Source organism: Maylandia zebra, linkage group LG3 (genome assembly GCF_041146795.1).
Source record: "Maylandia zebra isolate NMK-2024a linkage group LG3, Mzebra_GT3a, whole genome shotgun sequence".
NCBI classification, from domain to species: Eukaryota; Metazoa; Chordata; class Actinopteri; order Cichliformes; family Cichlidae; genus Maylandia; species Maylandia zebra.
Genome location: NC_135169.1, coordinates 37,809,568 through 37,877,070, shown reverse-complemented (window position 1 = coordinate 37,877,070; position 67,503 = coordinate 37,809,568). Strand labels below are relative to the sequence as shown.

The following is a 67,503-nucleotide window of genomic DNA, read 5'->3' as shown; positions in this document are numbered from 1 at the left end:
CAGCCACCTTCTCCGGCTCCTCCTCCTCAGGAAACCCAGACACTACAGTAAATACACAGTACATATATGTACATAATGTCACAAGAAAAACAATGGTGTGCTTGGTTTCAACGTAACTTTATTCTTTCATGAGTTATTTACAAGTTTCTCTTTGTTCACAGCCATTGACATGTCGAAGAGGTTAACACGTGAGGAGCGGATCGAAATTGTGTTGATATCTGGTAAACGCAGTAACCGGGTCATTGCAGATAACCAGGTCATTGCAGCAGATTTCAATGCAAGACACCCTACGAGACCACCCATCTCCCATGCTGTGACATTACCAATAAGTTTGATGTGTCACATGGCCCTCTTCCTATTGAAAAAACAAAAGTTGTATCCAAGATGGCCGACTTCTGAATGGCCACCATGGTCACCACCCATCTTCAAGAGTTTACCTCCTCACGTATACTAATGTGCCACAAACAGGACTTAAATATCACCAACCATTCCTATTTTATTACGGTGTATCCATATAAATGGCCCACCCTGTACAATTAATCCAGCTTTAAGAACAATGTAAAAATAAACTTAAACTCAAAATATAATGTTTAAAACTAACTTGTTCTTCTTATTGAGCATTTTCCAATGCTATATTTTTGCTTTTCAAACATAGCAAGAAGTTAAAAAATAGCAATAACTTAATTTAAAACATTACGTAAGGGGAAATTCGAGTATTCATAGAAGCAAGGAAGGATTAGTAGTAAAATGTAGGCTACTTGAACCAAAAATCAAAATAGTCATACTTATATAAGCAGAATGGAAACTTTCAGTTAAATTATTAAATTAAGATTAATTCTAAGATTCAGTAATGGGTAAACACCAATTTTACATTGGTAAGATCTTGTACTGCTGCTGCTATATATAAGCTGATGCAAAACGTTGGACTTTATGGGGCAACTAAAGTGTCCTAAAAAAAATGAACAGGCCAAAAATAAACATATGAGTAGTTTGTATAAAAGTAGAAAGAGAAATGGCTCCCATCAGCAGCTCAGTGTGGTTTGTTTTGGCTGCCTCACTTTGTGCTAGCTCACGGTAAACTCATATGTCTTTGACATACGTTGCTCATTTTGATATTTCTGCTCATCTCTCACAAACACAAATAGCTGAACTTACATTGCATTTCAATGCAGATTCAATCGGAGAAAAAAAAAAAAAATATATATATATATATATATATATATATTTTTTTTTTTTTTTTTTTCTCATTAATATTTTTTGTGAGTGAGGATCGTCTCTGCGAGTCTATATTTGGGACCTGCTGCAATGCCTGATACTTATAGGGCAAAAAGACGGGGCGGAGTGTGTCAGCTCATACACACAGTTAGAGAGAGAGAGAGGGCCATACACAGGACACATACTACCAATCACTGTACTGTGCAAAATTGTGAAGCCTCCACTTATTTCTAGTATTTTGCTACCAATGAGCCAGACATAGAAGACCACTAATTTTTCTTTTTAAAAGTGGTCATGAGCAATAGTTTCCAGGCTTTCTGGAGATTTTTCTTTGCTCATTGGTTGCTTTTTCACTCATTTCCAACCCAGTTCTTGTACCTGTCATGCTTTAGGGCTGCGTTTCAGCCAGTGGTGTTGGAGATCTTGTATAAATTAATAGAATTATGGAGGTAGAAGAGTGCCATCAGATTTTGGTTGACCATGCAGTACCATTTCCAAGGAGTTTGATTGGCGACAAGTTCATTATTCAGCATGATAATGATCCCAAACACACTGCCAATGCACTGGATAGAAAAACACACAATGACAATTTTGTGTGCAAATTTTACTGTGTGCATTGTGGTTTATGTGATCTGGTTTATTTGCTTTATTGATTGATTGATTTTTTTTATTTTTTGAGAATAGAAAATCAGTAACACTCAATAAACATTAAGCTATTAAACATGATTAAATTTGCCTAGGCATCACTACTCTCCTCTCAGTCTCAAAATGAAAAAACAGGCTCAGATCAAGTGCAAGTAGTCGTATCGTAGCACATCTTTAAAAACCGAAGACGCAGGCGCATTTGTTTGGCTTAATCCTAGCCTTTAGCCTCTAACCAATCCTCTCTACTGAAACCTGTAACCTCTTAAACACGAGAGCCAACAAAATGTCCTAACATCTGAAAGATGATCCTCACGCTTACATCTTCGGGAGGACATTTGGTCCTGTTTTGTAACAAAAGGACACGTACAGTCGCACACCCAGCTCGAGGCTCCTAATGAGGCCTGTCCCCGATAATGGGGGTAATCAGTGCAGCCTATCTGGCCTCTGCCCGTGCTGACATGCTGCCAGCCTTGTCGTGGCTTATTTATACATGACTGATCTATCAACACTGGCTCTATGTTTGGTGAGCCTCAGTGTCCCAAAATAGAAATAATTAGGACAGGGCGGAAAAAGAGGAAAAGTGAAAACGTGTCTCAAAGCGCATACCCTTCGAGTAGACCCCCACCGGCCCCACCCGATCCTCTGCCAATCTCTATCCATCCCAGCTACACTGTCTCTCCTGTGTTTTGTTTTCTGCAGCAGGCCGGCGGGAGGAAGACGGGTGGAGAGGGCTGTCTGTGTGGTCTCAGTGGGGTGGTGATTTGAAGTCGGGCGAAGCAGAGTGCTTTAGATAACCACACACACTGACGCTATCTCTGATTGCTGTGGATGGGTCCTTTTCTTTGGGGATTTACGACACAAAAACAAGCTGACTTACACAAATACTTTAATTAATTAGTAAACTTACTACAGTTTTCATTTGTCAGTAATTATTAATGATCGATTAGGTAATCTAGATACACTTATTTACTGCAAAATGCATTTAAATGGGTTTCTGTAATAACTGAGCAAGTTATGTGTTCACTGGGTGGATGCTAAACAGATAGCGGTTTCCAGCAGAGAGCAAAAGGAGCACAGCATATTTTGTTCTTATCAGAGAGAGAATGAACCTTCATTTGAGATGCTATTTGTCATCTGATGTTTGCACGGTGCAGCAAAAGTCTTTTAATCTTTCAACTCTTTCAAAATAAGTTCCCTGTATGCTGAAGTCTGATTACTATAGGCTGCATAAAGGAACTTGTTTGAAGAAAATGAAGTCTATAGAAACCTGACAGAATAATGCAGCTGAAATAACATAAGCTGAGTTTTCGATGTCTGTAGCTGAATTCACTGCACGAGCTTAGGAGCACCTCTGAATACCATGTTCAAAGAATATAGTTGCTTTACACACAAATGTTAAAACAGTCTCCACAAACAGCAGTGTCTTCTCTGGGCCTGAGTTCCTTTAAGGCGAGGTGGAAAAGTTGTCTTTTAAAATGGTGAGTAAAAAATTGTGTTGTTGTTTTTCAAACATTCACAGATGCTGTATGCTCAAAATACAGCATCTGCAATGGTATGGCGGTACATCAGTGCACATGGCACATCTGTGAAGGCACCACTAATGCTGAACAATATGTGCAGGTTTAGGAGGAACATATGATGCCACCCAAATGACTTTTTCCTTTTCAAGGAAGCCCTTGCTTAATTCAGTGAGAGATGACATGGAGGACATTCAAATGACTCCAGCTGTGGTCAGTGGTTTTGGATCATGACCAGCCTCTGCTCCACTTAACGCACATGCAGCTGAAGACTTTGTCTAACACCTGTTTGAGCTCCACTGCCACAAGGACAGATTACTACCTCATACCACGATACCTGCATTGATTTTACATTTAAGCTCTTCATTGTATCACACTGAGATTCTGAGCTTTTCGCTTTTTTGTCTTAACTGAGCTCCTTGTTTAGTGTAATTTTGTTTTTTTGAGCTATTTTCTTCTGTGACAGCCGTGACATAGTAGTAAATAAAGTATGTGTTATCTTATGTTAAGCTATCTTATCCTAAAGAAATCGACATGCTTGCATTTGCAGATCACTTCACGGTTCATAACTCCACCTAAATCTCTGCTTTTGTAAAAACCGGGCTGACGAGCATTCGATGTGATACAGTGTAAAGAGTATAAAGATGTTGTTTTCACTCATGCTTCTCAGCTTCATGCCTGCATAAATGACATGGGAGGATGTAAAGCCTGAGGGTATGCATTACTCCGGGCGAGCTTGTAAACTAAGTGGTCTTATCATACTCTCATCTGTCCGCAGCAGCAATAATGAAAGCGGAGGAGGGCGTGGTGGGGCCGAAGCCATGTGTGTGTGTAGCTGTATGTAAGTGTGTCAGGGCATGTTGTCTGAACCTAAAATCTCTTAAGGTTTTGACAATAATGATTGACAATAATGATGTTAAGGAAGCGAGGCGGCAGGTTTAATTGGCATGTCTGAAGTCACATAGTCTCTCTCACACACACACATACACACACTTAGCCTAAACAGCCCCATAATAGTCCCAAAATATAAACCCACCCTGGAAGCATGGCTACAAATACCCTCCTCTCCACACTGGTCAGCAGAGAGGGACCCGAGACAGCTTAGAGTCGAAATCCAAAGAGAAAACCAGAGATTTTAAGGTGAGCAAAGGGTTTGTTTTCAGATTCATTTTGTTGTGTGACTGCACCCTTACAGGGAATCAAGACTCACAATCTCTCTTTTGCGCTGTGCAGATGCTTGGCTCTAGATGGATGCTGCCCTTCCTGGCTCTTTACCTGCTGCTGGAGGAGATATCTGCTGCTGTCATACCAAGCAGATCCAGAAACAAGAGGGTAAGCCCTTTTTGTTTTTTTTATTAACAGACATTAAATTTATTACCACTTTCGGACAAGCAATTTAAACAGCTACTGGCATTTAATCCTTTTCCATCTTATTGAATGATCTGATTACGTCCTCAGGAGGACACCTTAATGGACCAAGAAGTCTTTTCCCACCTGTTCGATCACTTGGACATGAGCGACCTCTCTGTGGGTGACGCAGGGGGGATGGTGGGAGATGTAGACAATGGCTCCTTTCAGTCAGAGACTTTCATCGCCCCGACAGAACACCTTCCCGCCCAGCGGCAGCACCCGAACCAGCACCAGCATAACCGGAAAGCCAATGAGAAGAGGTTAGGACAAATGGCTCTAGATATTGTCGAACAGTTGGTTATACAGCCACACGTGATAGAGAAAAGGTGTAAATAGTGCAAATTAGCTGTAAATACAGCAACTATGTGCTTATGCAGCTTATATAAACTGACAAGTTATGATTTATGGGGATGATTGTTACTTATATTAGATGTATTAATCCTATGATGTAATTTACAACAAAGGACACTTGTAAATTTGGAGTCAAGTAGATGAAGATGAATATCTTAACGCTTTTGAAGATTTTTAGCTCTTGGCCAAAATACATGTAATTCTGATGTAAAAATGAGAAGATCAAATGATCAGTCCAGAACCAAATGATGTCTTTTGATTTGATGCTTGCACGTATTTGATTCCCTGATGTTGTGTTGAATTCTGACTGCCTTCCTCTCTACAGGAGGAAGGTCGCTCCTCTGGACCCCATCGGCGGCTTTCAAATATCCAGCTTCAGAACCCGAATGGTGAGCGGCAAATGACACTTATCCCCATTTTCCCACCAAATAACCTGCATCGCAGCGACATTTAAATGCCACAAGCTCAACACACTCGCACTGTTGATACATAAAGTATACATGTGGGCCTGAAACATCGATGGCTTTAGCTTTAAACAGAAGTTATTATTCAGATTATTTTTAGCAGACTGCAAAGTAAAAAATATGCAAACAGAACTATATGCTGTCCCATTCAGTGCAAAGAAAGCAATCTATTCCTAAACTTGTATTCTATGAACAAATATCTAATAGTTTAAAATATACATAAATACATATATGTATGTGTGCATGTGCTTGAGTCATTGAAGTCATTATTGCTTGAATGGCCTATTTGCATATGCAGTTATCATCTTTCATGGCTTGTGTAAGTTTTCTGTGACACTGGTAGCCATTTCTAGCCCCTACAACAATGCTTCAGCATTAATAATTTAAAAACCTTGCACTTGTCTAATATGAAGAACTGAGCATTTATATATTTGTTTTGCAGGATGAACCAGACCTCCCCAGGGAAGATTATCAGAACTAGAAAGCCTACTAAATATCACGCATGAATTTTTGTATAACTTGGCATTTATTCAGTATCTGTGCCATACTAACGAGTGAGATTCCTGCCAGCTGTCGCCCTCTGCTGGTAGAAGACAAAACCTGACAAACACTGTTGTGTGCCAACACCTAACAAAATGTGATATGTAACTGTTTGTTTTTTGTGTGTCATTTTATTAAAGAAAATTTAAAAAACTCAACCAGCATGTTCCCAAAGACTTTTATTTTTCAAGCTACAATTAAAGGAAAAAAAACCAAAACAATATCAGACTGCAGAAAATATAGAATTTGCTTGAGTATTCTCTCTTCACTTTCACATATGTACAGTTGTCAAAGAACAGGATATGTACACAGAATTTTAAGTTGTACGGAGAATGCAACTGCTACTGGAGACTTACGATGACTCTCCCACGAACAAAAGAAAAAACGCACATGGTAAAACCAAACAACATAAACAAAATGACAACCTAGACAGCCTCAACTTGTTTTCTGTACACTACAACTTTGTTCTCGATGTGAGACAATCATATGTCCTTTTTCTGATGCGGGGTGCATCTCTAATCACCCCCTTCCTCAGAAAGCCTAGAAATAAAAAATACATATATATATATATTTTTTTTTTAAACAACCATTCATAAACGCGCCTCAGAGCTACTTTGACATCGTAACGCACGGCAACAAACCAGTCGTCTTACAGCAACGTTCCCCCCGCCCCGATATCAGATGATTTAAATACAAAAAACAAACAAACACATAAGTAAAAACTGACTCACGGTTAATGGCTAACTGATTAATAAGCCGGACTGTGAGAAATACTAAGCACGCTGTCATGAATGCACATGACCAAGTCCGGTTTTCAAAAAAAAAAAAAAAAAAAAAAAGCGGGGGTGTATTTAGGTTTTAAAAGTGCACTGCTGAAAGGATAGTTTGAGTACAACTAGATGCATATGAAGATGCAAAGTGATAAATCTTATCCGAGTCAATGAATTGAAACGTCTTATTTCAGGAGGCTTAAAGACAACCCAAGAAAAAGCTGAACACAAACTACCAGAGTACGATCAAAACCAAAACGAACTGCCCGTCTAGCATTATGACGTGCGTATAAAGTAATAACAGGAGTGACATTATCCACCTCTTAACTGACAATGTAAGCTGGGCTTCCCTCTCCCCAACTCTGCATGTGTTGTATTGATTTAAGGTTGGGAATGATTGGACCAAGCTCAGGGTGGTACTCCGGAGACCAAAGGAGAAGGTTTTCACTAATTTGTCAATATGCGCAAGAAATAATTTACAAGTCAAAAGTGGACCTTCAGTCAATATGAGAACTATTGAGAGAGAAAAAAAAAAAAGTATATGCACATCACCAGAACTGTAATACTAAAGCCAATCAATGCTGACGTCAATTAAGAACTGTCAATATTGCCTTTTTTTTTCCCAGTTCTTCACAGTAGCAAAAGGGGGAACGAAAACTAGACGTGAGGGATAAATAAGAATGGTTGTGATTGTCGAAATAAATCCAACAAACCGACTTTACAGTTGCCCTCCAGGTGATAGTTTAGGCTGTTTTGGCTGTAGGCATCAAAGAAAGTTAAGTGTCAGACGACAGCAAAAACAGATCAAACGCTCCTTTTCCTCTCCAGTCCTGCTCAGCTTTAAGTGTCTTTTTTGTGTCCCGACCGCCTCAAGTCCCTGCACTTGTGGCAGTAAAAGATGTCGGGAACGTTTGACTTCTTGATCTTTGCGCATGACAAGTGCACCCATATGCCGCACTGGTTGCACTCGATCATCGGCCGTCCCGCGAATGGCTTCCCGCAGTAACAGGTGATCAAGTCCCATGAATCATCCCCTGTGTGGATAAACAGACCAGAGTTACAGGGGGATTATGGTTGTGAGTTGGTTCAAAGTAAGCAACCACCAAGTAAATAACAGACAAAAGGTCAAAATTACAGTGTCTTACCCGATTCCACCATAATGTCTTCATCAGCGATCCATGTCTCACCCTCACTGGAGCTCATTTCTGCTTCCCTGATGGATTCGTCTGGCTGTACCTTCCCCATGCTCTGCATGCTCGAAGAGGAGCCCCCGTGCCCCGGCAGCTCCTCCCTGCCAGCTCGTACCTCGGAGTGCGTATTCCGTGCCTCGGAGTCAGTCTCGCTTTGAGGAGCTGAACTCTTGAGCTTCTTAGCTTTGGGCTGTTTTGAGTTCTTGCTGCGTTTGATGCGGGCTCTTTTCTCACCCTCGCTGCTGCCACTATCTGCTGCTCCCATGGCAGAATCCAGTGATAGCTTTTTCAGTTTTTTGTCCTTCTTGCGCTCTCCCTTAGTGCTGGCCTGGGTCTCATAAAGAGAGTCTTTAAGCTGCATCTTATCCAGCAGGGTGCTGTCAGAGTGCATGCGCCGAATACTTTTGCCCTTATTTGCTCGAGCTTTGCGGACAAATGTATGGATGGTGTGGATGTCGGAGCCCCCATCTGCCCAGGCATTGCCATTGGAGCTGCTCCCTCCACCTCCACCATCTGCTGACAACCCCGAACTGTGTGCAGAGCTGGATGATGTTGGGGACCACGAGCTTTCCTATAAAAGCAGACAAAAACATCTTCTGTCAAAACTGCAAAGTAGTCACTACATCTAATATGATATGTTAAAAAGAAAATGGGGGGGGGAGAGAAAAAAAAGCAACAGCTCACCTCTTTTGGACTGGGGATGTAACCGGCATAAGCCAGGACAAAGCTGCAGAACTTGTTGAAGTCTTCAACAGTCCTCTTCTTCTTCTCTGGGGGCTACAGGAAACATGTCTTTGTTTAAGAGAGTGAAGCTAACCTACACAGCCCTCCACAACAAAGGGCAGCTGAGTCAAATAAAGTGCTCAAATGATAAAAATACTCACCAGAGGTTCCGTTTTACACGTTAACAGTGAATCTGTTGAAGAAAAAAAAAAAAGTCTGTAAGTCACAGGTGACCACTTTTCAACTGCTTAACAGCCACTACATTACAAAGCATTCCGTTGCCGAGAGAGTGGACTAATGCTAGCATTAGCTTGCTAACACGGCTCAATACCTTAATCGGGATTATAAACGATGAAGCGCATGCTGGTCTTATTTGAAAACAGTGTGTTTGTAAAAGCTACGTTAAATTAACGTCCATATTTGACTGAAGGTCAATTGAGCGAAAAAAAAGAAAAAAGAAAAAAAAAGACCAACTAACATCTTCAAGACAACTTCTGCGTCCTTAAACAACGCAACCGGTGTCACTTTGTGACTGCTTGAACTTCACAAAATTAGTGGGTGCGTAAAAATCACTCTAGAAGAAGAGTTCGTTGTTTTCACGCCAAGTTTATAAGGAAAAGTTGACTGGATTGCTAAAAACGCGTCTGTTTGCTGGACACCATGCTTTTGGTACATTTTGTGTGTATGCTAATGCTAGGTGACGTTTAGAGGGGAAGCTAACTGAATGTTATGCAGTTTGTAGCGTTAACGGTAAACGGGCAAGAGAGAGTAACTTCATTTTACTGAGCTTTTACAACGATAGTTTTGCGTGGTCGAAGGCTTAATTTGATATTTTTAAGGGTTGTCTTGTGGCTAACAGCCTCTTGATCAGCTAGCAAACCAAGGTAGCTTTCTTGATACAGTAGTGGGAGGCTCCATAGCAGAGATAGCTTTGTGCTATCGGCTAATGTTAATCGGGCGTGTCGTGCTGGCTACCTTTGAAGTTTGAGCTAATGTCCAAAAAAGGGGGGCATTTTTCTGAATTATATTTTTAAGCCATGTTATCTCAACTGACACGTTAGAGAGGCTTCGGTGAGTTGATTTGCAACCGTGGCTATGCAGCTATTAAGCTATGTGGTTCGGCGCGTTAATTAACTAGCAAGCTAACGGGAACTGTGTAATAAATGTTAACATCAAATCTATGAACTACAATCACTGTACAAAAAGTTGGAATCACACAGTCTTCACTTTTAAAGAACTTTCATGGTAGTTTAACGACAACACGTCCGACTGTCGGTCAATATCGAGCTGTGACATTATTACAACACACGCAACAACGACGTTAGCCGTAACTCACTTTAGCTTACTGTCCTCAAAACGACAGCTTTACGCGATGAACAGATTAACATCAAGTGAGGACTATTTTTCGTTGTGTTTTGTTGATAGTCCATAAGCATACCTTGGTGTTCAGACATTATGTCAAGCATTGTCGCCTCGCCGACACGGCCTCGATCCGAGAAGCAGAAACAGCAGGCGAGCTAGCCGGAGAGTGGCGGCCGTCGCTCTGCGCCTTCTCCCGGCGTGGCTGCACCTTAGCACCGGGAAACTTTGGCAGCAGAAAGCCAAGTGTGTGGAGGATCGAAGATGCTGTCGTTCAAAGAAACTCCACACTTTGTCGAAGTCGTCCTTGTATTCCCTCTAGGGGGAATCCCAAACGGGGGGCAAACCACCACCGACCTGTCGCCACACTATTAGCCCGACAAAATACTAATACCACCGTCGCTTGTTCACAAATCTCCCACTCTTCGTCAGTGCACTAATCTAACCACAACAGAAGTGTAAACTTTCATTTAATTAACGCTGCGAATCACTGCAGATCCATGACGGAAACTTCCCTCGATGAAGTTTTTCGTTTCTTCGTCGTAGACATACAAAACGACCGAAGTTGGGGCTTTTTATTCCGCACGGTCCTCTTCGTGCGCGGCAGAAGCCTCTTGAGGCTGCCAGCGAAGGGTGTGCTGCAGTGTATGCTGGGTAACGTAGTTTAGTTTTCAGCCTTTCACCAAACGCGTTTACGGGCGTAAACGTTTAATAAACTACATTTTCCTTCATGAAGACGATTGAAGTCACAGGGAACTATGGGATACGAAGTTTTTTTTATTTACTCTAACCACCCCAAACATAGTAGCTAGCGAAATCTGCTGTACTTTCACTGGACAGGGAAAGCTTTATTTTCCTGCGAAACATTACTTGTAGCGACTTTAGGTACTTATAATTGTTAGCTTTAAGCTATGTCGTTCTCGTGAAGGCAAATTACTCATGTTTTCTTAAGTATTCATGTTTTAAATGGCGGTGAAGCAGAGGCAAGCTTACTAGCTGATGCTACCATGTTGTCTGAACTATTGCAAGGCACTGATACTGGGGCGGTTCTTATAATACAAGGTAAATATGTGAACGTTGTCGACCATAAGTATACATTGTTATCAATAATGATGACATTAATTGATGTAATTTATACTTTCATAGATTCTTGTAGTTATTCTGGGCAGCACCTACTTAAGAGCTTCATCAGTGCCGCATTGAACAAGTATGTAACCGTGTTTCCTTGTATACCTATTGTTGCCTAAAATATGTCTAAGTTGTGTATTGGCTTAAACAGTAACTGGCCTGTGCTATGATTTTAGAGAAGAACCTGTCCACGTGCTTGGTTTTGATGTCAGTGAGGAAGAACTGAAAGATGGATTAACAGCATCTACTCAGAGGTATTGAACTTTAATGCTGAAACAGTTATTTGATCAACAACAAATGATGTGATTTTGCTTAAAAGTTTACTTCATCTACCAAGCGAAATGCATAACAGTACCTGCTTTCAATTTTTTCCAGTGTGAACCATTGTTACTCCATTAAAGGAGTGTGTAATGTGTTTTTTCTAATGGCCATATACCATATATAGACTAACCAAAGACCCACACATTGGACAGCTAAATGGAAACATGATACACAAGGAAATACTTGATGTATTTGGTGCACATGGCAGATTCTATTACAGCAGACTATTTTCTTCCTCAGAAGGCCTCGGTCCCTGCCTTCTCAGGGCAAAAACTGAGTTTTCAAAATTCTTTAAAGTTGATGTTTTAAAATTCCAGTCAATTTTAATTTTTCAACACAGCCTGAACTTTCTCATGCAGCTTTCTTGCAATTTCTTTAAGTATTTAGGAAGGACATTCAAAGGTCTTCTTTAGATTTTGTTGTGTTTGCTGTTGAGATGGTCCCACACTGCTTCAGTAATGTGGAAGTCCAAATGTGGATTCATAACTCTATCAGACCTGTTTTCACTGATTTTCAGCCAAGTTCTTGTGTAATCTGGCATACCTCAGCCCTTTCTCACTGTTTCCTTAACAATAGCTTCTTGACAGCCTTCCTTCCGCTGACACCATTTCTGGATCTTTAACATGGAATCAAACGTTCATCTTGTGCTTCTTTTACTTCAGGTTGCACTTTCACAGTGCTTATACGGACCCCCTTGGGTGGACTAATCGGTCGGCTTTTACAGTTCACCAGTTTTGTGTGGAGGAACTCACTCATCTGCTCAAACAAACATCACACCCCAAACCAGTGACTTTAGTAATCGACTCGCTGTCATGGATATTGAGACACATGAGTCCACCTGCTGTCTGCAAGACTCTTCAGCAGCTTAAGAAAGGTGATAATGTATCTTCTGTGTCTCTGTGTGTGTGATTTAAGGCCCATGTATTCAGTAATTTTACAGAATGGGAGGAGGTCTGACTCCCAGCATCTGAGCATGCTTTTAATGCTTTGACCTTTTACCCATCTTTCCCTGAGCCTAATTGACCACAAATCGGATCGCATCAGCATTTCTGTTGTGCGATCTGCAGCGATACAAAACAAAACGTAACGCAGAAAAGATGCTCGTCTTGGCTTCACCCCCAAAAATCTATTAAGTGGTTATCTTTCTTTAAAAAGCATATTATGGATAAAAGGCTCTCTGTGTTCACGGTCCTTCACGGGTGGCTTATTTTTAGTAGGCTGTGCAGCACTTCCCCTGTTTAACGATTACGTTCTGTTTTCATTAGGGGGAGCCGTGAGAGCTGTTATTGGTCTGCTCCACGCAGATATGCACCAGAGGGGTACTGTGGGAAGCGTCTGCCACTTAGCTACTTCAGTTATCACAGTGGCACCTGGAACGAAGGGAGATGAAGCGGTGGCAAAAATAACAAAGCGATCAAAGTTGGGGAAAGTTACGCAAGATGTAAGAAGAGCTTGAACTTTAATTACTATTTTAAATTCCTACAACTTTTATGAAATATTTATTGTTCTGATTTTTGTCATTAGGAGGAGATATTCAGCATCAAAGGGGATTTCTCAGTTACTGTAGTGAGTAAAACCAGCCATGCTGGACGCAGACAGACTGAACCAGAGGAACAGCAGGTACAGCGTAACATGTGTACAACAGCTTCACACATTATATGGATAAATAAGCAAACCTGTTATGACGTAAGTGTCCTTTTTGTGTCTTGTAGATGGACCCAACAGCTAACTTGACCTTCAACATTCGCCTGTCTGACACAGAGCGCGAGGCCAAGGAGAAACTTGCTCTTCCCTTTGTCTTCAGCAAAGAGAAGTCAGACTTTTTTTCAGTGACCACATCTAATATATGTTGATTTTCTTTCTTTCTTTTTAAAACTTTTTTTTAACAAACAACCTAAAGATACAGTTCTCTTTTAATCTTGCAGGAAAACCGCTCTGCTGCAATCGGGCCCAGGTTCCGGTCGAATTCTGTATGAACCCGATGCCAACGATGACTACGACCAGGAGGACCCTGATGATGATCTTGATGTTTAGATTTAAGGCAGGAAAATCTGCTGAAGATCCACGTTTCATCTGCTTTTTTTGCCATTGAAGGACTGAAAAGCTTTCAATGCTTTAAACTTATTTCATGTGTGTTATCTGTTGGATATGTACGAGACGTTATCATTTCACTTTTTCTAAAAATATAAACTTAATGTTGTTGTTTGTGGATAAATTATTTATTTTTTTCTGGTTGGTTATTTACAAAATAATTGATTTTTGATTTTGTGACTTTTGCACTGAAATGACTGTTTTTTTTTTCTGCACTATGATTTATTGCAGTGACTGGGACAAAAATAAATGACAGTTCACAAGTGCTTAAAGACCAAAAAAACAAACAAACAGGTTTCTCTTACAGAAAACAGTATTTATTACTTGTGTGCATCTTAAAAATCCTGGATATCTGTTCATCTGCCACATCCTATAGTAGGAATTAAATCAAATGCTGCTCACAACCAGAAAATGTCCCGGATATATATTGTCTCATTGGCAAAAATGATCTCAAACCAGTTGCTCTTTTGGGTACAATACTTAAATACTTTTTTAAATTTATGAGCTTTTGAGGTTGAGTTATAATCAATATATGTTTAAAATATGATTTGTGAAAGGGAAGGTTTACAAGGTGGTACTCAGACCTGCCACAGTGTATGGTTTGGAGACAGTGGCACTGACAAAAAGACAGGTGGTGGCAGAGCTGAAGATATTAAGATTCTTATTAGGAGTGGCCACAATGGACAGGACTAGAAATTAGTACATCAGAGGAACAGCTCAGGCTGAGCAGTTTGGAAACGAAGGCTGATATGGTTTGGACATGTACAGAGGAAGGATAGTTGATACATTGGATAAAGGATTTTGAAGTTGGAGCTGCCTGGCAGGAGGGAAAGAGGAAGGCCACAGAGGAAGTTCATGGATGTCACAAAGGAGGATGTGCAGAGGGCTGCTGCAACAGAGGAGAAGCTAGGGAGGGGGTGAGTTGATCCACTGTGGTGGAGCAGTCCAAAGAAGTTGAAAATGTATACTGATTTATAGATGATGTCAGCAGGTAGGTCTGATGGCACTAAATAATTAGTTTTGAGCGACAGTTCGACATGAACACCGATGCCAATTGCAGTGTCAGATTTAATAGTCTGATAGTTTACAGAAATTTGATTCAAGCAACTTTTTAGCATTGAATTACAATTACCAAGTCCGTGATTTACTGACAGCTGTCAAATACAGTCACATTCATTTCAGTTTGGTTTGATATTGTCGTTATACAAGATACACAATGCTCCAATAAATCATTACATTTCCTCTTAAAAATATACAGGCCCGTCCATTACCACCAAGTCACACGGCTTTCTCAGCAAGAGTTATGTTTACGTAAAACTCCCCATAAGTATTTATGTAAGAGTACAGCTGAAGAGCTAAAGAGCAAACTAAAAGGTGTTAATTTGAAGGTTTTAGCTGACATGCTCGTCCTCGTAGGTTTGTTTTCTTTCCACGTGGACGTGCTGCGCGCAACCAAGCTGGTCGCGGAAGTGACGGCAAGGCGGCGATGGCGGCTCGCAGTTTCATTCCGGATTTCCACTGGACTACAAACTGATTTTAACCGGCCCGGTTAGTCTTTGGGGAACTTTTGCAACACTGTCTCCATTCGGAAGCCGCACAGACTCAAGTCGCGTTGAAGTGGTGCCTGTCAAGAAAGGACCCCACAGCTTTTTTGTGGTCTATTTTTCTCCAAGGTTCAAGGTGGTCACCCTGTCGAGCTAGCGGTAGCTCGGTGGCTACGAGCTAACGGTAGTTGGTATACATACAGCTAGCTCCTGAGCTAGCTTGTCAACGAGCTGCGTGCTAAGGTCCACACAGCAGCAGTCGTCGTTCTCCGGCTTTTTCTTCGACCACCTCATCGTTTGCTTGTCACCGTTACAATGCGAAGTTACCCTGTTTGATGCTAATTGTGCCGCAATTGTGCAGAGCGAGGTACTCACACGTTTGCTTGGCCTCTCCAATAATTAAGAGTTGCTAGTTTGGCGGCTGTGGCTAAACACCAGAATTTTGACTCTGTGGTAAGCAAGTCCTTTCAGTAATTACCCCTTCCCAGCAACTTGGGTGAAAACCGCGTTGCCTAGTTATTAACATGCTGAAGACCCGGCAGTGTTTACTTGGCATCCGCACTTTTCTCGGCGTTACGTCCAGAATATGGGGCTTCATCATGTACATCCTCAGGAAGCACCTACGAACGGTGAGAGGGGCTTTGAATAATGTGTGACACTTTTCCGTGCAAGTCTTTACTCTGCCATGACCCCAGTGTGCCTGAATGTTTTAGTTTTAAATGAAACCCACCTGATGAAAAGCTTGGTTGGTTTTCAGAGAGCCAAATTACTGGCGCTCTCCACCTGAGATGTCATAATATTATGACAGTTTTTTACATGTCAGAAGCCTCAGCCTCCCAGTTAGTTATCAAAAAGTATTGCTTAATTATTTATAACAACTATTTTTTCCACAATTAAGTTTTCTTTTAGTTAAAACAGTAAATTGAACCTTTATTGTAAAGCATCAGACAGATTCCCGCAAATGAAGTATATAATGAGTCAGTGAGTCAAGTGCGCCAAAATATCCTCATGACTGCTTTAATTAATTATTTAGAAGTTCCACTAATTATCTCATTTTAAATTGGTACTTGTCAAATCTCTTTAGGTTATGGTCACAAGTCTTTAAATGGTCTAAAACCTAAAAGGCTAGTTAAATTTTTAAAAAGAAATGTCAAAATGTTTCTAAATCTAAAACCTTTCGATAATTAGCCCCCCCCCTCCCCCCCACATGTATTGCATGATAAGTTATCAAAACTGTTGCAGATTCATTTATGAATGATTGGTCAAACCTCAAAACTGTGTCGTTTTTTTGTTTGTCTTTTTTTAATTGCAGGACTGCTTTATCCGGCTGCAGTGCTCAGTGAAAACTGCTACAGCCAAACCCTAAATTTAAAGTGCATTAAGCATGCAGGTCACCTTCAATCGCTCAGAAATGCCTCCACAATAAACATGGCATTTAAGGTGACATAAGCCACCGGTTTGTAACTTAGACATATGCGCAGGTGTCGTGGTGTCGTTAATAGATGTGCATATGTGGTGTAACATGAGTGGACTTCGGCTCAAGCGCCATATCAAACCAACAAAGCTTGGAGGACTGCCTCGTGTGTTGTAATCATCTTGCTGTTTAGAGGTTTGTCTGTAGTTGATTGTGTGGCAGTAACACCTCAGGCCCTGAGTGTGAATAGTTCAGTCCATGTTGTGGCTGAAGTGAGAGGGATTAAGTCAGCACAGAGAGTGCACTGTTCTCCCTCTCTCTGCCTCTGTTTCTCTCGTTCTCTCTCGCAGTTTAGCTCTCTTGTGCATGGTCTGTGATGCACTGGAAATTTGTCATGATGATCCAAGTGCAGGGCATCTATTATGCTGATATGGCGGGGTTAGGGTTGGGGCTGTTTAGAGGGAAGTGTGTGTGTATATATGTTCTCACAACTGGGATAACCAGTTTTCTACACTTAATAATAACCTCTTGTTTATCCACAATACGTAGATCTAAATGAAGATAAGATTAATTGGATTATGTATTTTAGGAACCGGTCATAATCCCAGGCACGCTATCCCATGTCAACAAATGACGAGGTGGTTGGTTATTAATCTTACCCACATCAGTGTTACATAATCGTTGTGTTTATCATTCTGCATGCAACAATTGGCTAAGCAAAAAATAACTACCAGCTTACATAGCTGATATTTGTACTTCACTGATTAGCTGATTAAGAATAAATCTGCAATGGTTTTCCTAACTAATTAATGAATAATATACTTTTTTTAAAGCAGCGTTGCTCCAAATCATCCACTGTATCTTCTTTCTGCAGATCTAATGGTTAAATTAATGTCTTTATTAATCCAAAACAAGCAGCCTGAATATGTTGTCTTCAGCTCTGAAACGAACACGAACCAATTAATTAAATTGTTTTACAAATTAATTAAGGGGAAAAAAATGTTAGTTGCTGCCATCGTCCATTTCTAGTCATTAATTATGTCCTGAGTGTTCTGGTTAAAGGAAACAGAGGCCCGCTGCTACATGAGGGTTTTTCCTGCGTTTGAAAGATTTGGGCACCCACCACGAGGTTTTGATTCATCCCTAAGGGGAAACATCAGGACTGTGAAGTAATCTTTGTTGAATAAGAGTTTAATTTAGTAACTAAAAGAATTTTGTTTGTCTAATGGTTAGAAATAATGAGACAATAGGCAGGCATCTGTCATTTAAGATATATCTATGCAGGGCACTTTTGTCTGGGTGTACAGTCACACCCCCCCATAGACCAGTTTTAAACCAGGAAAAAGCCCTGCACATGTTGATGTAAAATTTAATCTTTTTTTTTTTTTAGATGATGGGCAGGAAAAACAAATAAAAATAGTCCACATTTTATTGTTTATTGTTGCCTTAGTTTGGAGGCACAGGACGTGTGCGTGCCAGGTTTTCAGATGGATGTTTTTAAAGATACAGAGAGCTGAGTCGGGGGTGAGATTTCCCCCGTGGTACCCAGCAGCTGCTTCCAACAGTAGGCTTCTCCCAGGCTTGCCCTGCCAGGCAAGCGCGGGGGGGGGGGGCATAGAGGGAGGTCCTGTCTAAGGCAGGTACCAAGCAGCTCAGTCAAAGTCACCCTGTGAGTCTCCCTTTCTGTGTGTGCCCCATGCAACGCTGACACCCACCGACAGCTGGGGGGGATAAAAATAGCCCTGTGAAGAAAAGTGCAGAGCCCCTGGGCAAGAGCGGCACTGGGAAGGATCCTCGCTGTAGTCATTTGGATCACAGCAGAGGAAGCGCTATGGGTTGGACGCAAGCCACTTCGTTATTTCAGTGTGGTGCCCTCCTCTGTCCCCTTACTTTATCTGGTTTCCTAAGAATGCTTTATCTTAAGCAGCTGAAAAATAAAAATTTCAGATCCTGGTAAAATCTCTTATCACCCCAAAGCACAATTAGTTTTCCGTTTTTACTGTTATACCCTGAAAGATTCCTAAAAGATGAAACATTTCCTCTTCTGTAAAATCACATGAAAAGTTCTTTGAGGGCAGAGCGATTGTAAATAGGGGTTTGAGGCTTCTGTGTACTTGGTATGTATGGTATTGTCAAATATATCACAGTTTAAGCTCTGGTCGTGGTATATTTAAGTCATCGTTTAAGTGTTTAGTGCATGCTACAGTATGTGCTCTTTCTATTGAGAATTCGCTTTTTGATTCCCTGTGTTCATTTGCAGATAATCCAGTATCAGACGGTGCGATACGACACTTTGCCCCTGTCCCCCATCTCCAGAAACAGGCTCAGTGAGTACACTGTTGTTTTCATGGTATTTCTCTGTATAAAAGCTTATCTTGCTAAGTCTTAAAGATGCTTTCGCTAAGGCACATCGGTGTGTTGGCCACAAAATGAAGGAACCATAAAAGCATCTTTGTAATGTGGACAGAAGAAGGTGATAAACAAGTTTGTCAAGTAAGAAGTGATTGTGCTGACTGGGACTTTTTCTGGAACAGATGCACAGTTTGGAAACTATCCCCCTCATGTTCACCTTTAAGTAAAGACTAAATGGCCACTATGTCAAACTGACTGGCTTCTCCCCATAAGGAAAATCACACTAGCTTTTAGATACTTTTTTTTTCCCATGACCTTCTTTTATAGATACAAATATTAAGTTGCATTAAATGGGTTCATGCACAGCTGTATTCTTTTTGTCAATTGTTTTCATAAACCTGTTTTGCTGCATAGGTCTGTTGTTTTGCGCTGTTTAACCAACTAACAGCTTAACAACAGAGTGTGGTTTTGCACAAAAGGTATTTGGCTGTATATTGGCACTGCAGCATTTCAATTAGATGACTTTATTTGGTTTTTAAAGTAAAAAAAAAAGAACAATTGTAAACATAAAACAAATGTTGTTTTTTTTGCAGAGCTGTAAATGTCGACTGAATATTTTCCAGTGAAGCGAACTGATACAGTCATGAGTGAGATAACTGGTGTTAACAGCAATGTCAACACTGCATAATGTAAATAGTCTTTGACATTATAAACTGCATTGCACGCAGAGTCTTTAGTGATGAAGGATTAGTATATAGACCATAGATATCCTCAAGATGTGTGACAGCAGTGCTAAAGTTGTGAATGCCTAATGTGTAGATGCACACTAGCTGTATATACCAACACCAACCGACAAACTTAACAATTATAACAGTATCAACGTGTGAGCATCCACATAATGCAATGTTATCTTTGATTAAAACAAAACAAAACAAAAAGACAGACTTTCTGCTTTGAATTAAAGGATAGGATATGTAAATGTTACAGGCTGGGCCACACCACTTGCTCAGGCACTGACTGGTTTGGTTTGTGTGCTCTGAATGAACTTCCCTTCTGTCAGCTGAGAGCTCATTCAACAGCACACTCTTGACTTAGAGGAAGGATTGTATTTCAGTCTACTTTACTTGCCTCTCACTCATTCCGCTGACGTCACCAGCACATCCAGGTCCAGTCTCTAGTGAATAAGTGTACATTAACTTAGCTGCAGATGGTGGGTATTTCTGCTAGAAGTAAAGCGGCAGTGTGGTTGCCAAATCTGTGCATTCGAATAAGGTCAGCTTCAAAGGTTAAAACGGTTACCCAGTCCTCGAAGCGCTTAACTGGAATCAGCTGGAGTGTCTTTGGGGGAATAAATGAGTCTACTGAAAAAGTAACTGGAATTGGCTGGAAACACATTAGGAAACTCATCAAGTCAGGGATTGCAAAGAGATGAGGGGAAAAAATGAAGGCACCTGGGTGTCAGGGCTTTAATTTCCACTATTAATTATAAAAGAGGATGTGTTATAATATTGTTATAAGATACTTTTCATAAACAAGTCTTACTCAGCCCATCATTTCTTGTTGACTTTGAATTAAAGTGGAGTACATTATATCCTCACCAGGCATAGAGGAAACTCACATAATGGGTTTCCTTTTGTTTATTTGCATACCATTTAAGTGCATCAATCAGAGTCAGTAAATAATAATAAAAAGATCTTTACACATGGTGGTACACTCTGTTCTAAAAATTAAAACTGAAAAAAGACTGAGGAAGTTAACAACACCAAAACTGATGATGACTTTGTAAAGGTTTGTCCTTTCGCTGTGCAGTCTAAATACTCTGGAAAAAATAAAATGGCTTGCCTTTTTTGGGTCAAGACTTAAAATAAGCAGTTCCTTGTTTACAATAGGGCTGCCACAAATGATTATTTTGATAGTCGACTAGTCACCGATTATTTTTGCGATTAGTCAACTAATCAGATCATCATCCATTGGATGTAAAACACAGCTTATTGTACCAGCAGCATCTGCTCTTATATAACTATCATTAGCTTACAGCTTTAAGTGTTTAAGGTCTGTGCTAACTAAAAATAAAGACAAGATGATAGTTTATTAAATTTAAATGAAATTTGCAGATTGTTTCGGTGAAGTTTAATAAACTCCTTGCTATCTAAAATATAACAGGACACCGGAGTATATTCTCGAGCATCTCACACTTCTGATAATCAGTTGTCTGCTTGACGTTTATTCAGCTGTGTAAAAACTATAACTTTAATCTCAGCCAAACCGATTTACTCAGGAACAAATAAAATACTGAAAAAAACCAAACAATAACATTTTTAAGTTATCTAAGTGACTTATATATGTTTAACCTGAGTAGCGAAAGACGGCGGTGGGTTTGAAAACAATTAGCTGGGAGTCCGGTGTTCTCACGGGCTCCAGTGAGCCTAGCCCCTGGCTAGCTATCGAGCTAGTGGGTAACAGACGTCTCCGAAAACGTCGGAGCGCTTTTGAAAATATGTGGTGTCCTGATAAACTGAGCCGATATTTGAGGTTTGCACAGCTACATTCTCGCCTGCAAATATGTTAAACGTTTATTTTGTGACCCAGAAAGAATAATAAGAGTAATATTAAAACTAACTAGCTGCCGCCATTGTTGGAAACTGAGCTATGAATTCTGGGACACAGCTTCTTCTTCTTCGGGGTTTAACGGCAGCTGGCATCCTTGTACATGCAGTGCTGCCATCTTCTGTTTCAGTCCGTTATTACACTCTTAAATCCTACTACTTATTCCTGCGTCTTTTGGGATCTTACAAAGCTTCAAACGACGCGTCGACTATTAAATCAGTCGTCGACTATTTTGGTAGTCGACGTAATCGTGACTAGTCGACTAATCGTGGCAGCCCTATTTGACATGTTAGAAGTAAAAGAGAAACCTGCTTGTTGACACCGACATGTTGTACTGAAGTGCATGATTTTTCACATAGCCTAATTTCTCTTAATAATTTTGTTTGTGTAGATGTGCTAAATGAAGCTTGATGTTATTAAATGAATGCAGATGCAGTAAAGAGGAAGATTCTGGTTCTGGACCTAGATGAGACCCTGATCCACTCTCATCATGACGGCGTCCTGAGGCCCACAGTGAGACCTGGCACACCGCCGGACTTCATCCTCAAAGTACGGGCGGCCAACCATATATGAGCATGAGTTACTCCCAGTTTAAATACCATTTCTGCCTAAATGAGCTGGTTCCACCCGTTTCCCCTTTCCTTACAGGTCGTCATTGATAAGCACCCAGTCAGGTTCTTCGTACATAAAAGGCCACATGTTGACTTCTTTTTAGAAGTGGTGAGTGTTATTCAAACAACCGTGTGTGAGTGTGTATGTGTGTGTGTGGCTACGGTAACAAGCAGTAAATCACAAACATCGTCACTCCTTTAAATCCTGCCTGTCATCCTTGTCATTAATCTCCATTGTACTGCACACTCACACTCATAAAAGTGTATTTATTTTTTGTATTGACCCTTTGTGACTTGCTGAACACTGATGGTAATTTGTGAACATAGACTGTTATGTTCTTGTGTATATAGGTGAGCCAGTGGTATGAGCTAGTGGTTTTCACAGCCAGTATGGAGATCTACGGCTCGGCAGTGGCAGACAAACTGGATAACAACAGGAACATTCTGAAACGAAGATACTACAGACAGGTACTGCTCTACGCTGTCTTCTGACAGCCTGTGTTAAACCTAATATTGATCGAGTTTCTGCTTTCACTCTGACTTTTGTTGGTGTAGATGATTATATTTAATTCTTTTTCTTTCTTTTCCCAGCACTGTACATTGGATCTAGGTAGTTATATTAAAGACTTGTCTGTAGTACACGATGACCTGTCTAGTATTGTTATCCTGGACAACTCGCCTGGTGCTTATCGAAGCCATCCAGGTAAGATTTCAAAGTGTAAATGGGCTTCAAAAACAAGATCTCAGAAACCACGAGTGACATCACATTAGTTACGTCTATATGAAGTTTAATTAGAAGTTGTTTAATGTATTTACAGTGCAATAAATACAATTTCTGCCTTTGTTTTGTACGTCTTAGACCTGTCAAGCTCAAAGAAAGAAATGGTTTAGAGTATAGATGCAAGTTTTTCTATTTGGATGCTTTGAAGCTACGTTATTTTGGTCACATAGAGCACCTTTGCATGTGAGCAGCAGAAGATTGTGGCTGTTGTGCTCACAGCTAGAGCTGTGGGCATGACACGACCATATTAGTTATAGTTCCTCTCACTGACTGTCAGAAGTGGAGCATTTGAGTAGTTTGAAGCTTTTGGTTCACACGTATTAATTATACATAAGGTCACTGGATTATTTGAATTTTCCCCTCACTGTAAGTACACACACATAAATGAGAAATGGTACGATACCTGCTAACGAGTTGAGTTATATATTGGGCTGCTTGTTTTCGGTCATGTTTAACAGATCAATTAAATCAAATCTTTGTCTTGGTAGAATTGAACTTTGTGACAAGGACATAAGCGAAGGTGTTTTCACTTCAGGGCCTGTGTTGTAAAATGCTGTTGCAGTACATTAAGTGCGAAGCTCCTTGAACACTCTGTGGCTTCTTCAGAAAAGCAGCACAAAATCACTACCATGTCCATTTTTCTGACACAACTGACTGGCTGTTTTCTGCCCTCCAGACAATGCAATACCCATCAAGTCCTGGTTCAGCGACCCTAGTGACACAGCACTTCTTAACTTGCTGCCTATGCTGGATGCACTAAGGTAAAATGCATAATAAAGCTTGCATGAAAGCAAAGGGATAACGCAGACACTGGCTTGCATGGCTTACTTTGTTGTAAGGTTATTTGCATACTTCCTCATTCTAAATGAGTTGTTTAAGACATGTAAAGCAAAAAGCTCACAAGCTGTCAGTGTGTTAACACCAGACTAAATCCTCATATGACCACAAGGACTCAAAGTATCATCTCTTTATTTTGGTGGCTTTACTTGCTTTCTCTTTATAAGTCGCCCGTCATGTTTCAGCAACAAAAAAAATGTTTCATGCATTTTGTCTGCAGTTCCTCTTAGAAGTAGTTCAGTTGCTTTAAAAGGCTGTTTTTATTCAGTGTGAGACAAGAAATCTCATGTGAATTCATTCAGAAGAGTGACAAGCATCTGGATGAAGTTTCCTACGAAAAGCTAAGGCTAACATATAAAGCGCCTTGAGGCGACTGTTGTTGTGATTTGGCGCTATATAAATAAAATAGAATTGAATTAACGGCAAACCTGCACAGTGTGTAATGTATGAGGTAAACAAAGGAGATGCTGAGTGTTTATCATTGATTTTCGGATGTGTATGTCAGGCGTTATTTTTAACACCAGGTTGATTTATCCATTGTTGGATTAAGCTACTGTTAAAAGTAACTTGTTACATTACATAATTACTGATATGAAAAAGTAATCTACTGAGAAAAGGAAACACAGGTTTGCAGTTAGCTTGTATATGTTGGGTATATGACCATGGGGTGTGTAAGCTTCTGCATGTTTACCTCTCTAGTGCACTGGCATTACCTCTGCACAGCGTGTGATATTGGTAGCATCTTTTCCTCAAAACACACCAGCAGCAGGCTCATCAGTTTCCTTTTGGCTGGCATCATTGACTGAACCAAAAAGTCACTGGCTGTAGTTTCAGAGGTTTTGCTCCTGTTTTACCGCTGCACAAAGAATACTTCCACAGAATAAAAGCAATCACCTTTGCCGTCACGTTCCCTGACTTAGCAGACACGCTGACAGAAGTATAGGACTGGATGTACTTTTAACTTTTTGGCAGCTTCATGCCAAAAAGTTAAAAGGAGACAGAAAAATTGAGAATTTGTGTGGCATCCTTCTCTCTGGTCACATCAAAGGAACAGCAGAATTTAAGATTTACACAGTAAATACGGTAACTGAAATGTAAATAAATAACTGAATTCTTGAAAAGGAGAGCTAATGTGTTGCATTGAAGCAATGGGAATACTTTGAATACTTGCCAGCGTGAACATGGCTGATCTTTTGATCTTACTCAAACAAATGAGCTTTTTTGTCCTAAGTGTTAAACATGCATTGGTTTCCCTGCTACGATGGCAGCAAGTACACTGAAATGTCCTCCTGTTTGTCATAGGTTCACTGCTGATGTCCGCTCCGTCCTCAGTCGAAACCTCCACCAGCACCGGCTCTGGTGATTGGCTGAATTGAGAGGGATCGGGCTTGTTGACCAGCCTCTTCTCTCTGCTGGCTTCCACCCTGCCCTCCATTCCCACGTAGACGACCCACCAGCCCTCTCCGAGCCCCTCCTGAGGTGACCGCCTCACACAGGATGAACAATATGGGATCAACAGAACCCACGAACTACTGGGGAGGGAGGGGGAGCCAGCTTTTTTTTTTTTTTTTTTTTCTTTTTTTTTTTCGTTGTTGTTTTTTTCTCTTGGTTCTTTATTTGTACTTTTTTTTTTTTCTTCTCCAAAACAAAGAGGAGCCTCTCTGCCTTATCGCTCCTGATACTGACTGTGTGTGTATGGAGTCGGAGTACGCTTGCTGACTTCATTAGTCCTTTTTAAAAAAATTTGAAGATAAAGTTGGGAGATCGAGGAGGATCGGCGATGCAACAAAGACTTTTTTTTTTTTTCCTCTCTCTCTTCTTCGTCATCACAACATACTGCACTTCAGCAAACTCATCAGTTTACTGTCTTAACCTCTTGGAGCAACTGAGTAGGGGAAAATAGAAAACTACCCCCCCCCCCCCCCCCCTTTTTTTTTTTTTTTTTTTTATTTATTTATTTTTTTTAAGATCACCATCATACCCCAAGCGGCGAATTCCCAGGGTACTTTCTATTTTTTTCTCCCACAGCAAGATTGGATCAATTTAAATGATGTAACTGATGGACCCTTGCTTGCAACATACCACCCACAGGCATTTTTTTTTCTGGACAAATAGCCAAGAAGTCGAAGTTTCTTTTCTTTGTTTTTTTTTTTTTCTCTTTTTCTTTTTCCCTCAGCCATAACCAACAACTGTTTCTCCCAAACTTCTTCATGGGACTCTGATAAACACTTTAAAGTTGTGAGGAAAAAAAAGAAAAGAATGGCTTGTAATGATACACGGACTGCCGTTCCGCCTTTCCATATCTGATTGTTTCTCTGTTACCATGATATCTGCTAATATGACTTCTGAATACCACAACAATTTCTTCGCCTCATTTTTAAAAAACTATTTGATGCCATCCTGGTTTCATTTAATAAGAATTGCACTTAATCTCCTGTTTTGTTTTGTTTTTTTGTTTTTTTGTTTTGTTTTTTTTGCAGTTTGTTTGTTAGTTGATTCAAACTTGCAGCCTTCCCACCCCTTTGCATTTTTTTTATTTTATTATTATTATTTTATTTTTTTACCCATTCCCCTTTTTATTGTATCGGTTCAACTATTAGACGCTCCATCTTTAAATGCCTTCTGAACAATGTCAGTCTTGTCAAGGCTCACAGCGGCTTCTTATTGGCTCTGTCTCCAGGTCTGTGTTACTAATAAAACACTTGTCAGTATCGACCAGTTACAATTCAGCTTGTTTTCTTTTACTGCGAGTAACACCCTTCATGTTTGAGCCCTAACATTTTGCAGCTCTAACTTCACTGGAGTTCAGTTTCTGTGAGAGGAACACTTTGGTTAATCATCTGCTGCCACCATGTGGTGTAACGGGGAACTGCACTGATCTCAGACTAACTTTGTTTTGATAAAGGCTTTTTCAAACTGGAATAACCTTTGTCCCCAAAGCTCTAGACAATGGCTTTCTGTCCCATCTTTGTTGTTTATTTTATCTACAGCTTGAACTTGAGACAAAAAACAGAAGCTGTTCTTGTTCATGTAAGCTGTGCGTTTAAGCACTGCTGCAGGCCATAATCGCTTCTAAGTTTTTATGTGTACGTTTATTTGTTTTAATTGTGAAGAAAAGTGTAATTTTAAGACAAAGTATGCAAATTAGTTTTCTCGTTTCTATTTTTATACGCATCTCTACTTGATGATAAAACATCCTCACATGAAGTCCGTTTGGGAGAACTGCTGACCATCTCAATCATGTTGCATAATCTTAATCAGCAGGTAGTGTTTTGTACTGTTTTGTGACTGTTTTGCAAATGAATGACTGTCAGTGAAAAGTATCGACGTTTTTCTTACTGTTAGTGTATCAAGCATGCAGTGCAATAGTCCTCTACTATAAGCCCTGATCTGGTTGCACATCTGCTAGCCAGCCATAGCTGTGCGTGTGATGATGTGTGAATGTTTTTTTGTCCCAAGCTGAAGACTTCAGAATGTGATTTCTAATCACGGTATAAGGCTGATACAGTATATGCTTTGGTTTGCTAACACCTGCCTCTCACTGATGATTTAAAGGTTGAAACGCAGAAAGAGGTAAATATGATTTTGCCTTTTTGACCACAGCTTCCTTCCAGCCACCTTATTAAAGGGAACCTATTACGCTCTTAGACTCCTCAGTTTATCCCCTCAAACAAGTAGTTTAAGCTTCCTTCCACCTTCCCTCTAAGCCAAAAGTCTTCTGATTAGCTGCCCCTGCTAAACGGGGGCAAACAGGCAGGTGGGAGAAAGGCAATAGAAGTTATTTTGACCCTTTAAACAGATGCGTTAGAGCAGTGGATTCCATTCCTGTCAGCTAAGGTCAGGAAACAGACTACAGTTTGCACAGGCTCACAAAAATAAATGTTGCCTGGTCTGATAAATTTCTGCTGCAGCATTCAGATGGTAGACCCAGAATTTGACCCTGCCATCCGCATGAAAACATGGTTCCATTCTTCCTTATATTCACAGTTGAGACTGCTAGTGGTGGTGTGATGCTGTGGAAAATATTATCTTGGTTCACTTTGGGCCCCTTAGTATCATGTGAGCATCATTTAAACACCACAGCCTACCTGATGATTGTTGCTGAGCATGTCCATCTCTTTTGAGTAGTGCACGTATCTTCTGATGGCTGCTTCCAGCAGGATAACACACCATGTCACAAATGATATCAAAGTGGTTTCTCGAAGATAAGTTTGCTTTAGTTTAATGACCTCCACAGTCACCGTGTCGCAGTCCAATAAGCACGCTTGGGATGTGGTGAAGTAGGAGACTCACATCATGGATGAGCAAATCTGCAGCAACTGTAATGCTGTGTGATCACGTCAACGTGGACCAAAATCTTTGAGGAATTTTTTCCAACAACTTGTTGAATCTGTGCCACAGAGAATTGAGACACCTAATAAAGTGACGAGTGATAGAAAATTAGGAAAACCGAAATAGATGCCCCTTTAAACCTGCCTTGCTTTCATCCACCTTGCAAATCGAGCGGATTTCTTTGCGAGCTCACTCCAAGAAGAGTCTATCATGTTATCATTGATCAATCTCACATCCCTGTTCTCTGTTCACCGTTTCGGTGGGGGGAGGGGAGGAGGAGTTGGCTGTCTGGTTGGGGTCTGGGATGCAGGGCCTCCCTGCTGCTGCAAGACCGGGGGTGTTGTGCTTGTCTCCACCCCAGAGCAAAGGGCAACATCTCCTGGGTCTTGGGGCAGATTGCCCCTCTGGGGTACCTGGACCTGGAGGGTGTGAGTGTGTGTACAGCAAAAAAAAAAAAGAGAATATCATGTAATATAATAATAATATATAATGTAGATCAGTCAGCATTTGACATCAGCTGAGTATACACTTTAATTTTTAAAGTTCCTGCTGTGAAAGAGCCATGAGACTGAAATCTAGAACACTAAGGGGTAAAAATACAACCCCAAAAAATGTATAACAAAGAAAACGAGACAATATTATCTAAAATGATCAGGCAACTTTCTGGTCTGAAGCAGGAGAGGGTTGTTTCTCTAACAAAAATATGTGCAGTACTTTTTAGATCTATGCAATCTGTGTCATCACTGTGCACAAGAGGAGATCATGAGGTTTTCAACCACAGTGATGTCACATGGATGTGACTCACAGACCTGTGGGTCATATGCGCAATAGGCAGGTGAGTGTTTCAGGATGTATGAGTGGCAGCTTTGGAGGCACAGTTTGTTTACCAAATGTGTTCATGACAAAATATTAAACTTTTTTTTAATATAAATTGTGAATAAAATAACCCAGTAAATTCCCAGAGTTACACAAAGTTATCCTAAAACCAGCATTTAGCAACAATTTGCGTAAATGATAAAACTCCTGGTTATTTGCTTCTTTCGTCTGTTATGGTGTAATGAGTCGTAAACCCCGAGTAATTAGAGGAAACTTAGTAGGCGCTGTGTTCACCATTAAATACGCAGTAACTTGTGCTTACATACAATAATCCAACATGCTGCAGAAATGTGAATAAACGTGTTTGGTTCAGGGTTTATCACCGGGAGCGAAAGCTCCAGCACAATGAAATGTCGCATGTTTTTCGGTTTCTCCTCCCTAACCACAAACTGCTGGGCCTCGGTCATATGACAAGGACAGATCCCTCCTCAGTGCCCTGCCCCGCGTCTTTATGCGCAGCGGCTGATAAAAAATAAAATAGTTCCACGTAAAAGAAAAGAAAAAGACAGAAAGGCAACATTGATTCGTAAGCTCTTCGTATACTGTTTATTTCAAGATTATTATTATTTTCTTCTTGAATACGCGTCGATTATCATCACACAGTCGACGTTAATGGGGTTTAAAACAAGGTGAGGTACGCCCCTGCGAACTACCCATTTCCTCTACGTCATGTTGTTATTGTATCCCTCCGCTGCAGTCGCACTAGGAAAACAGCTGTGGCGAGGCTAAGGCTAGCTAGCATCGTTTGTGTTTGTGTGTCCGCGATTCGAGTCAGTTCTTAAGCAACCCGTACCACCGCGGAGTGACCGACTTGTTGTCTGTCATCTCTTTTAAAGATGAAGTTTCAGTACAAAGAAGAGCATCCCTTTGAGAAGAGGCGGTCCGAAGGCGAGAAAATAAGAAAGAAGTATCCGGACAGGGTGCCAGTAAGTAGCTAACGTTAGCACCTTGACAGCTAGCTAGGTTGCCTTGCTGTTATACTGCTTTCAGGCTAATTTCGTTATGCTCACTGTTTTATTTTTATTACTAATTTAATCTTAAAATCTAAATGTGATATTGTAGAGAGATTTTACCCACACAATATATTGCTTAGTTTGTTTACTGCCACGTTGTAACCGCCACACATGGTAGCTAACAACGGCAGAGGTTAAGTAGGAATTTCGGCCGCTGTGAGCAGGCCAGCAGGTGATCTCCGTGTTATTCTTCCGTGAATCATCATTGGTGGCCAAATAATGGTGGTTATGACTGTGACGGTGGTTACGGTGAAGACATGCAGGTGTGCACAGACTCTTTTAGTGGTCTGTAGCTGGATGTTGAAACGCAGTAGAGCGCCTTAAAATAGATGCTGTCAACAAAACGGGGTTGTTTACGTCGCCCAGCTCCTTGCAGATAAATCATAAAGGCTTTCCCCAGTTAGTCTGGCCTATCGAGGCCGTCTGTGTCACAACTATCAGCTGATTTAATGTGGGGATTTCGGGTTTTTCCTGTAAAGTATGACGAAATACACTTTCCTTTCAATCATGATCACTTTTAAGCTTTCGTTTTACAGTCCTTCAATCGTAGTTTACCGTAAACTTGTTCTGTTGCTACAACAAACAATTAACTATCGTAGTCAATTAACCACTGCTTATTTTCTCTATTAATTGAATACTTATTTGGTCACTAAATGGTGAAAACAGTCCATTATAACTTCCCAAAGACCCAGAGAACATTCACAGATGTCGTGTTTTGTATGATCATTTGAATTAAAACTATCATTCACCATCATAAAATGGTACTGACAAAAAATGCACATCAGGTGCTAATTCATTTAAAAAAAAAAAGGGGGGGGGGGGGGGGGGGAACGCTGATTAATTGTGCAGTCAGTGTTTACCGTGTGGGCAAGTGATATTTTACCGGTCCTATTTTTAGACTGGAGAGAGACTTAAAGAGGTTTAGTAGGGAAGGCGTTCAAAAATTAAACCGCACGTCTGATAGCCGGGGTGTAAATATACCAGGTTCTTTCTAACACTGAAATACTTTTGTGAAATATAATCTGTGTTATATTAAACACTTCGTCTGGGTTTGATGTGCCTGGCCTCGCTTGACTGACAGTTTGGTACACTCTCAGATCCCTTTTCTGAGACAATGAAGCGAACACCATATTGCAGCCTTTGTAATAAAAACATGTTGTACACCTGTTTTTTTTGTTTTTTTTTCTTTTTTCTTTCTTTTTTTTTTCCTAACCTTTAGGTAATTGTGGAGAAAGCACCCAAAGCCAGAATAGGAGATCTGGACAAGAAGAAGTACCTTGTCCCCTCTGACCTGACGGGTAAACATTGCCTTGGAGTATAAAAAGTTGTTGACTTCTATTTTAGAGTTGTAATGTCACATGTTAAATTTCTACTATTACATATTCTCTCTTTCATCAGTGGGTCAGTTTTACTTCCTCATCCGGAAAAGAATCCACTTGCGAGCTGAGGATGCGCTCTTCTTCTTTGTAAACAACGTCATTCCACCCACCTCAGCTACCATGGGATTGTTGTACCAGGCAAGAGTCCTGTTAAGCTTCCTGCTCACTCACATGCTCTCACATTATGGCTTAACCAGCATGTTGCCTTTGGTTGTTCCTCCTTAGCCTCTCCCTACATTATTGATATTGCGCTAACATGTTTTTTTCTTTTTTCCCCTCCCATCAGGAGCATCATGAAGAGGACTTTTTCCTCTACATTGCCTACAGTGATGAGAGTGTGTATGGGGACAGCCAAAGGGAAATCTGATCCCACTTCAACCACTACCCACCTTTCTGAGACCTCCACATCCATTCATTCATTTAAATATTAAATCCAGCTCAGCAGCCTACAGTTCCCAGAGTGAATATGTCAAATGCACTTTCACCACCCATGCATTACCCCTCTCGCATCCAGTTCTGTCTTTATTACTCTGCAGTCTGAATTGTATTTGTCTCCCGCTTTTCTTTTCAACAGTAACTAAGTGGTCTCATGGCCAGTTCAATTTCTAGTGTCAAAACCGATCGTACTTTACTTAAAAACAATGAGAGAGATTAATGAAATAATACTAGAAATAGGCCTTTACTATAGCTACTCCGGGTTTAAGGGAGAAAGGATTTAAATTGGGTGTTATTTAGAATGAACGCAAATGTTTTTTGGGGGGGTTTTTTTGTTCAGTTTTGTTAGCTTGAGCTTAGGCTGAGAAATGAAAGGGAAAGAACTCTTTCACTAGGAAAAAACAAACTAAAGTGACAAAATTTATTTAAAAGCATGTCAAGGAGAATTTAGCTTGCTACTCTGCATTGGACCTTTGCAAGGAGTATAATAGAATTCAGACTAAATAATCATCCTCTGCTTTCAGTGGTAAGACTATTATGTTGACTGCTAATGATTATTGTTGTTATTGTTGTTAATTTTTAGATGGCTTACTTTCTAAGGATTGTGTAAAGCTGAGTGCAATTTTTTTCTGCTATTTTTTAAGTTTTTTTTTTTTTTTTTTGTAAGAAGAAAAATTACAATTGAACTCTGTATACAGCTGCGTAACTGGCTCTTTCTCTCTATTCATGACCATACATAATAAAATGTGATGGAAAAACTACCTGCTGTTTGTCTTTTTTGTCCCTTTGCTACAGGGTAACAAGTAATTACACTTTTATTTTTTTAATTTTTTTAGCCATGTGAGTTGTGGCTTTCAATGTAATGAAACATAACACTGGTTAATTTGATGCTGTGCGCTTCAAGGGAGTTACAGTTTGCACAACATACAAAAACATGAACCTGTGATTTAGTTCATTTTTCTTCTGGTTGCGTGGGTTGCTTTATCATATCAGCTTCTGTTGCTGCACTGATAATCTGACTTGCAAAGTCATGCATGTCCACGTGTATGTTTATAATTTTTGATATATGCAAGAAAGACATTTGACTCCAACATCTATTTTTTTCCTCCACCTGCTTTCTTTAAGTGTTACAAAAGTAGACTGGCATACAAAAAATAAACGTTGGGAAGGAAGCTCTGATGTGGCTTAGTTGGTAGGATAGGTTTTCTACTAATCAGAGAGTTGGTAGTTTGATCCCTGGCTTCTCTAGCCTACAAGTCAAAGTATGTTTAGCCAAGATACTAAATCCCAACTTGACCTCAGTGCATTTATGAAAAGAAAAGTGTTTGGATGAATGAGACTTGCAGTTAGAAAGTACTTTGACTGATCTAATAGTTAAATAGTTCTGTGTAAGTAGCAAATAACAAAATAGGTAGTATGTAATGAAAGTATTAAAACATATTTCAGACTGGGGAAAAATAAAGCGGAACATGTAATTTACTGTTGTAAGTAATGAGGAAATTACTCATGTTTTGCCAATGAAATCAAATTGGTTAGCCCACATTCGGCACAAGGAGGCTTTGGTGTTTCCTAAATCTTTCCCTTGATAGGAAATCAAATATTTGAACTATAAAACTGTATAAGCATCAAGAAATAAAAACACGACATACACAAAACTGCTTGGAAGTTTCATTTTGCTGACGTCGACGTGAGAGTCGCCGCATTGCACTTCCAAACTACAACTCCCAAAGTGCACTTCGAAGCGTGACCGCCTTCTTTGAACCGGAAATGCAACAGCATCACCGGTCTGGAAATCGCTCCGTCTGTTTATGTTTTGTGGGAGACGTTTTGATTTTTATCTGTTTTAACCGCTCGAGTGCTATCAAGCTAAAAAACCGCCAGACGGTTAGATTCTTATTAAAAGACTCACAACGAAATAAAAGTAAGCCTTTTACAGTTTTATCAGCACTGAATTCAAAGTAGACCATGTAGGATAAAATACGTAACTCAGTAAAGTGCTCTGCAGCTAGCCTCGCTAGCTAGCGTTTTCCCCCGGTTAAGTTTAAATATGTTATTTTTGTTAGGGGTTTACACATGTAAGCTACATCACTTGTTATATTAAATTACTATGTTTTCTGTTGGTGCATTTTACTCTAAATATCGTCATGTATTGGGAGGTACAGCTATCTGTGCTAACTTAGGCCGATATCGGCTAGCTAGCGAGGCCTGTGGTTGTTACACTTGTTTGAGTGAGCGTAGATGCACACTTTGATGTAGTTTAATGAACTCTAAATATTTCCTCTGACCTTGTCGATTCATTACTGACATTTTGACCCACACCAGCTGGCCCCTCCACTGCCTGTCACAATGCCCGCCCTGCTTGAGAGACCCAAGCTGTCCAACGCGATGGCCAGAGCTCTCCACAAACACATAATGAGGGAAAGAGAGCGCAAGAGACAAGGTGCTTTCTCATTTTGTGTGTGTGTATGTGTGTATGCGCTTTAAAAAGTATTTTAGCCCTAGTGTGTCACATCTGACACCTTTAAGGATCCTTGTAGAAATAAGCAAGCACTGTTAAGACGCTGAGCTGTGTTTGGATAGGTAATACTCCTGGTCACAATTAAATATCAGCCAACCAGAGTATGAATTGTTTTTAGCATTTAGTCAATAAAACAAATTAACTTTTCATGTTCATTCTTTGTAATTCTGTAAAATTTGACTAAGATCTGCCTGCCTCATTTAGATTCAAGTCCTATGTTTATGCATATATTCTTCGAATAATCTATCCATCCATGATTGTGATTTTTTTGTGTAATAATACACTCACCTGCTGGTTTGTTAGGCACAAATTTATAATCATCCAGTGCATTTACCATATCGACATGGTCAAGACGACCCACTGAAGTTCAAATTGAGCATCAGAATGAGGAAAAAATGTGATTTAAATGACTTTGCTAAAACAATTTTACAACCAAGGTGCCACTGAATGGACAACACGTCAAACCATGAAGCAGATGGGTTAAAGCAGCACAGGGCACTGCTCCTATCAGCTAAGAACAGGAAACTGAAGCTACAGTTTGCACAGGCTCACCAACATTTTGCAACAGAAGACTGACAAAACCCCCCCAGACATTTGCTGATCTGACGAGTGTCAGTTTCTACTGCAATATTCAGATGGTAGGCTCACCTTTAGGTGTAAACGGCATAAGAGTATGATTCCATCCTGCTTTGTATCAATGGTGCAATAATATGGTGATTTTTCTCTTTGCACACGGTGGACCTCTTAGTACAAAATCAGAGTCGTCAGCCTGAGTATTGATTGATTGATTGATTGAATCTTTATTTTGAACATGTTGAAAAAGTATAAAAAAAAAATAGAATTAAAAGAGACAAATGAACAAAGCAAACAAAAGGAAAACGAGCAACCACAACTCCAAATAACGTCCATGTTTAAAAAGGAGCAGGAAGAAGCATAAGCTTATTTAATCCCACCCCTTTTCCACTATCTAGTATCAATAGACTACAGAAATACCTCCTTGTAATTACATTATATGTTATGTGTAATTTATTTATTTATTTTTTAAATATATACACATATATGTTTCTATCTATCCATACCTACGTATATACACACATACGCACATATACACATTTTCAATAACCCCATTAACACCTGAAGGATACACAACCTACAATTTTATATATATTTAATATATATATATATATATATATATATATATACACATACATACATACACATATATACATATACACATATATACATATACATATATATATATACATATACCCATACCAACAAACCCGTGCATGTGCACACACATGAAAATATTAGACAAGAACACCCTATCAAATCTCTACCTTTTCCCTGTACCCTGTAAAAACCATATCCTTAAACCGCTTTTTAAACTGTGCCATGCTTGGACATTGCTTCATATCTTTACTTAGTCTGTTCCACAGCTTCACTCCACACACAGAGATGCAAAAACTTTTTAATGTTGTACGGATACGAGGATGTTTTAAATTTAATTCCCCCCTCAAATTGTATCCCCGTTCCCTTTTAGAAAACATTTTTAGAATATTGTCAGGAAGCAGGTTATTTATTGCTTTATATATAATTTGTGCTGTGAGAAAATGAACCAGATCTGTGAATTTTAGAATTTTTGATTTTAAGAATAGTGGATTTGTATGATCTCTGTAACCAGTTTTATGGATTATCCTTATGGCCCTTTTTTGTAATATAAAGATTGATGATAGCGAACATTTGTAAGTATTGCCCCAAACCTCTGCACAGTAATTCAAATACGGTGCAATCAGGGAACAATAGAGAATGTGGAGTGATTTGTGGTCCAGAATGTGTTTTACTTTACTCAAGATTGAGACACTTCTTGAAATTTTGTTATGTATATGATTTATATGAGACTTCCAGTTTAATTTATCATCTATAATCACACCAAGAAACTTATGTTCAAGTACTCTTTCAATTTCCACACCATCTACATGAATCTGCACTTGTGCATTTCTAAGGGAATTCCCAAATAAGATAATTTTAGTTTTACTTAGATTTAGCGATAGTTTGTTCCTGTTAAACCATTTTTTAATTTTGCACATTTCTGAAGTAATTGTATCCAGCAGCTCCTTTAGATTCCCCCCAGAACAAAAAATATTTGTGTCATCTGCAAATAATACTAATTTTAATATATCAGATGCCTTACAAATATCATTTATATAAATAATAAATAATTTTGGACCCAGTACAGAGCCTTGTGGAACACCACAAGCAATGTCCAAGCATGATGAGGAATGGACACCCAGCTTCACAAATTGTTTCCGGTCACTTAAATAATTTTTCACCCATTGCAGTACAACCCCCCTAATCCCATACCGTTCCAGTTTATTAATTAATATGTCATGATTGATTGTGTCGAATGCTTTCTTGAGATCCAGAAATACTCCAGCTGCATACTGTTTCTGATCTATAGCATTCGTAATCTCCTCAATTGATTCGATTAATGCCAGAGATGTTGATCTTTTTGATCTGAATCCATATTGACTGTCAGAGAGTAATTTATATTTATCTAAGAATTTGTCTAATCGTTTATTAAACAGGTTTTCTAGGATTTTGGAGAATTGTGGTAGTAAAGAAACAGGCCTGTAATTTGTGAAGTGGCGTCTATCCCCGGTTTTATACAGCGGCACAACTTTAGCTATTTTCATTTTGTTTGGCACTTTTCCCATCTGAAATGATAAGTTGCAAATATATGTTAGAGGTCCTACAATTCCTTCAATGACCTTCTTGACGATTTTCATGTCAATATCATTACAATCAGTAGATGTTTTATATTTACACATGTGTACAATGTCAATTATTTCTTTTTCCTCCACTGATGTGAGGAACATTGAGTTAGGGTTCCTATCAATCAGGTTTTCACTACATTCTACTGATGGCAGTGACTCAGGAATTTGTTCTGCCAGTTTTGGTCCAATATTTACAAAATAATGATTAGAGCTGTTGACCTGGGGCCTGTGCTTCGTACCGCGCTAAGTGAGTTAGCTGGATTAGATTGTTGACGATTTCGCGTGATCCTGGATCGTTCGGTTCCCCGAAGCCTATCCGGGACTTGCTGTCATAGCAACAGTGCCGTAAGCGTAAACCTGCTGGGGAGCAGGTTTACTTTATGTAAACAGGATTAGATCGCGGCCACGCAGGTATGTCCGCGTCATTCATACGAAAACAACAGCGATATTCCACCACTGTTTCACCATAAATAAATAACATCAATGTAACTAAAGATAATGCAGCACTTGATCCTTTTATTGATTTCACACAGATACATACAGGTCATTCCCTAAAAAAGGGAAATGTACTATTAACATTCTATTACATGTATGTGATTATTACAGATGTAATTCATATTTCAGAGTAGTAATTGTAAATTACTTCGTGTAATCAAGATGAGAGACCACGGCTATAAAAGCGAAGGTGGATTTGGGAAGTCTGTCGCAGCCATGTCCTGTCCGTTTACGCGAGCAACCCATTGCGGAAGGTGCGAGATTGATAAGGAGAGTCCTCAGAATTCAGCGTATATTGCGGGACAGACAGGATCCTTTAGCTCAGCGCGACAGTGTGCTCATAGAGAGATATCGATTTTCCCGTGAGGGTATTATTCACTTAACCAACTTGTTGACGAGGGGGTGCAGGACCACCACCTGTCTTTTTTTGCTCTGCCCTTTTCTTGGTTGCTGTTATGAACAAACAAACAGAGTATTCCAGGGTCTCTTTCCAAGAGACGACAAGCAATATAAGTGATAAATATTACCATTCTGTAGAATATTCTTATATTTCACTTTTACTTGTTCCCATGTTCTAGTGGGTCCTGTTGTGGCTCTAATGTGAAAGGGGATATAATATAACATATTATAATATAATATAATGTAATATAATATTGGATAATATGGTGTGATATGATAAATCTACCCTACCGCCTACTGGTGTTGGCCAGAGGGGCCGATGGCGCAATATGGCAGCCTGGCTTCTGTCAGTCTGCCCCAGGGCAGCTGTGGCTACAACCGTAGCTGCCTCCACCAGTGTGTGAATGTGAGAGTGAATGAATAGTGGCATTGTAAAGCGCTTTGGGTGCCTTGAAAAGCGCTATATAAATCCACTCCATTATTATTGTTATTATTGGATTACTTACGAGTTTGATTTGTCAGCAACTTTCTGCCAGCCCTCTCTCCTTGCTTTTGCAGCCTTTGCAGTGTTCCCTTGCGTTTTAATTAAACTCTGAAACTCCTGAAATCCCTCACTCAAGAGTTCTTGCTCTGCTGCCGAAAAATACCGAGTGCGCTCCTTCGCCATTTTCGCCAACCAGTCAGCGGGTTGCCGATCAATGTTTCTACTATCGATGCGTAGCCCCTTTTACGGCACCCAGTGATCGCACATTACTTCATCCAGCTGTAGTAATCGTCAACAGCAGGTGTGTTCGGGGAACCGGATTAGCGAGCTCACGGTTAGCGCGATGATTTGATCTTGGATGTTTCATTTGATCTTGGATGTAGTAAGCGACGTACGAAGCACAGGGCCCTTGTCAGCAGTGTTTTCCATAATATTGCCATTATCGATAAAGTATTGTGGATAACTTTGTTGTCCATAATTATTTTTAATGATACCGTTTAAAACATCCCATATTCCTTTCATATTATGTTTATTGTTGTTCAATATTTTACTATAATACTCCTTTCTACATACACGTATAATATTGGTCAACTTATTTTTGTATTTTTTATATTTATTTTCAGCTTCTTTTGTTCTTTGTTTTAGGTATTCCCTATAGAGTGTATTTTTCTTTTTACATGCATTTTGTAAACCCTTAGTGAGCCATGGTCTATCTGAATATTTGTGCTTTCTGTTGTATTTTATTGTTGGACAGTTTTTATCGTACAACTCCATGAATATTCTTAAAAATATGCCATATGCAATATCAATATCAGCTTCTTTGTACACCTTGTCCCAGTCCTGATTTAATAGATCGTTCTTAAATGCAGTCATAGTTTCTTCTGTCCTTACACGTCTGTATCTCAGTTGTTCTTCATGCTGATTTTTCTTATAATTAGTGTCATAAACTGCAAAAACTGGTAGGTGATCACTGATGTCATTAATTAATATTCCGCTCACAATGTTGTTTTCCATATTTTTAGTGAAAATATTGTCAAGTAAGGTGGCACAATGTGGTGTAATTCTGCTAGGCCTGGTTATTTTAGGATGTAAACTCAAACTGTACATAGTGTTTAGGAATTCGTCGGTCATTTTATGCTTTTTTGGATTCAACAGGTCAATATTAAAATCACCACAGATAAACATAACTTTTTGATTTGTTTTAGAGAATATTTCCTTTATGAAGTCATTAAATACTTGAATACTAGAGCCAGGTGTTCTATATATACAGCTAATTATTACATTTTTTTCTTTTTCCTTATAAATTTCAATTGTTATACATTCTAGTAAATTATCAATTACAGTTGTCATACTTTCTACCACCTTGTAGTTTAGGTTTTTATCCACATACACAGCTACTCCCCCTCCACTCTTGTTCCTTCTATTTACAAAATTCACTTCATATCCCTCCAGTCCAAAGTCCATTCCTTTCTCCGCATTGATCCATGTTTCAGAAATGGCAATAATTCCAAATGGATTTGTCAACTCATTTAGATATTCCTTTATATTGTTGAAGTTGGCATACAGACTTCTGCTATTAAAATGGATTATTGATAATTTATTTTCCGTGTTGATGGTGTGCTTAAACTGTTCATCAGTGAAGTAGCAGCAGTTACAGCTGATGTTGTAGAAGAAATTATTTTCCGGGTCTATATCCTTTTCTAAGTCTAGAACATTATGGTCTGTGTATCGAAATGTTCTCAGTTCCAGATTATCATAAAGAGAATTCCAATGAGTTATGTTGATATTGTTGCCGGATGCAGATGAAGTTCTTTTGGACTGTGCCATGTGTTGTGTTGTGTGTCACGTCACATGTGTATTCATACCTCCAGAGTAAGTTGACCTCAGTATTTGTCCAGCTCTTCCATATTTCTGATGACCAACACTTTGGCTTGTTCCGGTGTTCCATTGAGTTTAATGAATACTTTGCAGTTGGTGGTCCATGTATTTTGAATTTTTCCCTGTTTCTTCAAGTAACGTGCTTTCCTGGCAATGTCCGCATTTCTTTTTATCAGATGTTCGTTCATGAAGACATCGGATCCTTTCAGTTTCCTTCCTTGTTTTAACAGTGCTGTTTTCTGTTTTCTGTTTGCAAATCTCACAATGATGGCTGGTTTGTTACTGTCATTTTTTCGGGGTAGAGGGTGGCAAGCCTCAATGTTGTTATAATCCACTTCCACACCTTTGGACCGTAGAAAGGTAACCACTTGATGCTCCATGGAGTTGACATCTTCCTCTCCTGGCCCTCCTACATTGTCAGTGGCGACCGCCCGGGCGTATGACCGGGGTTTGATGCGAAGCCCCGTGATGATAACATCGTTCATCCGGGTGTACTGCTCCAAATCCGCCACTCTGTTCTCCAGGTACGCCAGCCGCCGATCCTTCTCGGCGTTCTGGATGCGGAGAGCCTTAACTTCCTCGACCAGGTCCAGGATGGCTTTCTGCTGCAGTTTGACAGTAGAAATCTCTTCTGTCATAAACTCCAGCGACTTCTTAATATCGTCTCCTTCCTCGGCTGACAGAACTTTTTTCGGGCCCATGCTGAGAGACGCTCTCGTAGCTTTGCCGTGACGACCGGCTAGCTACTTCCCAGAATCCTTTGCGGTGGGAGAAGTGTAAGGTCATTCATATTCTCAGCAAACCGTTCTTCTCTTTTCCTGAGGGCTTATCAGTTCTCCTTTAGTTTCACTTTGATCTTGAGCGAGGAAACTGAAGCGATTTTCTTGTATTGTTCATGAACATGTGTGTTTGCATGTCTCAAACCTCAAATCAAATTGAAACTGATTTCTTGAACATGACAGTGAGTTCACTGTAGTTAAACTACATCCACAGTCACCAGATCTTAATTTAATAGAGCACCTTGGGATGCGGTGGAACAAGAGATTCACATCATGAATGTGCAGCAGGTGTGTGATGTGCCATGTTAACATGGACCATTTCTGAGGAACGTTTACAGCACATCGTTGAATATGTCCAGTGAAGAATTAAGACAGTTTTAAAAGAATAAAGGGGTTCAACCCTATAATAGCAAAATGTACCCAAAAAATTGCCTGCTGAGTGTATATGTTATAGCTGTCTGCCTGCAACCTATTCTTTGGTCATAGATCTAAAAGGCAATCAAAAAAAAGTAGCTACACTATACTCACCTTAATAAATAAACTTTTTTCAGAGGAGGAAGAGGTGGACAAAATGATGGAGCAGAAGATGAAGGAAGAGGAAGAGAGGAAGAGGACAAAAGAGATAGAGGAGAGGATGTCCTTGGAGGAAACGAAAGAACAGGTTTGAAATGTGACATTTCAGCTAGTCTGTGCTCCCAGCTTTATACAAAACAAAGTCTGTGTGTTCTTACACCATGATTTCCTCAAATAAACATCAGGTGATGAAGATGGGGGAAAAACTTCAGGGACTACAAGAAGAGAAACATCAGCTCTTTTTACAGCTCAAGAAAGTTCTCCACGAAGAGGAGAAAAGACGAAGAAAAGAGCAGAGGTATATATATATATATATATATATACTTCACTTAGTTTGTTGTTTTGTCAAAGGATTGTTAATTGTCGGTTAAGCTTTTTGGTCTCCCTCTTTAGTGATATTACAACTTTGACATCAGCGAGCTACCAGCAGAGTCTGCCCATGCACCCAGGACAGCACCTCCTCGGCATTCAAGGTGAGAAAAGTTCCAGGTTCTGCGCGTTGCCAGAGTCGTCATTGTTTTTCATATAGTGACATTCTCCTTTTCTCTCGTTCAGGCAATCCAGTCAGCCACAGCAGACCTGGCCCACTGCTCGGAGAAAGGAGCAAACAGCTGTTCCCAGCTGCTGTCCTCCCTGTGAGTAAAAGGAGTGTTCCAGTTAAAGAATTTATAAAATATAATACAATCTATATAATATGCTTCTTACAGTGTTTACATGTGCACGTCGTCCTCTTTTAGGCACGTCATTATCAGACGCCTGGCTTCAGCTCAGGCTCCGCAGAGCACGGCCAGTTCAGCGGAGGTCAGGGGGTCCATGAGCCCTACGGAGTGGCTCAGGCTCAGCATCCTTCCAGCTACGCCCCTGGACCCTCAGTGCCAGTCAGTTTCGCAAGCAGCTCTCAGATCAGAGGTAAGATGAGATAAGATTTCTTTGCTGTCAGTGTGTACAGTGGTACAGTAAACATTTGGGTAATGTGTCACAGTGACATGACTTACATATTTTATCATATACACGATAAAAAAAACTGTATAAGACAGGAAGAAACAGGAAACGAGGGAGTTAAATAACATGCAGTGCCATAGGGCACCAGGTCAAAAATGATTACAAAAAAATAATAATAAACACAGATGGATTGATGGATGGTGATGTGCATCACAGTACACAAACACAAACATGCGTTATACACTAGTTGTAATTGTGTAAGAGGTCATTTTGTCCTTTAATGTTCAAACAATGTTCTCTAGTGGCACAGTGAACACACAAAGAAATGAACTATCAGCATCATGTGTGCGATTCCTCCGTCTTTACTTGGATTTCAGGAGTTGACATAGAAATCAATCTGAGCCGGTTGTAGGCTGCTGTGTCAGGCTGGGCTTCTTGAAATATAGTTGGGCAGTCGAGACGGAGGGCATAGCCTCTATTCAAAGGCTAAGGAAGGCATTCTAGTAGTTTTAAGGCGATATCAGAGTCTTGACAGTAATAAGCGTGATACACATAAATATAGCTCAAGTTAAACTAATATATGTAATTGTTTGAGTCCATATATGGTTCAGAGAACATTATGTGTGTGAGTGTGTGACCTCAGGTAAGCAGTGGATCATGTATGTGTGTGTCTGTGTGTGGTCTGAGTGATCAAGCTTCATTCTGGGCCTGTGTCAGAGCCCTGTGGATGTTTGAATTTGAAAAGAAAGGGACGACTGTCCAACCAATCAGAAGTTAGAAACAGTGCTGGTATTTTAATATGTGTTCATTGGCGTAAAGAGAAATGCTTTTGATGAGCAAGATGCATGTTTTAGTAGGCTGAGCCCATCTCAGCCCACAGGTGCCGCCAGTCTTTGCTGATTTTCATTGACATAGACGTGTACATCGTGTTTATACAAATCAACTATGAAATCATTTCTCGCACAGTTTGAAACTCTCCTCTCAAACAGTCTAAGCGCAAAACTGACAGTCCAGCCGACAGCTTTCGTTTGATCAAAGCGCCCTGATTTCAGCCGAAAAATAAAATCCCCCACTGAGTGCGAAGTCATTTTTCTTTAAGCTTGTATTTTTCAAGTGTGGATGCACCGTGGAGTTGGCGGCATGCTATTTAGATGCTGCCGTGGCGTCAGTAATGTCAGAAACCCGCTGATTGATCATTAAAACAATCAGATCACAGTGAGATGTATTGATTGTAATGACTTTGCCTTTTTCCCCACAGGCGCATCTGCATTTCAAGCAATGCAGTACCTCCCTCACCAGCAGGCTGGTTACCCTGTTCACTTCACCTCCCAGCAAGGTGGGTTTCACTGCTGTAAATTATACCTATGTCTAATTCCACGATCTACATAAAATTCAGAGGAGTTGTAAAGTAACCTGACCATCTTCTGCAGGATACATCCCTGGAGCAGGAATACCCCTGCAGAAGCAGCTGGAACATGCTAACCAACAGTCGGGCTTTACTGACGCAGTAAGACCGTTTCAGCTTTAGATGCTGCGAAGCAGAAACAGCAGATGTTGCTGGAATATTAGACAAACACAAAAATAAACTCTGTGATATGTGATCATCTAAATAATAGACGTTATCCATTAGCTGACCACAGTTTTCCTTCCGTCATGTCAGAGTGGTTTGAGGCCCATGCACCCCCCAGCCATGCATCCTTCCACCCCAGGTCTGCTGCCCACATCATCGATGGCGGTCCAGATCCCTACTGCAAAGGTGAACCCTCAAAACACACACACCATTTGTTTTTAATTCTGTGTTATGTGGTCAAGTAACTTGTATATTGCTTGTAATTCTTGTAAATATATTCAGTATAAGTAAAGTCTGAGCTGCTACAGTGTGTTTATGTTCATTAATGTTCTGCTTCTTGTCTGTCTTGTGATCATGGTTCCTCTTTCCTTCCCCAGGCTCCGTTTCAGAGCTCTCCCCAGAGCGCTCCCCGTCATAGCTTCCTGCCCCACAGCCAAAGCGGGCAGAGGTTTTACCACCACGGCAAGTAGATGATCAAACTCACCGGTGCTCAGATTTCAGAAGTCCACTCAAGATTCTGCCGATCCTGTTGGCGCTTAAATAGCTTTCTTTTTTTTCTTTTTTTGTAAGTAGGTTGGATTATGCCTTATGATCTGTTTTATTCCTTGTATAGTTGTTTTTTTTTTTTTTAGCTTTGTTTTAATGTTGTTAATAAGCTACTAAGCAGCTCTTCAACATATGTGCTCTGAGCTTCAGACTCATATTTTACTTCAATTAATGTTGTTATTTTACTTGCACTGTGAAGCCATCATCGAGGTGCTTATGTGCGTTTAACTGTTAGTAACACTGATAAAAGCCAGACTACGCGGTCCAGAGCCGGTCCTTCATATCCACAGTGACACCAGGGGCGTGTCCAGTGTGTCTGGAGTTCCTTTGCTCACTATCGAGTAGCAGGAAGTGGAAGAGAACGTGTACAGTATTTGGATTTAATTGATGTTTCTGATTTGTCTCTCTCTCTCACACACACAAACACACACATTGATGAACACTACTACAGATTAACTGAAAGATTGTTTCAATGTGTTACCAGAAAGTAAGAGAGCCATTTTCTGCCTCAAGTTTTTCCCATCATCCCTCACAGCTTCAATCAGGTTTAGGTCTGGTTTAAATTTTTTAAGCTTTTGCTTAAATGTTGTTAAATAAACAATAAGCAACAGCCAGCAGTTTGTGTCGTCTTTATTTGTTTTGGCCAAGAAGACATTCTGCACAGTTTGGACTGGCTGCATGAACACAAAGTAAGGACACCAAACCGCCACGACTCGTCCGCCTCCGAATCACTGCTCACAGTTTGAGAGTACGACAAATAATACTCCAAACAGTGAAGCGAAACGTTTTGGCCAGCGGACTTTAAAAAAGAAAAAAGAATTTCTCCTTGAAGAGGATTGGTTTCTTGTCTCTCTTTGACACGTCTCTTTAAACTTTTAGACAAAAACACGCTGAACCTTGGTGTGCCGTGTCGGTAAAAACCCAAACTAATGATGATATGACGGCAGGAGGGGGCGGGGCTTGTAGGGGCCCAGTGCTGAAATGGTGACATACAGAAATACAAAATCGAGGCATGTATTTACTCCTGTATGGTACACGCTCAGCAAGCCTCAACAGAACAATGCAGGTGTGGAGTTGAAGCCCTTTATAAATTGGGGACAAATAATAATAGTCGTGACTTTAACAGCTTGTAAGTAGCTACTCAATCATACACCACCTCCATCTTTTGTGAGACCTACCACTACGCCTGGACACGTGTATGTACATGGAGTATGTTTTGTTTTTTTTAACTGTTTGACATTTCCAATGATTTATTAACTAATTGAACCTGAAGCAGGGACAGACAACTGAGAGGGAGAGAGTATGAAAAACAAAGAGGGAGAATAACTGACGAGGCAATATCCCCTCCTTTCCCCAGGTCCAGTGCATCTCGATTACCCCTGAAACAGAATTGGAAGAAGGGAGGGAGGAATGAGAAGAAAGGAAAGGAGAAGTCAGGAAGGAAGATGCTTAAGAAAAATAAATATATATATATCTGTCCTTAGAGATGTACTTTAATGAGATGGTTTAACTGGCCTCTGCAGAGGAAACATTGCACAGATAACAGTGACTTTATTCTACAGCCCACAGTGTGGAGGCGAATTACAGGAAAGAAAGTGCATAAACAGGTTACAATTACAACAGGGCTGCGAGCTGCTTCTTAAAGAAACACAGGAAGTAACAGGCTGTAAAATAAAGTGTAACCCACAGGAAAAAAGATAAACACTGATCAAATATTACAATATTAACTTTCAGCTTTTCATTTATATTTATACATAAGAATGATACACATGCTCTTAATAGTGTTACTGTGAAACACAAGTTTGACAAACTTGTATATGTTTTCCTCGGGTTTGTGGTGTTTTCTAGCCATCTAGATGGTTCTGGCATGAGTTGCCCAGTCCTGGCTGTAGAGATAACCTGAATGTGATGATCATAGTGCCAAAATAATGTATTTATATAACCAAGAAGTAAAGTATCTGAACAGAAATTATGACCTGGCTGTGAGTAAAAAAAAAAGTCCGCAAGCCTCGACGTGAGCAGTTTAATGTAGGGACTATTTTCTTTCTGAGGTTTCCATTTGAATCCTGCGACCCACGAAGCATGCTGTGTTTGCAGTCAAACCTGATCACGGTGTGACGACAACATGCTGATGTTTCCACGAAGAATGGAGTTCCCTTATTTCAAAGCAAGAATGCAGATCATATTACTGCGGTGAAGCTTAGTGTCTGCTTTGTTTTTTGCTACAAGGTGGCCGTGTAGACACCGCTACACAAAGTCTACCCACGCACACAGATAATTATTATTCATTTTATTTTAATATCAACACTTTTATATCAGTTACATTTCTCTACAAGTACATTCTGTCTTGTTTATTGGTGAACTTCGCTTGGCTGGACTGTTAAAACTGATACCGATACTTGGTGTTTTAAAAATCCGATATTTCAATATATCGACCAATTTTTTTTTTTTTATTTCACACACACGAAACATGTTGTGGTGTTTGTAGCTTTTAGTTTATCAATGTAGTTTGTTTTTTTTTAAGTTTATTGAATTGTTTACGCTTTGCCCAACTCTGCTCGAATCAGCTGCTTGTACTATGCTGCATCCCAAACATTGAGTGTTTGCGAGTTCCACAGTGCCCTCTGCTGGACAAACTTTGCAGCATCAACATTCGCAACATGGTTGTAGAGTGTTTCTCCCATCTCTGTTTTACTTTTACTGATAGCAATATAACTAATAATGGCTGATAAAATACCAGCATATCACCATAATATCAATAAATCAGTCAGCCTGTAGTTGCGAGCACCGCTTTTGTGCTGTCCCAGTGTTAGCATTAAAAACCCTGTGATGTAATTGCCTCATTGTTTTATCTGTTAGCTCAGCAGGAAAATAAATCAACCACTGAGTGAGAAATCAGGAGTTCAATTTGTCCTCAGTGTGTCAAAATGTTGACAAGGAAAGAAAGAATGGAGATAGCTTATTAGCCAATTATTAATAACTGCATCAACACAAGAAGAAACCTGCCAGTCATGCATTGCTTTATAGATTTTACAAGCTGTAGTTGCCTAGGTAACATAAGGTATTTATTACCAGGATATATGTCAACCAACAGTATCCTGTAGCTCAACAGCTTGCTATGACAAGCTAGCAGTGGGCAACTTCTGACAGCTAAGCCAGGAGGATCTGTGTTTACAAGGGGCCATTAGTTCGAGCCTCTCGCCTCAGGTACAACCACATGTCCTTCTGCACAGCACGGTTGTAGTTCGAGAGAAACAAAATAGTTCCTACACGAAACTGCTCACAGCAAGGTAATACGATTTTTCTGTTCTTTTTTTTTTTCTTTCCATCAATGGTGTGTGTTAGGGGACGTAACACAGTGTCATGGATGGGGCATTTAGTTCCACTGTACGATATTTCCAAAACCGGCCAACTCATGCTTAAACAGTCTAGATTCATAAACAGCACTACCGATGGAAACACATATTTGATTTGGGGGTGAACTGTTTCTTTAAAGGGTTAGGCAAATCCACCAGGTCACCCTGCTGTGCAACCACCACCTTATACAGTATTAAATTTGAAAAAAATTTGCAGAATTTGTAACATTTTGTCATCTGACATCACTAATATATCCAGTCCAAACAAGTATATACACAAAAACACGCATTCATATTTAAAAACATGGATATTTCCAGTATAGTGCATATTCGTAATTGTAAATAATTGTAAATAAGGTCATATTTATTTATTTTCAATAATAGCAAAGGCCAAATCTGTACAGCAAACCTCAGCCTCGGGTCTTGATGTCCAGAGTTGCCTTCCCCTTGCTCCACTCATGTACAACATCTGTGCGTGACTTCACACACACATTGCACTAGCATGGCACATGCTGGTGGTGCGTGGTGTAATGACCGAACTCACGCACATACATAATTTTACATGAGACACACTCACAAGCGCAGACACACACACACACTTGTCTTCAGGCAGGCTGGGGTCAGGGCGGCGGTTGCGGGAGGAGTTAAGAGAACAGCTGCGTGCTGCCACAGCCGCAGCTCTGCATTTACCTGCATGGGCTTATTTCCCCAAGGCTTTGATGCCAATCGCAGCTTCTTCATCCATTGCATTTAGAACGGTGATCTGAAAGAGCAGAAGTTCTTATGTAAAGTGCGATCATTTAAATTCGCAACGAGGCAGCCGTGGAAGCTGTCCGGTATCAGGCGCGGGAGAAAAAGGCAACAGTTCTCACCAGGATCTCCTCTCCGGCTTCATGCTTGCTCTCTATCTCCTTTCCCAGGTCTCCCTCTGGGATCTTCAGGTCCTCTCTCACCTCTCCACTGTCCTGGAGCAGGGACAGGTAGCCATCCTGGATCCCGATCAGCTGATAGAGGACAACAACAAAAAAAACAGTGAAAAAAAGAGACAGAAGACTCTAAATGAATTAGGATCTTTAATCACAGCGAGACTTTATCATCTTCATCTTTCTGTTCCTTAATTAATTAACTGTAGTTTTGTTGTTAGTTTGTAAGCTTGAGTGTACTGCTGCACACAACATGGTTTAATCCAGCATATCTGATCAACAGCGGCAGCACTCGATACTCTCTCTGCTCTCTGCACAAATATGATGTAACCTAGTTTCCATCGGTACGCGATGGGTTTGAGGTAAAAAAAAAAGAAGGTTTAAGTCTACATTTGAGGAATCATTAGAACATGACAAATGTTTATTTTTCTTTTACATTATCTATAATTTTCCTCTTCCTTGACTCTATAGAGAAACACCTGACTCTGATATATGCTCTCCTGTATTCATCTTCACCTGGTGCTGAGCATGGCTGCTGGATACTGAATATCTAAAATTACAACTCAAATGTCTTTTTGACCACCGATAAAATAACACAGAACAAATAAATGAACTAAACAAACCACAGCTAGTCAGGGTGCGAGTAAAAGCTGATTGACTGCCCATCCTGAGCACTGGGAGAGACTGAGCCGAAACTGTAAAGCTGCTGCTGCAGAACCAAAGCAACATGCAGAAAGATGCTAAATAGCTCCATAGTGCATACAAGACATTAGTCAGTGCATTGTGCAAGAAAGTTTTCACAGGACTATGTAGCCCAGCGGCGCAATCGTCACTGCACTCTTACTACTTCCATAAGGAATTAAGAGGGTAACAAGCATCAGATGCTGATAATGAAATGCACTTGATTAACTGATCGTCAGCAAGTTTGAGAGCTTCTATAAAAGCAGACGTTTTCACAATTTGCAGATTTAGAGCATTTAGGTGTGTGGTAACACAAAACCACAGCCGTCTCAGGAGTGCACATCCTGGGAAATTTAGCCAATAGTCAGCACTAAAGTCAAACGTGAGGACATCCGTCTGACAGCTACAGCTAACCTGGGTCATACAGCACAACAACGATCCTCAGCATTTAAATCTACAACAGAATGAGTGAAAAAGAAAATAACTTAGGTCAAAGTTCACATCAAAACTTGACTGAAATACTGGAGGCTCACAAATCTGAAAGAACTGAAGGAATGTTTTATAGAAGAGAAAATTCCTCTGCAGTGATGTGAAAGACTAATAAAATCGTACAGACGAGCTGTTTCTACAAGCTATTGAATCACAGGGTGCACTTCAGGGAGTACTGGGAAAACTTCCTGTGTTGCAGGTGGATACCCAGATTAAACACGGCCAAAGTTTAAGTAAGGAGGTCAATATAAGGACAAGTAATCCATGTGAGCCACTGGATCACATGCTTTTCAAACCTTCTGTTTGCGAGTCACAGCCAATCAGAAAAGAAGATTTTTTAAATGAGAGAGGCACTAAAACGACACCGTAGGAGGGTATAAGATGAAAAGGGATTAATGTAAACTCTCAGGAATGCAAAGCTACTACAGCAGAATCCAAGAATTAAAATGTTTTTGTGGAAATGAGCTTAACGGGTTTTAATTTTTGGAGGATTTCAAAGTCACCTATTCTAAACTGGGTCTTTCCCCCAGTCCACACTTTGGCTTGTCACAGCAGGTAAAGCAAAAGTGTTACTGTTAACATTATTGATGGCCTGGTTCTATTTTTAGACACCGGGAGGTCACGACTGTATCAGTGAAACCCTGAAACTGAAACAACTACAGCAAATTCTGCCTCTTCTCTCTTCGATACATCCATGCGGCGCCTTCTTGCTTTCAAATGCGCGGCTGCGTAACAAAGCCGCAGGGTTCTGTTTTCCTTCCGTGCGCTCATGAAAGATTAACAGGATATTAAAAGACGTCATTAACGGCAGCATCTCCTCTTTCCTTCTCCGCGTCCACGTCTTGCAAATCTTCCCTCCTCCTTTTCTCGGGAAGCAATTGCTACCTAACTGCCGACTGTCCTCGAGCAGCCGGAAAAATTCTATCAGAAAATCTTGTGCTTATTAAACAGCGACACGCATATTTGTGGTTATTGCTGTGCTGTCAAAGGCGGGGACGTTGATTTTCTGGTGATGACAAATAACGCATTCCTAATGATCAAATCAAAGCTTTCACAGAGGCGAGGAGAAGGAAAGGCTCGATTTCTAATGTCACACGAACGTTAACTCAGCGTGACAGAGACGTCTTATCAAAGACGTCGCTTTGAGCGACTTCATTGTGGGAGCTGCAGAATTACTCCTACCAGCATGGGAGCCGCAGCATCTGTGTCTCACCTGGTAATCCATTCTCTTGATGTTGGGGACGTCCATGTTGTGAGTGGAGGGACAAATATCTTCATACTTCTTACCAGAGAATATGTCGATGCCAACCAAGTGCACCTGCGCACAAAAACACACACAGGATGAACAATCTCCTTTCTAATGGGCGTGCAAAGAGAGCACTTCAGCTACCTGCTATCCTCTAAAAGGCATGATTTGCTAGAAATAATATTTCCAAGTTTAGTACATGTAATTTTCCAAGTACTTGAAGAGTTGAAAGCTACAACCCTGATGAGGCACAATGTTTTTGAACAGGCTGAAAGCGTCAGTTCATATGCATTAATATTAGTGACCGTGACCTCGCAGTGCTAATTCACCGACTCTCGTCGCTAATTCTCCCTCAGCTGAAGCTCCAATGAAACTTCTTTCAGAACTGCGTTTATACTGTGTCCAGATTGGAGAAGACCTTTTTTTATTACAGTCATTATTCTTATTTTGCGGATAGATGTGTCCCGGCATGAAGATCCCCTGTGTAATTCTGTACATCAGGAATTTACCGACCTTGGCGTGGCCGTGCTTGCCAGTCTTGGAGGTGGACATCTCAACAATCTTGCAGGGTCGGCCTTTCAGGACAACAAAGCCGTTTTTGCGCAGGGCAGAACACTGCATGGGGTAGGTGGAGGATGCCCCAGCATCACCAGTCTGGAAATCCAGCTCTGCATCTGCCATGCCTGCTGCAGAGGCCAAAGAAAGGAGAGTAAGAAGGTGTGTGTACTTAGCATTTCAGCTAAAACTGAATCTAGTTTTAATCTTTACCAGCTTCACCGGTCCTACCAACACTAACAGCTAGAAGCGGGCGGACTGGTCCAAGTATCGGTGCTGGTATCGGTGTCAGATCGATACAAGGATGACAGGATCAATAGTTTGTTTCTGTCTGTAGTGTTTGTGTGAATTGTGGTTTTTTTTGTTTGTGTGTTTGTTTTTTGGAGTGTGTGTGGTGGGGTATACTTCAAACATGATTATGAATAATGCCTGAATCTTTTTGTGCTGACTGTCATGTCTATTTTATTTGAGCCTATAGCGCATTTAAACAACGGAAGTTGACCCAAAGTGCAAAATGCGTACCCGAATAAAGAAATACTGATCATTTACGCACAATTTCTTACGTTTAACTCACGAATCCGAACATTTTAACTTTGGGAAATCTTTTTGTGCGTACAAATGTCTAAAACTACTCCTCTCGCATTTGAAATCCATAAGTAAATCAAAGAGGCGTCTCCGTAGGGTGACTTATTAAACCCGCTTGTTGTGAAGCAAAATAAAAAATGTTTCGGTAAGTCACACCCCGGGTGGTAAAAGTCTGTGTGCTCACTCCGCAGTGTACTGCGGCCTAGAGCTCACAGGACGTGCCACGGCCCGTCGGCTGCAACGTCGCTGTACCCCCCGTATTCATGCGCACTGGCGGCTGCACTCTGGCCGAGGCCCTCCAGATGAAGGCGGACAGCCCGCATTTTATGACCCTTAAACCCTCCGCACCATTAAGGAAAGCTTCTGCATCACAGTGGCGCCGGGAGCCCACACGCCCACAGACGTGGAAATTTGACTGAATGTTGTGCCTGTACCTCACAGTAATGACTAAGCTAATACCATGGCTACAGCAGCAGTCCGAGGAGATGATGCCTGCGAGTTTTTCGCAAAGTTTGTGCGCTGACTGTGAGAGTTCACAGAGGCGGTGGCAGAGTCTGCTCTCATTGACAATTTCAGCAGTGGCTTTTTTTAGGATTTGAAGAGCAAAATAAATTATAATGATAATGGCGAAACGGCTATGTTTCGCTCTCCCCCCCTCCAAACAAGAAACAGGGAGGAAAGCGTCAGTGTAACCAGACTGTAGCAGGATGTGATGGGTTAGCGGAGGGTGTGCTGGAGCTCTGGGTAATTAGGCTGCTGCTGGCAGCCTGAGGTTGGGGTTAAAGGGACTATAACAGGGCTTCGGACGGACATGTGCACAGGATAACTGAACTGCTCAGGCGCAAACACGCCCCGTCTATAGGATGTTTTGATTAGGAACTCACCCTAGTGATAATGGGTCTCCTCTCCTGTGTCACTTGTCAGCCTTTCTCCCCTTATTCCTCCTCCTCCTCCTCTTTTGCCTCTCAGTGTCCGTGCTAACCGGTCGTCTGGCCCGGAGCCTGTTTCCTCCTTGGTGGCTCGTTTGCGATGTCCCCAAATGTCTCTCTTTTTTTCCTCCAAACAAACAAACAAACAAACAAAAAGCTATTCGCTACCTCCTTTATTCCGCTTTCATTCCGGGTCTTTTAGCACACCTGTCCTGTCCCAGAGAGCAGTTTACCTCGTAAAGAGGTACACCGCCGCTAAACTCAGCCGCTTGGCCCAAAAGAATCAGAGCCCTAAACCCCGCTATGTATGTGCTGGCTGTACCCTGCACTCCACCTTCTCCGTCTCTTCCCTCATCCAGCTCCCCACCACTGTCAGGGCATGGGGAAAAAAGAAGTCTAAACTGCCCGCTTCCCTTTGGAACTATCAAAATAAAATCCCCATCCATGTTATTGCGTCTTTATTGCGCAGTTGTAACCGCTTTTCCAGGGTTTTAAAAATAAAATACAGCCTGAAGTTTTTTTTTTATGTGATTCTAATGTTTGCAGATGGAGAGAGGGCAAAGGGAGGGCTCGTTATCCAGTAACGTTAGCTAGCACTGGTTAATTAGTTACATGCAGTTAGAATAGAGTGTATACTGCAGTGTAGCTACAGTGTAGCACATTCAATGCAATGTCTACAGTATTTATGGCAATACAATGACATTTCACATCACTGCATGAGCAAGCCTTCTTGATAGGAAAAATATATAATAATAATAATAATAATAATAATAATAATAATAATAATAATAATAATAATAAATAAGACAGGGTACACTTTAAAACTAGATCTGTTAGAGATCTACTGTGGGCTCACTGTAAATGTACTGTCTGATGTGCAGAAGTCTAAAGCCACCCCTCATTTCTTTATATTTTGCTTCCAGTGAGCCACACTCTTTGAACACACCTTAAAAGTGGTCTTGAGCAAAAGTTCTCCCGACTCTCTGAAGGTCTTTTCTCTTTGGACATTGGATGCTTTTTCATTCATTTTCAGAGGAGTGCTTTTGTTCTTGTTGTTAACCCACTTCACACTGACCTAATCATTCAGGCATAAAAAGTCACCCAACAGACAACTTAGCAAAGATTGTATCTTTAGGGACTTTGTTACAAGCAGCCTGTAGCAAAAACAGAATTTATTTTTAGCTCCACAAAATCGATGTGTTCTTAAAAAATGGAGGAAAATGAACAAGTGGAGGACAAAAGAAGAAATGGGCTGGAAAAAAACCGTCTCCCACAAGTGACAGTACTTATATGTGCTGTATTACCCTGTATATTTGTATGCGTTTCAATAAATCACTCCAACTATTCCCCATTTGTCTAGCCAAAATACAAAGAAATGAGGGGTTGCACAAGACGTCTAAGCAGCACTGTGTATACTGCTACAGATACACAATCACACAGAATAACATGACACTGATTTTTATAGAGTGTGAATTGACCAGATTTTGAACCTTTTTTTTTTTTTTAATTTTCTGCTTCTCAATAAAACACGAAAGCTGTCTGTGCCCCAGTACTACAATACTACAATTCAATACTACAAATAACATAACTGCTCGTTAAAACGCAAAACCACGTCTCCTTTCATTATTACAATAACATGCTTTTATACTAAAGGGGAAGTTTTGACTTTTCCGGTCTTTCTCTGGCTAATTTATAGCGGCTTGATGCTACTTTTATACCAATGTCCACGAAACCTCGACAATTGGATGTATTCTGCGCATGCGTAGCTTTTCTAGCGCAGCGTGCATTCAGTCCTGCTCTTATTTACCTTGCCCGGTGGGGTGTAGTTCGTAAACGCTACGACCAATGTGTGTACCAAGAATTTTACAGCAGTTTTCAGAGTGCAATTTTTTTTTCCAATAGCAGAAATTATTCCTTAAAACTACCATCTGTTAAATTCCTGTTCCAGAGCTACAGTGCGTTCAGTAGAGCCCACCAGATACACTGTCCAGAAAGTACAGTTACATAGAAAAGGTTGCATACAGGACCTTAAACAGGATACAAGTATATCCCCTTATAATTTAACCCGGATCACTGAAAACATTCTTAATCCACAGAGTCAGTGCCGCCATCCTGCCAGTGTGCCTCTCTGCATCCTGCAATTCCCTCTGTTACTAATTATTACTCTTCTCATCAGCGTCTTTTCTCTGTCCAGAGACCCATGGCATCTGCGTATCCAGCGAACTATCTCGTTGAACTTGGCAGTTCTTGGAGCTGCTGGGTTAAATTTAGTGCTGTGAAATTAGAGTCCTATGACCTATGAGGGCTGCAGTTAAAGGTATACTGCAGCTTAACCCCCAAATTAAAAGGCTCTTATTGTTGCCCCTTTTTAACTTCATGGAAAGTCACAGCAACCTACACATCAAGGCAACAGTCCTCAAACGGGGAAAATACATGTATGGGTAAAAAAATGACTATTGAACCCCTGAAGAGAGCTCATCCACCAATCAATTACAATTTTAAAGTTGATCCTTGGCCAGGTTTTATTTGGTAGAGGTGGGTGGATTGATCCAAATATTGAGAGCATCGATACCAATGCTGATGTTGGTGCTTGAGCAATACTGGCACGATATGATCAATAGTTTGTTTCTCTAATCTAAGTTCAGTATGTAGCCCACAGAACATTGCTCTGTGAAAAATCCCTGAACCTTTTTATGTTCACTGTCACATCTATTTTATTTATAGCACACTTAAACAACAGAAGCTGACCCAAGGCGCACATTTACATTCCAGGTCTCCAGGTCCAGGAATATTATATTGTCTGGTGCACAGACTATCTATGTTGGCTTATTTTTTTTAAACATGGATACATAACTGGACAAACATTTATACCAGGTCATGTAATACACAGGCATTTAAATGAATGAAAAACACTTAAGACTCTTTATTGTCATTGTGCAAGCATAACAATATTACACGTATACTGCCTCACATAGCGCACAAATTTAAATAACAGATAAATATACTAACCAAAAATGGTACAAAAGAAGTGTATATATAAGGAGTGCATACATATATATGCATTTATCAAGATCTGCTCCTTTTTCATAATAAAAAGTGAAACCTGAATGAATACTTTCAGCCTGGTTTACTGTCGCCTTCATTGACAAAAATGAAGACAAGGCTTCGTTAAAACACAGAGAGACAGCGCTGAGTGGAACATTACCTATAGTCATGCAATTTGTTTTTAAACAGATGACTGGAGTTATGATGTACTTTTTAAAAAAATGCTGTGATAATTTACAACAGTCCCTGGCTTGCCGAAGATAAGGATTCATCGCAGGTCAGGATTAAACATTTAAACTGTTTAGGTTGGCTCACCTTCATGTAAAATGTTTATTTCTGTTAAACTAATGTAAAAACCATCTGTAACCTATTTTTCTAGCTCACTACTAGAAAACTTAATGCCTGTAACTCCAACAAACACAACATAGTTGAATGGTACCAGGCTTCTACAGACAGTGGATGTCTATGTCTTGATTTGAATATCTTGAAAAAAAGTCTTTTCGACTTTATGACAGAAAGAAATTTCAAACCGCTGAGATACATAATAGAGACCCATGGACAACCCCCAGAGAAAATGTTAAACTGACTGCCCAGTTTTTCTGCAGAGCGTTAAATTCCTGCAACAACTACCACTCTAGGTAAACTCAAGGTACCTGCTACTTCACCACTGCTCTGGTTAATCCTGTATACCAGTCTTTACACTTATAAGCATATTACTTATTTTCTAACCTTTGATTTTTAACGTATTGTAAAACATAAATTTTGTGCTGCCCATTGGTCCAGTGTGCTAACAAGTTTCTCTATCTTTTCAGACGGCTAAATAATATTTCCAAGAGTTTGGGATTCAGTTCTTGGACAAAAGAAGAATAAATTTGAGTTCTCTGGATGACCTTTTACGTGTAACTATTTTTGACCATTGAGTGGGCAAAAAAATAAGAACTTATTTCTGTGGCGAACATAACACATGCAAATAAAAAAGTATCTAGAAGTGCTGATGGATATAAATAATCAGGGGTATAGTGAAATAAAGGACATTTTGATCAATTAAAATTGCACTCTTCATCCATCCAAATAGCATCCATCTATAACGTACCAACAAGCTGATTCTGCTACTGACTTTTGCCTTAAGCTTCTTGTACCCCAGATACTGTGACTCTGCTACCGTGGTCATTTGGTGTCTGATCCAAGCATGCCACATTTGACTGGTCTACATAGCATCCGTGCCATGTGGCAGAAAACTTAGTGTTGTGCCCCCCCCCCCCCCCCCCCCAGTCTGAGCTTTTATTTTTTTTATTTTTAATCAATTAATTAATGACATTTAAAAATATATATTTTGAGAAATTTGTTGTTCAGGAGCAGAAAAAAATATCAGAAACTTCTCATTGCTGTATTTACATATGGGGAAAAATGCTCCCAGATCACTCAGAGTTCTTTTGAAGACCTGAAACAGTTTAACAGCAGGTAAAAATGCTAATGTGTATCAGACTGTATGTGTCTAACTTCTACAGTTTCACTGTTGCTGTTATATTGCTGGCAGCTATTGGCTGTCTACATGTTGTATATGCATATTGGGATTTTCACTCACCGATATAAACAGCATTGTATCACAAAGAGACGTTTACCCACTAGCAGCTAAGTTCTGCAGTTATTTATGTTCTGTGAAAAGGACACTACAAGGCTGTGTTTTTAAGCTATAACATATAGATCGATAGAGATGAATGGCCTCTCAAAAACAGACTCCAGTCATTCTATTTTTATATAAATAGAACCTGGCGATTGTCGATTCTATTTTTCTAGTAATATATATATATATATATATATATATATATATATATATATATATATATATATATATATATATATATATATATATAAAAATGAAATGAAATGAAATGAAATGAAATGAAAACAAATCAGCTTCATTTCACTCATGTCTGTCCTCCACCTGACGATTTTCCGTCCCAATTGCCGCCCTCGCTTGACCAATCAGATTCGAGCTCGCGCTTTCGTGGAAACCAATGAGGGCGCGGCTTCCGTCCGGCAGTCCGAGGGGATGCCGGGATAAAAACTTAGCAGTGGCGCTTGGGAAAGTTTCGGGAAGAGTAGGAGGGAGGGGACTCGGGAGTGGAAGTGTAGTAACCCGACAGCGAGCATGACCGACGCCGAGGCGCAGAGCGCTCCACCATCGGCACCGGTGGAAGACAAACCACAGCCGGAGAGGAAAGTTATAGGTGGGTGTAGAAGTACTCTATCCGCCAAGATTTCTTGGTAAATATCCAGAAAACGTTTAAAGTTAGCGCCTTCTGACCGAGCCTGGGTGTGAAAAACAGAATGTGTGTGTTTATATATATATATATTTTACCCTTCCTTCTGTGATATTTCTTGAAGTGTGTGATCCAAGCTGGTTGAATTTGTGTTAATTACAGCAGCCTGGGGTGCCACTGCTGTCTCCGGTGTGGTACTTTTTAGGCAACACGTGTTTGAGGCTGAGTTTTTCAGGTTTTTCTGGGGACTATATTCCCAGAAAAATAAAATAAAATAAAAAATGCTTAAACTCGCGCTGTTGAAAACGAAGTTATTTGACTGTCACACATATTGGCTTGTAAAGCTCACGCCTATTAATAAAAGGCCTCGAGGACACAGGTGCTTTTTCAAAAAAAAAATTTTTTCCCCACATGTCAGTCCAGTGGCTGCCTCTGGTTTAATCGCAGGTGTTTGTGTAGGTATGGAGCTGATTCAGACTGTATAGAAGTCCATGTTAACCGAACACTTTGAACGCATGACCCAATTGTTCTTCTTTATCAGCTGTCGTTCACGCGCTTGGTAAGCGAAACACGCGCACGCGCCCTCCCAGCTGCAAATCATTGCAGAAGGAAATTTGGCCAAATTGAACTAGTTTAGACTGCCGTAAAACACACAAACGAGCCGGCTTTGCGCTTGTCTCTGTGAGGAAGAATACATCGTTCAGGTGTCCGTGTGACTCGTCTTGAACTCCTTAATTGTCGGAAGTGTTCCCATTTCGCCTCGTGACCTAGTGCAGGCCTGGTTTCAAAGTCTTGCGGTTAATGATTGATCCATAGAGCTCTCACTTGCGAGCAGGTCACCGCTGATGTAATCAAGATAACGGTGTGAGCTCTGAATGACTACTTGCTCTATTACACTTCCTTATTCTTTTGCTGTGCTCTTGTTGTAGCCACTTTGGTCCAAGGCACAGTGAAATGGTTCAATGTGCGTAATGGGTATGGATTCATTAACAGGTAAGGTTTCGAATTCTCCCTTATTTCTTTTTAGTATTCCTCACTTTTTTCAGTCTATTGTTTGCTAATGAAGTTTTATTTCTTGCAGGAATGACACCAAAGAAGATGTATTCGTTCATCAGGTAAGGTCTTTCTTTTTTCTTCATGGGAGTTAATTGTACCCACATTTTTAATGCTAGCCATGTCTCCTCAGACAGCAATCACGAAGAACAATCCCAGGAAATTTCTCCGCAGCGTTGGAGATGGGGAAATTGTAGAGTTTGACGTGATTGAAGCAGCTAAGGTATGGCAAGGACAAAATGTGACATTCTCGGCTGTTTAAAAAGGTATAAAAAAAAAAAACTGCTCTTGGAGAAAGCATTTCAGGCATGTCTCTGTTCCAAAGGGCTCCGAAGCAGCTAATGTTACCGGTCCAGGTGGTGTTCCGGTAAAAGGAAGCCGCTATGCGCCCAACAAACGGCGATTCCGTCGACGGTTCTTTCCCCGAAGCCCTCGGCCCGGCGACCAGAACAAGCCAGCCGATGGGCAAGGTCCTGATACTGACCGATCGGGAGAGAGTGAGGGAGCGAGGCCTCAGCAACGCCGCCGTAGGCCGCGCAGGCCACGGCCGGAGACACAAGATGTAAGCTAAAGCGGAAAGACGGGTGTGAGGGAGACTACAACCTTTAGGATGATGCTGGACATTGAGATGGATTGAAGTAGTTGAACGCTTATGTTGTTAATGGTCTTTTGTCTGTTTTTTTCCAATTTAGGGTGAAGTTGGTGAGCAGAAGGATGGAGACGAAGAGGGTGGTCAGACACAGAGTGATCAGACCCAGAGTGATCAGACCCAGCGGCCGCCACGACGCAGATTCTGGCGCCCATACCGCAGGTAACTTAACGGTCCTGCTTAGACATCCTGTTTGAAGGACTTCTTGATTCTTGAGGCAATTTAATGTGCTTTCCTCGGATTCAGGCCATTCCGTCCTCGCCCACCTCCCAATCAGGCTGTAGAAGACCAGCAGGCGGCTGCACCAGCAGAGAGCCTGGAGAAGAGTGAGCTAAAGCAGCAGCAGCCACAGCACGAGGTGGCGACGGCGGCGGCACCTGACAGCCCTCAGACCAATGGAGAAGCAGGGGAGGGCCAAGGCCAGAAACAACGCCGCCAGTTCAGACGACGCAGGCAAAGGAATTCAGAGTCCTCTGTCTCCAAAGTAAGATATTTTTGATCTTCAGCTATATCAAGATCACTCAGTGAGGAAACTATGCACAGATGAGCTGTTAGTGATGTTTGGGGAGGAAAAGATCACTACCCACATGAGCTTATTTTTCACTGCCAAGCTGTCCTGGTCACAGAAAACGATTATCAGAAGATATTAAGGCTCTAATGCAAGCAGTAAAATGCTGAACACTTATCGTCACCATGCCCGGCGGATGGGCTGGCGGGCGAAACGCACCTAAGTTTGAATACAAGAACGAGGTGATGTAATAATAGTAATAATAATAATGGATTTCATTTATATAGTGCTTTTTGGGGCCCTCGAAGCGCTTTACAAAACACTGGTGGAGGCAAACTACAGTTGTAGCCATAGCTGCCCTGGGGTAGACTGACAGAGGATACCATGGGTGTGTCTACAAAAGTCTTGTACAAGTTCAAATCTCAAGGACCTTGACCTCAAGGTCAGAGGTCACACTTTCTCTAAATCACCTAGGATTTTCAAATTTATTACTTGGTTGCATCTGATAGGGTGCTGGGGGGAGCACTGAGAGCTGCCATCATTTTTAAATATACTTGTACTGTAAATGTTTTTGTATATTTTACAGTCAATGTGGTGTTCTCATTGGCTTTAATCAGGATTTGAGTGGAAAAACTACAGTTCGCCTCATCTGAAAATATGCCTGATTGACAATGAAAACCCTTAAGTCCCTGTAATATTTATACTGTCTAGATGGTAGACAGGAGTCTAACTATTAGATGAATTTCTATGGTTTTGTGCCTGTATGATGGTTTAGCTGGATCTTCTGAAGTTCTAAAGCTTTGGTATTTTACTAATATTTTCACATCTTTTCCATGTATTGAAGAATGATACAGAGAAGTCTGCATCAGAGCCTAGTACCCCACCACAGACCTCAAAGCCATCTGATACAAAACCCACATCAAAGTCGCCAAAGACCTCTCCTAAAATCTCCCCCAAAACGGTAAAATCGCCTGAGGTAAGACATTAAAGTTGCTCTTTGCTTTCCCAGCTGGTTCATTTTTCATTGGTAGGTGTTTTGTTGACAAATCTCAGCTGTGTTCTTCACTTCAGCAGGCAGCTCCAACAACTGTCCCAGCACCAGCAGAGTGATGACCACGAGGATGGTCACACGACCCTTGGCAAGAGGTGGGACCCCACACTAAAGTGGCGCAACCTTGGATTAGACAGGGTGGGAGACGTGAGGGTGTAGGGTTGCACTTCTTGTGCTGCATGTGCAACATTAGCAGTCTGTCACAGAGGGCCTGATGATGGACATTAACTCTTTAGTCAAGTAAATGGATTTAAGGCGGAATGATGGCATTGAAAGGAGTCTTTGAGAACGCTGCCTGTGTTTGGAGTCAGACTTTTGTTTAACACAGGGAAGATTTTTGGCTCAAATTCTGGGAAATTGGATTTTCTTTCAATATAATCCTTGGCTCGGGATTAAAAGTGCCCTTTTTATTTTTTTATTTTTTAATTAAAGGTCTTCTTTTTTTTTTTTTTTTTTTTTTTTTTTTTGGGGTCTTTCTTTCAATCCATCTCTCCTGCGCTTTCTTTTGTTTCTCATAGGTCCTAGGGTTGGAGGACTGGACCTATTTCAGACCACATGCACTGCTCTCCCCTCCCTGCACTCCCCCAATCCTCCATCCTACCACTTCTCACAGTCATCCTTCAGGCCCCTTCCCCACCCCCTCATCTTGTCTTGTCCTGTCCACACTGACATCTGGAGAGGGTGGGAAGGGAGCGCAGGTTAAGGGGATACAGGTAGTTGGTGGGTGCACATTTAGAAATTGAAAGTACAGCTTTTAAAAAGGGGGAGAGAGGAAAAAATGGGAATGTTATTCCACCCCCTTAGAAATATTTCCTTTAATAGAGCAGATGGGGCCCATCATGTAGTTTAGTTTGGCTTTTGATTAATTTGGTTAAAGAGGGGAAAGCTAAGCAGGTCTGCGATTGGTGATGCATAATGGGAGTCTGTTTAGTTCTGTTAACACCTCAAATCAATTCTTGAAACGTACTACTCCCTTAATCTTCTTGGTTGAGGTTGGATTAGAAAGAAGCTTAATTTCCTTTTTATTTTACTTGTGTGTGCTTTTCTTTGGAGGGGATTATGTGCAATGTTAATACTTAAAATGCTAATTAATAAATCATGTTTGCAAATCAAGATTCATTCCCTTCTGACTGGAGTGCAGATTCACTGATGCCTTTGTACCATGTTTTTTTATTTTTTTTATTTTTTTTATTTTTTATTTTTTATTTTTTTTTTTTTTGGCCAAAGAAATTGGATTACTTTTGTAGTGAAGAAATTGAAGGTGTAGAAATGAGGGTTCTTCAGGTGGTTTCATTAACAATATTTGCAGTACTTTCACTCTGGTTACATAACCACTGCATCAACATTCACACTATACAGATTACAGATCTCTGATAAGTCTGACACATTAAAGAATAGACTGCAAACGGCACACGTGACGGATGCAAAGAAAACACAACAAAAACTTGGCGATTGTGTGGCACAAACCTTGAAAGTCGGTGCTTGTACTTGGAAATTTCTCGAGTCTGCCTACAAAGCCGAACACCAGCTGGAGTGCGTAAAGAATTTAAAACCTAGACCCTCAAACACACTATGTACACATGAAATACAAAAGGCTTGATCAGAAGTAGCATTTCTGTGGTGCAGTGAGTTTCCTATTAGAGGAGTACTTTCACACTTAAGTTGAGAACACATGTGAAAACTCCAAAATATCAGCGTTTTGGTACTGATGCAGAAAACGCTTTTGGTAACCTAACAACCAGAGGAGTATGAAGGCTCATGTTCAAATTTGAGGCAAAATTTTGTTTCTTTACTGAAACTCATTTCCCCAGAACACTACCTATACTGAGCCAATCACAACCATGCATCCAACGATAGTTTGTTACGACAGTTTACACTTTCAGGTCACACCGTACTGCGTCACACTATAATCAGATTGGTTGCAGTCCAGTCCTGTCAACATGAACTTAGAATTACCTTTGCTGTAATTTGTGCAAATGAAATCATGTGGACAGAAGCTGGCAGGGGCAGACCATTAACTGTCCAGACTATATGAATGTGACACTCGTGTCCTGGGATGACCCCTCCATCGGCTAATATCTGGAGGAGTTCAGCGCAATGTCTGTGAAATCAACTCCAGAGGCATTTTGGTCCGCTTGATAATGCCCCTTGAGAAGTTTCAGACTGGTATTTTTACATTGATGCCAGGTTACACTTTGGATACATGAACATAGCACATAAAATCAGTTTCTAAAAGTATAACATGATTAAATGCATCTGTTACCTGTTCTTAAAGAACAAAAACACTACCTACCCATCATACTACCTTTTCTACATCTGCTTTGAGTAAATAACGGCTATAAATACCGGGTGTTACAGACACACTTCATTTGGCGCCAAAAAAGATTCAAAACCCACAGTATGTCGACGTGATTCCTGTCATTGGAGATCAAAAAATCAATTCATATGTTAATCTCTTAAATGTGTGTTCCCATCTTTGGTAAAAACAGGCATGCTCCATCACACTCCTGGCTGCTGATCCTATTGTTTCTATGCCTAAAAACTTTGAAAACTGTAGATATCTGTTTATAAAGTGCAGGAATCCCCAAGTCTCTCCACACCCATCTGTCAATACTGCAACTGATTGCCATCACCATGGAATAAAGTCTTATTGCACTGGCAGTCAATGCCAGACAGGCTGTTCTTATTAGCATCTTCTTCCCTTGAAACTACAGCAGTCGACCTTTACTCCACTGGTTCGTAGCCTTTCAAGTGAAGCCAGAATTCATAACTATTAACCCTGTACTGCAGTGCTACCACCAAAGGACAATTCCATAACACCCAAATTGTCACACACTTTTAACACTGCTTTTTCACCACAATCTATGTGGAAAAAAAAATAAAGATCTCAATATACATATTAGCAAATAAAAGTTTGGTGTCATGCCCCTTTACCCAACTTTTCTCAAGCTGAGCTCAGTTCCATTTTTCTCAGTTCCATGGGGCATCTTCAGTTCATGGTATCCTCCCCCAAGTAGTCCATCTCAGTGCTGGGTTTGTCTATGTCCATACCCATGCCTATGCTCATATCCATATCCATCATCCCTCCAGCTGAATGCTGGTGAAAATTGGCTGCAATCTGGTCAAAGGTCTTGCCCCGTGTCTCTGGTACCCGGAAAAATGTGAAGATGAGGAAGAACAGAAGAAGAGCTGCGAAGATCAGGAAGACATATGGCCCACAGAGGTCCTGCAGAAGGACGGGAAGAAGGTCGGATTATAAAGAGTTGAACTTGATGCCACGTGCCTCTATTAACCGGTCAAGTAGCGGTTTTCATGTTTTCATCTGTCTGTCCAGACTTAACTTTTCAAATGTGAATAAAAAATTTGATTTTGTAAGGTTGGTAACCTTTAAAGACCAAAATCTAATCAGTTTATCTAAGAGGATAAAAGATTGTCGAGCCAAAAAAGAATAACAAAACTGAAGTGGGTGAAAAATGGAAAAGCATTTGTGGACATACACAACATCCATTGTGGATACTCACAGCGACATACTGGAAGCACATGCCAATAATAAAGTTGGCAGTCCAGTTGGAAAAGCCTGCAACAGCCATGGCAGCTGGCCTTGGACCTTGAGAGAACAGCTCAGCTACAAAGAACCAGGGGATGGGACCTGGGCCAACCTCAAAGAAGGCCACAAAACCAAAGATAGAAAGCATGCTGATGTAGCTCATCCATGGAACACTGTCCTATAGAGCAGAAGAAAAGTGGGTTCAGATGTTTGTGGAGACTAGAAATCATATATAAAATACCGAAGTCTGGAATACCATAGTCTGGATTTTATTTATTTTCCTTTTTTTTGGATCGGGGCTTACTTACAAGTAAAGCAAGAGCCACGGTCATGATGACGGCACAGATGCACATTCCACCAAGTCCTAGCATGTGGAGCGTCCGTCGACCCGTCCTCTCTACCAGGAAAAGCTGTTAATATGAAGGTAAAGGGGGGATGGGGGGTTAACCTCAGCTGACATTTGGAGCTAAAGCATTTGATTTGGTCAGATTCTTTCTCAAATATGTATAACGTCAGGTCACTATAATGCTAAAACCACATTTACCATATACCTAACTGCAGTTCAGGACTTCTAAAACAGTGTTAACCATAGTTTAGCAGTGATTTTACAAGCGTGCGCTCATAAAACAATCTATTGTATCAAATTACAATAGTCAGTCTCTAACCCTGAAGCCGTGGCACTCTTACGGCTAAAGTCGTACATCTTTATCCGCTTGATGACACTGAAACATTTTGACTCCTCTTATCTTGTTTACCCTTTGATAACAGTGTTAAACAGTAATAGAGTGACTCTGTGACAGGGCGTGAATGTTTATTGTTCCAAATTCAAAAAGTTATTTAAACGCTCCCAAATTGAATTTCAAAAGTGCGATAAAGGCATGTCGGTGCGATTTCTCACCGAGACTACCGTGAAGGCACAGTTCACCACCCCGGCTCCTATGGTGGCATAAACTGGACTCTGGACTCCTGCTTTCATGAAGATACTGGTGGAATAGTAGAAGATCTGCCAGAGGAGTAAACAAATTTAGGTCAATGTTGAACAGCACTGGCTCCTGATTTTAAAGGACTGCTTGTTTCTGGAACTTTAGGTGAGTCAGTGTAATTTGAAGGACTCACTGCATTAACCCCCGACAGTTGCTGGGAGAGCTGCAGGAGGATGGCGATGATGATGGGCTGGCGGTAAAGCGAAGAGCGAAAGAGTTCGGGTATGGACACCTTCCTCTCCATGTCCATCCTCCGCTTCTCCTCCTTCATCTCTGCCAGCATGTCGCCCACCTCCTGTCTGCCTGTTAGCCTCCTCAGGCCTGCAGAAAGTAGAAATGTAGGAAGTTTTTTTTTTCATGTACAAAAACTCATCTGACATTTTAGCAGCTAATTCCGTAAGTCCAACTGATACTCTGTACATTGAGTCCTGTAAATGTCTGATAAACCCAGACATCATGAGTGCGGAGTTGATCTGACCGAGGAACTGGAGACACCACACAGTATGTAAAGGCAAGGCCAAATAGCCGTGGTTTAAACTATAACCTGATTTATCTACTATTTAACTCACCGTGAGACTATGATTTACAGAATTAGTTAAAAAATATTTTAAAGTAATTACTGAGGCCATAAACTCAGCAGAAAAAACAGTTTACTGTGGTCAGAGATAAGACTTTGGTAGAATCAGACTTCTCTTTGCAACCAGAGGAGTCTCCCCCTGCTGGCCAAAAGAAAGAATGCAGATTTCAGGCACTTCGAGTTAGTTTCGCTTCTC

General features: G+C 40.6%; 9 protein-coding genes across 15 annotated transcripts in view; 6 read left to right on the top strand and 3 right to left on the bottom strand.

The window, feature by feature from the left end:
* The first annotated feature begins 2,351 nt into the window (after window positions 1-2,351).
* LOC143416527 (uncharacterized) lies at window positions 2,352-6,282 on the top strand. Of its 2 annotated transcripts, XM_076881810.1 has the most exons (6): window positions 2,352-4,218; window positions 4,461-4,517; window positions 4,611-4,709; window positions 4,836-5,047; window positions 5,464-5,527; window positions 6,045-6,282. In XM_076881810.1, the coding sequence occupies exons 3-6, from the start codon at window positions 4,611-4,613 to the stop codon at window positions 6,081-6,083; spliced, it is 414 nt and encodes a 137-aa protein (XP_076737925.1). In that variant the 5' UTR covers window positions 2,352-4,218; window positions 4,461-4,517; the 3' UTR covers window positions 6,084-6,282. The 2 variants fall into 2 exon arrangements, with proteins under 2 accessions (XP_076737925.1, XP_076737924.1); XM_076881809.1 differs by having other exon boundaries at window positions 2,352-4,517.
* Window positions 6,283-6,304: 22 nt separating this feature from the next.
* On the bottom strand, window positions 6,305-10,802 carry phf23b (PHD finger protein 23b). The gene is made up of 5 exons (XM_004571190.6): window positions 10,264-10,802; window positions 8,987-9,018; window positions 8,787-8,879; window positions 8,058-8,673; window positions 6,305-7,946 (listed from the first exon to the last, which is right to left on the bottom strand). The coding sequence occupies exons 1-5, from the start codon at window positions 10,289-10,291 to the stop codon at window positions 7,753-7,755; spliced, it is 963 nt and encodes a 320-aa protein (XP_004571247.1). The 5' UTR covers window positions 10,292-10,802; the 3' UTR covers window positions 6,305-7,752.
* A 166-nt stretch (window positions 10,803-10,968) lies between these two features.
* elp5 (elongator acetyltransferase complex subunit 5) lies at window positions 10,969-13,990 on the top strand. The gene is made up of 8 exons (XM_004571191.4): window positions 10,969-11,246; window positions 11,331-11,391; window positions 11,489-11,566; window positions 12,296-12,507; window positions 12,899-13,074; window positions 13,158-13,253; window positions 13,346-13,446; window positions 13,559-13,990. The coding sequence occupies exons 1-8, from the start codon at window positions 11,192-11,194 to the stop codon at window positions 13,665-13,667; spliced, it is 888 nt and encodes a 295-aa protein (XP_004571248.1). The 5' UTR covers window positions 10,969-11,191; the 3' UTR covers window positions 13,668-13,990.
* Window positions 13,991-15,152: 1,162 nt separating this feature from the next.
* On the top strand, window positions 15,153-26,588 carry ctdnep1a (CTD nuclear envelope phosphatase 1a). The gene is made up of 8 exons (XM_004571189.6): window positions 15,153-15,897; window positions 18,943-19,009; window positions 22,072-22,190; window positions 22,290-22,361; window positions 22,604-22,720; window positions 22,844-22,955; window positions 23,710-23,794; window positions 25,173-26,588. The coding sequence occupies exons 1-8, from the start codon at window positions 15,793-15,795 to the stop codon at window positions 25,231-25,233; spliced, it is 738 nt and encodes a 245-aa protein (XP_004571246.1). The 5' UTR covers window positions 15,153-15,792; the 3' UTR covers window positions 25,234-26,588.
* A 3,172-nt stretch (window positions 26,589-29,760) lies between these two features.
* Window positions 29,761-32,666, top strand: gabarapa (GABA(A) receptor-associated protein a). Its single transcript, XM_004571188.5, has 4 exons — window positions 29,761-30,004; window positions 31,311-31,389; window positions 31,490-31,608; window positions 31,757-32,666. Exons 1-4 carry the CDS (start codon window positions 29,915-29,917, stop codon window positions 31,835-31,837), a joined length of 369 nt encoding a protein of 122 aa, XP_004571245.1. The 5' UTR covers window positions 29,761-29,914; the 3' UTR covers window positions 31,838-32,666.
* Window positions 32,667-33,662: 996 nt separating this feature from the next.
* gps2 (G protein pathway suppressor 2) lies at window positions 33,663-45,480 on the top strand. 2 transcript variants are annotated; one of them, XM_076881808.1, is made up of 11 exons: window positions 33,663-33,826; window positions 34,228-34,345; window positions 41,787-41,896; window positions 41,994-42,106; window positions 42,181-42,281; window positions 42,364-42,443; window positions 42,546-42,717; window positions 44,009-44,086; window positions 44,181-44,257; window positions 44,411-44,506; window positions 44,698-45,480. In XM_076881808.1, exons 2-11 carry the CDS (start codon window positions 34,252-34,254, stop codon window positions 44,788-44,790), a joined length of 1,014 nt encoding a protein of 337 aa, XP_076737923.1. In that variant the 5' UTR covers window positions 33,663-33,826; window positions 34,228-34,251; the 3' UTR covers window positions 44,791-45,480. The 2 variants fall into 2 exon arrangements, with proteins under 2 accessions (XP_076737923.1, XP_004571240.1); XM_004571183.3 differs by having other exon boundaries at window positions 33,665-33,826; window positions 42,202-42,281.
* Window position 45,481: 1 nt separating this feature from the next.
* On the bottom strand, window positions 45,482-54,023 carry LOC101482506 (eukaryotic translation initiation factor 5A-1). 2 transcript variants are annotated; one of them, XM_004571186.4, is made up of 6 exons: window positions 53,586-54,023; window positions 52,075-52,244; window positions 51,529-51,633; window positions 49,095-49,226; window positions 48,913-48,985; window positions 45,482-46,245 (listed from the first exon to the last, which is right to left on the bottom strand). In XM_004571186.4, the coding sequence occupies exons 2-5, from the start codon at window positions 52,240-52,242 to the stop codon at window positions 48,923-48,925; spliced, it is 468 nt and encodes a 155-aa protein (XP_004571243.1). In that variant the 5' UTR covers window positions 52,243-52,244; window positions 53,586-54,023; the 3' UTR covers window positions 45,482-46,245; window positions 48,913-48,922. The 2 variants fall into 2 exon arrangements, with proteins under 2 accessions (XP_004571243.1, XP_004571242.1); XM_004571185.4 differs by having other exon boundaries at window positions 52,075-52,247; window positions 53,586-54,022.
* A 4,723-nt stretch (window positions 54,024-58,746) lies between these two features.
* LOC101481340 (Y-box-binding protein 2-A) lies at window positions 58,747-63,313 on the top strand. 4 transcript variants are annotated; one of them, XM_014411015.3, is made up of 10 exons: window positions 58,747-58,906; window positions 59,869-59,932; window positions 60,021-60,054; window positions 60,126-60,215; window positions 60,318-60,554; window positions 60,685-60,803; window positions 60,888-61,125; window positions 61,994-62,125; window positions 62,224-62,295; window positions 62,719-63,313. In XM_014411015.3, exons 1-9 carry the CDS (start codon window positions 58,828-58,830, stop codon window positions 62,257-62,259), a joined length of 1,029 nt encoding a protein of 342 aa, XP_014266501.1. In that variant the 5' UTR covers window positions 58,747-58,827; the 3' UTR covers window positions 62,260-62,295; window positions 62,719-63,313. The 4 variants fall into 4 exon arrangements, with proteins under 4 accessions (XP_014266501.1, XP_014266498.1, XP_014266500.1 ...); XM_014411012.3 differs by having other exon boundaries at window positions 62,221-62,295; XM_014411014.4 differs by having other exon boundaries at window positions 62,224-63,313.
* Window positions 63,314-63,470: 157 nt separating this feature from the next.
* LOC101480176 (solute carrier family 2, facilitated glucose transporter member 4) overlaps window positions 63,471-67,503 on the bottom strand; it is an 11,831-nt gene continuing 7,798 nt past the window's right edge. The window contains exons 7-11 of the mRNA XM_004571175.5: window positions 66,864-67,051; window positions 66,646-66,750; window positions 66,056-66,157; window positions 65,722-65,925; window positions 63,471-65,426 (exon numbers count right to left, since the gene is read on the bottom strand). Coding sequence (XP_004571232.1) covers window positions 65,190-65,426; window positions 65,722-65,925; window positions 66,056-66,157; window positions 66,646-66,750; window positions 66,864-67,051 — 836 coding nt within the window. The 3' untranslated portion in view covers window positions 63,471-65,189. The remainder of the gene's footprint in view (window positions 65,427-65,721; window positions 65,926-66,055; window positions 66,158-66,645; window positions 66,751-66,863; window positions 67,052-67,503) is intronic.

Excerpts from the sequence above, each read along its gene's own strand:
- LOC143416527 (XM_076881810.1), top strand. The coding sequence starts at position 4,611 with ATGCTTGGCTCTAGATGGATGCTGCCCTTCCTGGCTCTTTACCTGCTG. Across the intron at positions 4,710-4,835 it reads GCAGATCCAGAAACAAGAGG|GAGGACACCTTAATGGACCA; the intron begins GTAAGCCCTTTT and ends TTACGTCCTCAG. Across the intron at positions 5,528-6,044 it reads CCAGCTTCAGAACCCGAATG|GATGAACCAGACCTCCCCAG; the intron begins GTGAGCGGCAAA and ends TTTGTTTTGCAG.
- phf23b (XM_004571190.6), bottom strand. The coding sequence starts at position 10,291 with ATGCTTGACATAATGTCTGAACACCAAG. Across the intron at positions 9,019-10,263 it reads CATAATGTCTGAACACCAAG|ATTCACTGTTAACGTGTAAA; the intron begins GTATGCTTATGG and ends TTTCTTCAACAG. Across the intron at positions 7,947-8,057 it reads AGACATTATGGTGGAATCGG|GGGATGATTCATGGGACTTG; the intron begins GTAAGACACTGT and ends TTATCCACACAG.
- elp5 (XM_004571191.4), top strand. The coding sequence starts at position 11,192 with ATGTTGTCTGAACTATTGCAAGGCACTGATACTGGGGCGGTTCTTATA. Across the intron at positions 11,247-11,330 it reads GGCGGTTCTTATAATACAAG|ATTCTTGTAGTTATTCTGGG; the intron begins GTAAATATGTGA and ends ATACTTTCATAG. Across the intron at positions 13,075-13,157 it reads TGGGGAAAGTTACGCAAGAT|GAGGAGATATTCAGCATCAA; the intron begins GTAAGAAGAGCT and ends TTTTGTCATTAG.
- ctdnep1a (XM_004571189.6), top strand. The coding sequence starts at position 15,793 with ATGCTGAAGACCCGGCAGTGTTTACTTGGCATCCGCACTTTTCTCGGC. Across the intron at positions 22,956-23,709 it reads TGCTTATCGAAGCCATCCAG|ACAATGCAATACCCATCAAG; the intron begins GTAAGATTTCAA and ends TCTGCCCTCCAG. Across the intron at positions 23,795-25,172 it reads CCTATGCTGGATGCACTAAG|GTTCACTGCTGATGTCCGCT; the intron begins GTAAAATGCATA and ends TGTTTGTCATAG.
- gabarapa (XM_004571188.5), top strand. The coding sequence starts at position 29,915 with ATGAAGTTTCAGTACAAAGAAGAGCATCCCTTTGAGAAGAGGCGGTCC. Across the intron at positions 31,390-31,489 it reads TGTCCCCTCTGACCTGACGG|TGGGTCAGTTTTACTTCCTC; the intron begins GTAAACATTGCC and ends CTCTTTCATCAG. Across the intron at positions 31,609-31,756 it reads CCATGGGATTGTTGTACCAG|GAGCATCATGAAGAGGACTT; the intron begins GCAAGAGTCCTG and ends CCCTCCCATCAG.
- gps2 (XM_076881808.1), top strand. The coding sequence starts at position 34,252 with ATGCCCGCCCTGCTTGAGAGACCCAAGCTGTCCAACGCGATGGCCAGA. Across the intron at positions 42,444-42,545 it reads TCCCAGCTGCTGTCCTCCCT|GCACGTCATTATCAGACGCC; the intron begins GTGAGTAAAAGG and ends GTCCTCTTTTAG. Across the intron at positions 44,258-44,410 it reads AGTCGGGCTTTACTGACGCA|AGTGGTTTGAGGCCCATGCA; the intron begins GTAAGACCGTTT and ends CCGTCATGTCAG.
- LOC101482506 (XM_004571186.4), bottom strand. The coding sequence starts at position 52,242 with ATGGCAGATGCAGAGCTGGATTTCCAGACTGGTGATGCTGGGGCATCC. Across the intron at positions 51,634-52,074 it reads GCAAGCACGGCCACGCCAAG|GTGCACTTGGTTGGCATCGA; the intron begins GTCGGTAAATTC and ends TTTTGTGCGCAG. Across the intron at positions 49,227-51,528 it reads TCAAGAGAATGGATTACCAG|CTGATCGGGATCCAGGATGG; the intron begins GTGAGACACAGA and ends GTCCTCTATCAG.
- LOC101481340 (XM_014411012.3), top strand. The coding sequence starts at position 58,828 with ATGACCGACGCCGAGGCGCAGAGCGCTCCACCATCGGCACCGGTGGAA. Across the intron at positions 60,804-60,887 it reads TTCTGGCGCCCATACCGCAG|GCCATTCCGTCCTCGCCCAC; the intron begins GTAACTTAACGG and ends CCTCGGATTCAG. Across the intron at positions 62,126-62,220 it reads AAACGGTAAAATCGCCTGAG|CAGGCAGCTCCAACAACTGT; the intron begins GTAAGACATTAA and ends TCTTCACTTCAG.